We start from the raw sequence: 72,089 nt of genomic DNA, 5'->3' as shown, positions 1-72,089 counted from the left end.
GAGCAGCTTCCCTTGCAAGGTCAACTTGAGACAACATGAAAACTGCAAACTGTTGAACACTTTCATCCAATCTTAACCAATTGAGAGCAGGAATAAACCTTGAAGATTTTGCCATCAAATTGATAATTGCAAAATCTCTTCTAATAGATTCTCCCACACCAGGATGTCTAACCTTCACTGCAACCACCTGGCTCTTTGTTTTCTGACCAGGGTAAGTAGATCTTAAAAGAGCACGATGCACTTGAGCAATACTACCAGATGCTACAGGAACTTCTTCAAAGTTTTCAAAAATTTCAGATATCTTTCGCCCAAAAGCTCTCTCTATAGTTTTCTTTGTGTAGTAAAAACTATGTTCGGGAGCTTTAGTATGAAGTTCAGAAAGTTTCATACATAAATCCCGAGGAAAGAGATCAGGTCGTGTAGCAGCCCATTGACCCCATTTTATGAATGCCGGGCCTGCTTTTTCTAATGTACGATGAATTACCCGGAGCCACACTTTCCTAAACTCTGGTCCAAAATAATCTGCAACTGGTGCCATCAGTATACTTGGAGAGAATAACATTGCTAGATAGATAGCTCTCACTAACAAAATGAGGCCTTCTACTATAGCGGCTGCAAAAACTAACACGTAGTTGTACCCATCTTGTGCATGCATATACAAAGCATTCTGTGACGGGTAACGTTTTGCATGTGGCGAATTTCTTTGCCGAGCCAATGCTAGTTCTCCCCAAGTTAGTACAAAGATACTCGGGACCAACAAATAGTAACGAGCAAAAGTGAGGCTCACTGCCTGAGCAATCATATGTATTGAGGTTAATGTGTTGCGGCCATTGGAATAATACTTTTTATACAGAAATTTCCAAGCTATTTGAGAATTATATGCTGCTGCATTACTTGTTGAGGTTACAGCAAAGTTGCTGAAAGAACACCCTTTGTGAAAGTTCCCCCTAGTTCCATGCCATAAGCATGAAGTACATGCTTCACTGGGAAACTTATTTTGCATATACACCCTGCATCGATTGATATTAGGTCCAGCTGAGACAAAAGCCCCATTTCTACTCACTCCCTGATATCTGTTCCTATGAACACGAAGAATAGACTGGGCAACTCTCCTTATATTTGCAAGCATCAAAAACCTGCAAACCCGAAACTGACATTAAAAAACTAAAGTGACCATATTCCAAACTGTTGTGTTATGAATCCAGCCGATAAAACATTTCTCCGAACTTATTACCTACAATGGTTTCTTTCCAATTGTTGCAACTATAAAAGGTACACATGTAAACAATAATTTTTTTTTCTCACAAAAATACTAGATGTCAATTCCTTCAAAGGCGTCAAGTGGTTGAGTCACCTAATACAAAAGATTAAATTGATCTCTACTACTCAGTTTTGGAGCGGTTTAAGTTTCACTGCTAATTTTTCTGATATTTTCCAATAGTAAAAGATAACTAATTTCAAGCATAATATTTAGGACTGTAAATGAAGCAGCCCTACATAATGCAGCACCGAATAATTTCAAGAACTACTAAGCCTTGTCCAGTATGTGGGATTGGCTATAGCCTATATGGACCAAATGACGTTGGAGTGTCCACCTATCATAGATTGCATCAGTGTCTAAACCACCCGTGGAATTTATACAAGAATATGCTCTTCAAATTTCAAACAGTAGTAATTAAAGGTTCTCCATTGGACTAAACGGTATATGGTGAAGTAGTTACTGATACAGAGTTACTTTAGAAAGTAAAAGTTGTTATGTCTATTGCAATTCAATTTGTAGCAACACCACCATTAATGAGTTGCATGTAATTTCGCAATAAATTATGAGATCAGGTATTTCCCGACCATTTGAGCTAAGAAGCGGTTACTCCGGAGAAGTGTAAGTGAAAATTAATATGAGAATGAATAAGCTAGGAGGGAAGCTGAACCTGAGGAGGAGAGGCAGGACAACATGCTAGAAAAGAGGATCCGGAAACGAATGTGGGTGGCGGCGGCGGTGGAGACGAGGAAGCAGAAGGTGCGGGATTGAATGGGAACGTGATGAAGGAAGAAGATTCATTCATTCATTCATTCATTCAACAAGACTCAGACTGGGTCCTTCCCCTTGCCGCGATTCTTAGTCGGCAAATAACACCCACAACGCTCCTATCAATGCACCTCCCTTAGCAATTCTTTTTCATTTTTTTTAAGAGTGAATCCGGCCCTAATAATTATCTCGAAAAGACAACGAGATTCCTAACAAAAAAAACACTCAATTCAATTTTTGATTTTTTTTTAGGTGTGCCAAAGCACGGGACTAATCAATCCTATAAAAGTAAATCTCAGAACCGAGTTGATATTTTTTTTGTCTCAGGAGTTGGATTGGTATTTTTTTTATCAAGAATCTCGTTATCTTTTAAAGTAATTGTGAGAAGCTATTTTAGATTTTTTTTTTTAACTCGTATTTGATATTTCGTATTTTTCATCGCTTACTCTCTCTCTCTCAGTCTAGAATACTCGCGGGATTAAGAGACCTCTTTTTTAACAATTTTTAATTATATCTAAGTATTGTTTTAACGATGCAATTTGCTTGTTCTTACACTTCTTGATTGAGAGGATCTTTGATTTTGGTTCATGTACATTATTAAAATAGAACAGCAGTAATCCAATAGCGATATATTCGTAATTAAATTTTCAAATATTATTATTTTTATTTTATTTTATTAATTCTAAAATAAATGAAATATTTTACTGAGATATATTTGAATCATATAATAATAGAATGGATAAATAGATAATAAACAAAAATAAAAAGCGTGATTTGGGATTAATCAGAGAAGTTACTAAAGTTAGTACTTTTATAAGTTGTAAACCCTAATTTTTTGTTTTGCTCTGTATCCATACGGGCCGGGAAAAGCCCAACTGGACGGAACACAGGGAAACGGATCTACATTGGGAAGAAATATGGGTTGCTGAAAATCATTTTTAGACCTGAATCCTAATCAGAGTAGCCTTATTCATGACCAAAAAAAAAAAAGAGTAGCCTTATTGGGCTAACAAATTCATAGATATGACTTCTAAGGAGTGTATCAATTTAAAAAGATAAATAATAAAGAAAAATAAAAATACTAAAAATAAAAACAAAAAATAAATATAAATCCAAATGTATAAATTATTTGATTGAGACACATAAGTCCTCTATTAGTTATTAGTTAATATGTAATATGTGTATTTGGTTTCTCTAATGATGGAGACTTTATAAATATTTAATTTTAGTCTTAAACATATCTGTTTTTTTTTTAAATAAAAAATTCAACACAATAAAATAGAGCAACAATGTAAATAATACTGAACAATTAAAATAAAATTAATTTATAATCATCTCCAATATTACTATCAACAACTATAAGAATTAATTATCACTCTTATAACTTTTAATGGACTTGTTTATTACTTCTGCTACACTTGTTTTTTTATTTCTGAAAATTCTATCGTTTCTTTCTAACCAATTACTCCAACTGATAACAAAAAAAATCAATCAATTATCTATTACATTTTTTTTATAAGTGCATCTGTCCAATTCTTAAAATATTGTTTAATTTTTTTTGAAATAGACCATGATTTATCATAGGTAAACAACTAAACACACCACACATGCCAAAGTAAACTTACAACCAAAAAATAAATTATAATCATTCTCAATATTCTTTTTATATAAAATACAAATACTATCATTTTAATCAATAACGTCAAATCTGCTTAATTTCTCTTTAGTATTGACCGTATTCACTAATACAAACTAAGTGAATGATACTGGTGGTAGTACTAAATTCCTTTAAATGAAACCAATAAAACTATAATTTATAATATCTTTTAGTATTATTTTAACTTGTAAAATCTATACAAATGAATTAATAGAATAAACGTATCTGTTTTTACTACAAAAATTAAAATACTTTTTTTTTCCTTTTTATTTTAAAAATTTGATACGCAATAAGTATGAAGTACAAAAAGTTGACTTAAATTACTGTGTTGATGTGTCAAGATGTATATTAGATATAATAATATTTGAACACACACAAATATTATTACTTGTTGATATATTCAATTTTTTGTATATATTCATAAGGAGTTTAGATATATTATGCTACTCTGTGTGTGTGTGTGTGAGACAAGCTTAGCTTTAATTGAATTCTTTTTAAATTTAAAAAACGTATAAAGTAGTTGGATTATGCATGTGTTTCTATAGCAGCTAAATTGACGAAATCGATGTATCCTCCCTAACAGTGACCGAAGTCGTTTTCCAAATAATAATTTCAGAGTTCTGCATTTTGAATCTTATTTTGTTTCATTGCTTTGATATGATATGACAAGGACTGCTGCCAAAGAAAGTAGCTCAATAGCACTACTTTTGTTGAGATTATTAGTGTAATTGCACCCGCGTATTTTATCTAATCAAAACCCATATAATTAATTAACCACTCAATCACATCATCAAACTATCGAACTCTATGCTAATCTGGCGTTTTCTAATCACTGGATTACGACAAGAGTTTTTTCAAAATACATTATCAATTATTTCATATAGCAACGCCGAAAGTTTAAGTGTATTTTTCTGGCACAGTCTCTCATATTATTAACATGTTTGGTGGGTTGAAAATTCGACTTCAACTTTGAACTGTAAATTTTCTAGCATTTCATATTTTGGCACTTATTAATGTTATAGATATAATTATTTATTTATTTTTTTATTAACTTAAATTATTAAAAAAAAATAATTTTATGATATTATATCTAAACTCTTACTATGATCTAAAATTTTAGAATTTGATCTTTTTTATTCTTAAAAAGAATTATATAAAAAATTTAAACAAATTCAAAAAAATATGTTAAGAGATAATTTCATGACACTTAAAATAAACGTTATTAAGCTATATTAATACACATATGCACTATAAAAATTAGCTATATATACACACATTTGTCACGACTTAAAATAGACATGAAAAAGGTTTGGTAATTGTCAACTAAAATTAACATTTGAGTTAAAAGTGAAACGCTGAAGCACATTTATATTTTCATTCATAGTACTATACTATATATATAAGTATATTATATTATCTGACTTTTGTTTAAATTATGATCATCTTATCCAGAGAGGGCTGTTGTAGTGCGTGTTAGGTGCAAACTTATATTTATGGCAGCCGTTGACAATTCAAGTTAGGTGTTTGAACTAGCTAGTATATAGTATATAGTATATATTTAGAGTTGTTTTCAACCTAAAGTTGAGTAAATTTATTATACCAAGTGCAATGAGATCGATAATTATTGATTAATTAATTAGCCTTCATTTGTTAGTCAAAACCAGAAAAAATTGGCCTTATATCTAAGACTATATATTGAAACGCAGATTGTGACAGAAACTTAATTAACGTACGTATGTATTCGTTGAATATTTCTCTGTAATGCGTGGTGGGACATGTTTATATGCTTTACATCAAAACTTCAACTAATAAGAAAGGTTATAATAAAGCACACTTGTGAAATCATATATATAGAGAGAGAGTAAAAAGTTTGGTATTGTCTACCTAGTCGAATTGTGATGAGTTGCTAAAATTGTTCAAAAAACATAAAAAATTTTGAAAATTACAATTAAATGGAGAGTTTAATGACAATTTGTTCAAAAAAAAAAAAAATCATATATTAGACAAAGTTCGACACTTTCCTACAAAATTGCAAGGCACCAAAGAATTGTCACCAGGTTTTAGTATGTAAATTAAATTGCGTTTAATACTTTATTGTGAATAGTTTAAAGTGAATTGCCATTAAAAAAATATGCAAAATAATACTAATTGAAAAGCAATTAGGATCAAGCTTTCCCGCGGACAAATTTCCCGATTTCATGAGTTCCCACTAAGGGTGTGCATGGCCCGACCCTACTCGAAGATCTGACACGGTCCCGAATATCTTAAGGACTAATTTGGTATGATTTTATCAGGTCTAGGACCGGGTAAGGGTTTCAAAAATAGACCCGGTCATTATTTTGGGTCGGGTCCGAGTCATAGCTCGGGTCATTCGAACTCGATCCGGTGGCCCAATCATCATACACAATTAATATTTTGTGTTATTAGTGATGGATGATGGTTATTCTTACGTGGAATTTAAGTATTGTAAACATTAATATTTTGTGTTATTAGTTATTATAAGACTATAAGTTAATATTTTATGTTTAAAATACATAAGATTTTAGACTAATGCATAATATTGTGTTATTTGTATTTATTTAAATATTTGGTGTTATTAGACAATATTAGTATTGATTATGGTTATGCTTTAATTTCAAAGAAGAGTTGGTTCTTGCTATATTTTTCTAAGTGAATTTTACCATTTCAAATAATGGTTGGAGTCTTGGAAATTTAGATATTTTCACATGCTAACTTATAAGAAGGTATCAAGGTAATGTAATGTTAATGGCCCGATTTTCACCCAGTTTTTACCCGATATAATCGTGGCTCGAAAGTATATAGGTTTCATCAGGTTTAGGGCCGGATTCGGATCTAATAACTTGGCCCAATATATATTTCGGATCGAGTGTAGATCATATCAAACTCGATTTCACCGGGCCATGCACATCGCTAGTTCCCACCAAATAAAAGACAAATTCAAATCGTGAAAGAGAAAAGAAGGGTATATATATTAGACTTAAAGTAATTAAAAATTGGTGAGTGTTAGTTAAAAAAAAAGTTTAATTTTTCTTGTAAAACCGTTAACTTAAATTCCCTATCCAACAGCCTCAAAAGAAGAAGCAAAAACAATGCTTCTAAACTAGCGGCAAAAGGAAAAGGTTAGCAGTTTGCTTTAGCACACCAGCATCAGTTTGTCGTTTGAAAGTTGGGTTATAAACAAACAACCGGGTCAATATTTTTAGTTTTTTACACACTTTTACAAAAAAAATTTTTAAATACAACAATACATTATAGAAAAAGTCTAGTGAGCCAATTATAATATAAGTCAACTTCCTCTTATTTCTGATTTTAAAATCCAAAAAATTATAGTAGTCAGGTGTTGGATTTTTTCTTGTAATGAATCTATTTTTCAATTAATTGATTAGAGTTGGTTTCGGTCCTAGTTGGTTCTCTAGCAAATGCATAAATATTGACATAGATATGAGATACGCAGAAATACAAATTTAAAATTTTTATAAGACATGAGAACACGATATATATAAAATATAAATTATTTTTTGGATAAATTATAATAATATTTTATTAATATTAAAATATAAATTAATTTTTTAATTATTTATAATATCTTTTTTAATTATATAAAGTGTTTAAAATAATTTTTATTTTAATAATTAATAATATATATTTACTTTTAAATTCATTTTAAGAATATATATTAAGAATAATATATGTTGACATGTGATGAGATTTAGATGTGTTTAAATGTGTTCGAAAGATTTTTTTATTTTTTATTAAGACGTAGTTAGATATAGCTTAGCTTATATTATATATGACCGTACAGTATATAGCTTAGCTTATAGAAACTAAAGTCAATTATTAAGGCCATAATGTGGCAAGAGAAAAGTTGGGTACTACTTACCAGTAATCAAATTTCTTCTACTGCAGATTCTGTTTTGGGAGCATTTCACATTTTGCTTCAACGTATGACGGTGTCATCTAAAAGAAGATGTAAAAATAGACAAAGAAAACTGCGGGCAGAAATTAAAGAGTAGGAAAGAAACCGTGATAAACCTGCTTTTAAGACTTTACTTATTCAAAAGCTTTTGAGACTCTGCGTTTTCAATGGACGGCTGAGAATGAAAGCAATGTTATTTATTTCCAGTAACTTATTTTTATCACACCGTGCATTTTCATTTCACATACTATTTTAAATTAATTGGTAAAATTTTTGAAATAGCTAAGTCGATTATTTTTGTTTTAATCTTATTACTTCATGCTTAAAATTAATTTATAACTTGTTACATATGAAGTTTCAATTTTGTAAAAATTGTTACATATTTTTAGATCACATCTACCTTTAATAGAAACTCAAACTTGTTATTTTTGCAACTATATATATTGACAACTTGATGATGAATGCGGCTTATAAGATAAGATAAAGTTTTAGCTTGTTACTGCATGTGTTGACGTAAAAATGACGAACCCTTTACATGCACATATTCATCTATCACCTACTACAATTCGGAACCTTCTAATGCTATTATAATGGAGATAATTAACCAATGATGTGGTTGCAACTGTATGTGCCATATTATTCACCAACATTTATGCACCATAATTGCGGCTAATTTTTTTTATATTGTTTAAATATATGTGTAATACATTGTTATTGGAAGATTAGGTGTTTTTTTTTATATGGTGCTTTAGTCAAATCGGACGGTCCGATTTGTTTGAAGAAAAAAGTAAACTACAAATCGGAGAGTCCAATTTGTTTGAAAAAAAACTACAAATCGCATGGTTCGTTTTGTATTTTGTATTTTTTTTATTTTTTAAAATAAAAATCAGACGGTCTAATTTTAACATTAAATTTTTTTTATTTTCGAAATCACAATTCAGACTGTCTGATTTGTGATTGTTTTGGAAAAAAATAAAACAAATCGAAGACACCAATTTATAACTCCCACAGCAAAGTTAAACACTTCTACATCATTGGAAAATACACTCTTCTCTCTCTCACACGAAAAACAAAAAGTGTCAATTGCTTGGTGCATGGACTAATAAAGAACTCGTGCGTTTGTTATTGTACTACTATTGGTTAGTTTCTTTTGCTGACATAATCAACTATCAAATAATGTGTATATATAAAACCTAAATCTTCTCTTTGCTTAGCTTTAATCTGCACTATTAATTTCTAACAACTCAATTTTATTACAGTCTTTCACTTTTTAATGATATTGAAATTATAAAGTTTACGTAAAAAATTTAAACAAAATGTAAATATTTTTTAATTTTCATCCTCTTATTTGATATTTTTAGTATTAGAATTAAAATTGAGTGGGTGTTACTCACTTTTAAAAATTAATTAGCTTATGAGATAAAGAATGCTTCACATTTATAAATTATGAAGAGATTTTATTCTTGATAAATGTAAAACTTGTAATATAGTACCAGAATTTCTATGATCTATTATTATTGGGTCACTCACCTACAAATGTTTACACTCTAAATAATTATTTTTGGGTGTTAAGAGAATGCATTATAAACCGTACATCTTTCTAAGATAAAGTTTATAATGATTTATAAATATATGAGACATCCATCCTACGTCTCATAAACCAATTTTTGGATTGAGTAAAATTTATTTAATTTTAATTTTAATATTTAAAATATTATTTAATTAAATCATTTTATTATGCTAATTATTTTATTTGCATGATTATTTTAGTAATGCAAAAAAAAAAATATCAATGACGGATGTGTATATTATTGGATGATATTATATATAATTAAATCAGAAGGGGTTTTGTTAATTAAGGTTGTGCTCATTAATATTATAGCAAGTTTTAATTGAAAATTTATATTATATATATTGAACATACCAAAACTTGAATTTTATCTAGTAAACCACTATACAGTACAGTTAAAACTTTATTCTAACAAAACCCCTTAATGAATATCAAATATTATTTATTTATAACTTCACTACTGTTTTAGTAAATGCAAATTATTTGCTGGTAAATATGAATATGTTATTGCGCCCGCATTACATTTAGATATCCAACTTTTCAGGCCAGTGATGCATCCATTAATTAATTTAATTGGGAGAAATAGACCGTATATAGGAGCAACTAAATGTGGATGCAATTATCTAAATTCGGATTATCATTCTAGTCCTTTAAATTTAAAATTTACTATACTAATCTCTAAGATTTAACTTTAAGTACTATATTAGTTTTTAAACTATTTTCGACGCCGAGTCAACGAATAAAATATTAAGTTAATTTTGACTTGTCACGCGAGATATATAATTAAATGATGTCGTTTTACTTTGACTCTTAAACAAGATAAAAACAAAATTATTTTAGAGAATGAAAAAAAAAATAACTCAATTTATATATTATATAAACTCTTTGTCTTCTCGTTTTTGCTTTGTTTAAATGTCAAAACGAAATTATTAAGTCCAGTATGATAAAACAGAACCAACTCAACACTTTGTTTGCTAATTTAGTGTTAGAAAGGTCCGATCTATAGACCAATATAATGTACAGAGATCAATTTTAAAAATTAATTAATATAATAAATTTTAAATTTGAAAAGTTAAGATGATGAAAATCATAAATTTAAGGAACTTCTTTTAAAGATTTAGTCTATATTACAATAATACTACATGATCAAATTATTTTAATAATTAAGTTAATTCAATTAAATTAATTCAATAATTTAAGATTTCATAACTAAAAGTTATAGATAAAAAAAAAGAAGAAAAAAATCATTAAATTTAAATACAAAATTAATTTATTCACCTAATATTTTTATTTACCTTAATATGTTTTTCTTACCCTGCCTATATATGATATTTTATAAAATAATATATTTTATTATTTCGGTTTGAAGTTAATTTAAAGTACCAACTATGTAAATGAATTTTATGTATGTGTTTAATTATATATTATTGAAAAAATTTTAAGTGTACCGAGAACACCGATATTCCAATTATTTTAACCGTTGATTTCAATTAATATTATATATATATATATATATATATATATATATATTTTATAACTATTTCATGAATAATTATTTAAAATAATGCATAGAATTTAGATAATTGTATAAAATTATTTTGATATACGGTTAATATATCACACTTTAACTCTTTTCATTTATATTATCTAATCCGTTAGTTATAACTCGGCCTAAAACAAACCTATAAGTTTGGAATCGGAAAAAATCAAATAACCACGCACCAAACTCATGAATCTTTCCGCTAATATCTCTAAATAAACCTAAAACAAATCACTGAAGTCCAGTCCGGAAGATTAACTAAAACTCCGAGAAACAAGTGGCATATGCAAATAACCGTCCCAATCACAAACAACTTTATAAATATTGGCGACTCATTAGGTCACAGGTACGCAATTCATTTTATATTCTCTCTAAAAGCTAAGACTTAAACTCTTTCTGACTTGAATATTGGAGTATCTTTGCAGGTGTTTACCGCTGCCGTTCTTAGAGAAAACCGACATATCATCTTTTTTGTTAAACGCGCGAGTCCGAACATCAGAAAAATGAGCTATATCCTAAAATCGGTTACTCACATAGGAATAACACTATCAAAATTATTGATTAAATAAAATAATTCTAAAATATTAGTGGCTTTTAACCTGCTTGGCAATAATGTGCAAATATAAAACTTAATAATTGATTCATTTTGTCTAAGACCAATTGACTTTTTGTTTTTGGACGTTAAGGACCAATTGACTTTTAAAACATTAAGCATAATATTTTAATATACAGTCCGTACAAATCTTTTATGTCACCAAGTCATCCAATTTCCACATCCCAGCTCACTGCCATATAATTATTGAGCCCACGTGTTTTTCCGCTGCTGATGCAATTAATAGTTTATCTATCAATTAAAAAAATTATATATGTGAGGAATTTCAAATTTGAGTGATTTTCTAAAATGAGATTTTTTTTTTCATGTTTTCCTAAAACATGGGGCTGAATTTGAAATTAAGGAACTGGTGTGGTGAATCATAATTTTCTTTTAATTTTTGAAAAGCGAATTTGTAAGGAGTGATTGTATCTTTTATTTTTTATTTCAAAGCAACTCATTAAGGACAAATTATAATTTTTAAAAAGAAATTAAAAACGAAAAGTGCATTTCAGAAGCAAATATAATTGTATGTTAAAAAATAATTGAAAATGAAATACGTTAAGATGAGTTGCGAAAAAAGAATACTCCGATATCAATCCAGACATCATTATTTACGTAATTCACATATGTTATTAAAGATTAACTATTTATATTGTCATCGATATCAATTCAACTTTAATGTTTATTGTGCTAAAATTTTTGTGTTTTATATAATAAATTTTGGTGTTATTTTTATTTTTGTGTTTTATATAAAAAAAATTGGTATTATGTTTTTTTTTAATCATGATCATCATCTTTTTATTTTTTTTCTTTATTTTTATGCTTTATAAAATTTAAAAAATACACTAGCAAATAAATAAAACAAAAAAGATAATCAGAATAAAGAAGAGAAACGTATAAAAAGAAGAAAAAACCAATACTAATAATAATAACGATGATAATAAAAAAAAAGAAAAAAATAAATAAAAAAAATGAATAAGGAGAATGAAAAGAAAGAATATATATATATATACCATAATTTAATTAAATTTAATTATGTAAAAAATTTAATTGTTTATTAACATCGTTGAAAATTAAAACCCCAACACAAATAATACTAACAATATATAAAGTATGGGGTTCACTAAGACTCGAACTTTTGACCTTTCGGATCTAGCATTCTAATACCATGCATGATACTACTCATCCCAAAAATTTTAACTGATGTGAAAAGGTAACACTAATAATTATATCTCTAATACTCTCTAAACTTCCATTGTACATATTGTATAAATATTCCATTGACTCTTCGTACTTTCACTTATAAAAAATATAATAACACAATCAAAATAAAAAAGGAAAGAAAAGAAAAAAATATGCACAAGAAGCACGGCATGATTTAGAAGAAAAAAGCAAGGTGGGGCTGCATATTTTGGGAGTTGGGACCCCTTCATATTGGGGTGTCACCTCTCGTGCATGGACACGTACCCTCATGCAATACTTTACTCCTTATCAATACGTGATAAGACAGTTACGTGTTTGTTACAGTTGTCCCCACACGTGTTCACACCAGGTGCTCCGGCACCCATCTCCGCCCTCCTCGCCGGCATCTTAGACTCCCCGTCTCATTGTCGGAATCTCTGAGACCTCATATAATCTTATCCTTTTGCCCTTTAATATTCTCGATCTTTCTCCTTCCTCTACCCTTTGTCCCCCTTCTCTTTCTTTTCCTTTTCTTTTTTTGTCTAAAAATTTCTATTTGAAGACAGTCCAACTAAAATATGGTGAGAATATGAAACGAAGGTGAGGGCTGACTGGCTGAGGGCAATAATATTTTACTCTCATTTTTTCCCTTCATATTTATGATTGGCTATTATTCAAAATTGTGTAACTTAAGTGCAGTTAATTTAATGTGAAATTACTAATTAAAAATTGTTAAATAATTTAATAGATATTTTATCTATTAAATTATTTAACAATTTTTAATTAGTAATTTCACATTAAATTAACTGCACACTTGAATTTTCACCATTTAATAATGAATCATTTTTCGCATGCTATACTAATTGCTGAGTTCTGACCATAAATATTTTAGAAACCTAAATTATTCCACTGTTGTTGTTTCATTATTAAGTAGTAGTATTTTTATTCGTAATAACATTACAAGAATATAAATCTTTTAAAATTATATCAGTTTTATTATGATATTATAGATTATGACACAAAATATTTATAAAATTAAATTATTTTTACAAAAAGATCGTAGGAGATAAAATTCTCATCGGTTAAGAAGACTTGAGTCTCTGTAGATAAAAAATCAAATAATAATATTTTTAGTTATTATTTTTATGTGAAAGAGTTTAATTTTTTTTACTAATAATTAATTTTAATATTTATTATCTAAAATTTAAAAGAATTTAATGTACATACTTCTATATTTGATTAGGTGTTAAGTTTGTTGCACAAATAAAAATAATTAATATTTATGTTTGCTATTTAAAAATAATATTTTTTCTCTATGTATATAAAAATATAATTAGATATTAGCATAAAAAAATTTATATTGATAGTTATAAAATTAACTCTAAATTAATTTTTTTAAAACAATTAAATCTTGATTCTAACGTTCAATCACAACATCAGTATTTTCTCCAAATTATATATAATAAATATTTAAAAAAAGAGAAGTAAAAATATAAATTAGAAAGATAAGCAGCAAACATTTAAAATTAAATAAAAAATATGTATATAATAATATTTTTAATTTAAATTATATTATCTTATCAATTTTATTTTTTTTAGAGTAAAAAAGTAGAGAAAAATAGAGAACGAAAGAAAAGAGAAAGAAAGATAAATAAGAAAAATGAGAAAGGGAATAATTTATTAATTTTGGAAAGAAAAAATTTTGTTTTAATTATAATGAAAAAATATCTAATGACACATTTTAGTTTGTCAAATTATTATTGTAAATTATAAATTATATATGGAGTAAAAATGGTAGAAATAAATAGAATAATATATAAATAAAATAAAATAGGTGAAAGAACAAGATAAATAAAAAAAAAGGAAGAACATTCTACTGACATGTATCTTTATGTTAACTTCTATTCAAAATGCTATTTTTTATTTTTTTTTGAAAAAATTAACTATATGTATATAAAAAATAGTTATCAAAATAGTTATTATCTACAATAGATATTTTGAATAATTTTTTGATATACTGATAACATAAAATATTTTATATAATTATTCATTTATATCTATTTTTTAAATTATTAATTATGTAATAAATATAAAAAAATATTTTTATTAATATGATATTACAAAATTAAATATGTATATATATATAATTATTTTATGGTAATAATATATTAAAATTAAATTTTTTTAATATATGTTTTATATTCTAATATAGGTACTTAGGTAAGTTTTGATGTTTGTACTTTGTAGCATAGTATGAGTGTTTTGTTTATAACTCCCCACCATGCACCTCACGACATTACCACTCAAAATGTTATCATAATTTTTATTTTTATTTTTTTGAGAAAGTTTCAGAAAATGAAAATGATAGCGGAACTCCAAAATGTTTATTAAATTTGGTTTTATATTTGTTATTCAAATTATCTTATTTTGAATACATAATTTTTAAAAATTGACCAGTATTAAGTACTCACCAATCATATTCTTCATACTTTATTTTAAGTCTTCCCCTCTAGTGATTTGACTGGTTTTTGGTTTATTGATTTGTTTAAGTAATACAATGAATATGTATGTGTAGCGACTTTGCGTATCTAAGGAAGGAAACAGACATGCACAGTGCATCACAATAATAGAACTTGTAAATAATTGGAGTAAAACAAGGAAGCTTGCTCAATTTACAAGACTAAATAAACTATGATGAGTAGCATTAAATATCCATGAAGAAAATATTTTACAGGCTATCAACACCGTACCGTTGATCCACAGTTATGCAAAAAACAATTATAACAATCAAGCTATATTTTTTGGTGGATACTTGATTACACGAATGCATTGACATCCAACATATCTGGGATTTCAAATCTCAAGACGCTGTTATTGGTGCTGACATAGCTTTCTCTCTCATCCTCGGTGCTACTGTTGTTTCCATTGACATAAGTATTACTGCTGCTATTATTGGAATGGAAGGTTGACGTTTCAGACATAGGTGGGTCCACAAGACTTGCATGATGACAGTAGTAGTTGTTACTATTATTGTTATAATAATAACTTGTTGGTAATTGGTCAGTCACATAACAAGGGCTAGAAGTTGAAGCAATTCCAATATTATTATTATCGGCGTGCCAATAATCACTAGTATTCATTAGATTTGATGGGTATGCTGAGTCCACATTATTATTGGATTCTAGAAAGTTTGCTTGAGGGAAAGACAAGGAAACATCACTACTGATGATTTGGTTGTGGCTGTTGTCAAGAGAATTAGTATGAGAGAAGAGTGACGTGGCCAATTTGAGAAGCTCAGGGTTAAGATGGTGTTGCATGTTATTGTTGATGTGTGATATTGATGAACCAAAGAGAGATGAGAGATCAAGAAGGTCTAGGCGTGGACTGTGTGTCACAGGATCGATTCCCATCCTCAGTAGCCTCTTCCTAATGTGTGTATTCCAATAATTCTTTATTTCGTTGTCTGTCCTCCCTGGCAGCCGCGACGCTATTGCAGACCACCTGCATCACCACTAAATTTTAAATTCTAATTTTTAAATCGTGATTTAATTTATTTGACTAAATTTTCATGCACAATTTTTACTAGCCAGTTATTACTCACTTGTTTCCAAGAATGCTGTGAAGGTGTATTATGGTCTCCTCCTCTTCCAAGGAGAATCGACCGCGCTTTATATCTGGCCGGAGATAGTTTGTCCACCGCAGACGGCAACTCTTTCCGCATCTTTGCAACCCTATATATGTATAAGTCAACAAATTAAAAAACAGATTTAACAAAGTGTGCAAGTATATATACATACCGGCATTCTTAGGGAGCGTTCTCCAATTGCCGTAGCCATGTTTGTGAATGTAATCAACGAGCTTCTGATCCTCCTCTGGCGTCCATGGCCCCTTCTTCAGCCCATTCTTCTCACAGCAAGGTGTTCTTCCCATGGCTTAATTAGTTATGTTGTTGGATGAAAAAATTAAATAAAGAAGGAGCATAAGTTAATATAATGTTTGGAGACGTGAGGAAGATGAGATCCCGATCGATCGAAATGGAACGTAGTTGCTTGGTGTATAAATAGGAGAGGAACAAAAGGCAAAGTCAAACGGATTTGGTACCGTCCTCTGTTACCAATTTCCATACGTGTCCCCTCTTTTCTCATCATTATTTATTAGGTACGTATGAATACAGTATACGTGTATATACGTGACTAGCATATATTCACTCTCTTGTGTAATACTGAAGAAAAATAATAGCAGTAATAAATTTTGCATCAATCACTTTATTTATTTGGTGCTGCGTTCACTCATATCTATCATTATTTGAGATTTTTCTTTCATTCATTTAAATATAATACTTCATATTATTATGAGTCAAGCCATCATTTTCCGAAGGAGTGTGAGTGTGACCCTTACCCTGCTTTCTATCTGGATTCATATTAGCTGTTCAGCATCCCCATGCCACGTACCCCCTCCCCCAATTTTCCTTCTTTCTTCTTCTATCTTACACTTACACATACACCACGGCGTTATTAATTTCACGTGTCTTTCTTTTCTTTTCTTTGTGGAAGAGGGATATATACACATAGTATGATTTATGGTCACGTATTTTTAATTTGCGGTTATGAATATGCAAACTACAAGGTTTTTAATTTCTTCTATGAACATGCATGCATGTGATGTATATTTATTAACTTGATGATTATTTCTTTTACCATATAATAAGAAGGGTTCAAGTAACTCACGACATGATGAACTCACCTTGATTATTTACTATTTTACCTATATATACAATAATGTGCGTAATACTTCAAACTAGTATTTTTCTTTTCAATTTCTTAGGAGACTAAGAATAGTTGAGACTAAACATGGTTACATAAAATTCTTGAAGCGAATCTCAGTTATAAGTGCAATTGTCAATCAATCACCGCCCTTTAATTTTACCATGTTTATTATATATAATCCTTTTTAGAATATAGAACCACATACAAGAGATGCCGTTCTGAACCATACACATGCATATTTATTAATTTTATTTTAGCTGTAGTCCCTCGAATACCTACTTTTCCTAAAAGAGTTTTTATCATCTTTGACTACCTGAATACTTAAATTGTAACACATTTTTAAGCCACTATCAAATCTAACAGCCGAAATAGCGACATAGTCAAAAAAGAAAAATAACAAGCGTCCCCTTTTTGAAGCATATATGTTCATCAATCATGCATGTGGGTTTTACAGCATTTTATATATATATATATGCATCTCCGATACCAACGGTCAATACTATAGTACATAAAAATAAAAGAAGTAGACAAATTTAAGTATACTAAAATGCTTTTTATTTTAGTATTACAAAAATAAAATAAAATACTGTTAAGTAGAATTATAATAATCCACCTAGAGTTCCCTTCGTTTTTTTCGCAAAAATTAAAAAATTGAACTCCTAAATTCATTTTTGTAGGTATTCGTCCTATTTTTATTCATTCCTATAATTATTAAAATTTAATAATTAAAATTTAAGAATAATATATATATATATTAGAGCGGGTAAGAACAGAAATTACAGAAATTACTGACTTTAATTGAATAAGGACGACAGAATGAATACTCGCGAGGTTGGATAATGTTATTATTTCTGCTGCGGTAAAGCTTGCGTGCGTATGTATGACCCGAATTTACTTTGAAAAATCACTTACTTTATAGTGTTTGTTAAATGGTTGAATAAATATAGTAAAAGGTCAAGTTCTCTCTATTAAGATAATGATATACTTTTGTTTTTTGAATTTTTTAATATAAAATAAAAAAATAATTAATTTCCAAAACAATATATTTTAACTTTATTTTTTAAAATATGATTTTTTTTTTTTGTATTAAAGGCAAATTCGTCGTACCACCGACAAATTTTATATAATTTATGAAGTTCACTATATTCTTGGCGAATTCTATAATTTATATAGAGTTCGTCGTACTCCCAGCAAACTCTATGTTGAGTTTCCAAAATAAAAGCATGTTTTTTGGAGAGCGGAGCAGAGAACCACAATGTCATTGTCCACTTTCGTTCTCATTGTTAACATTTTTTTTATACAATGTCAAGAAATCCATTGTTATCTATTCATTACGATAGTGAAATAGTGTATGATGAAAAAGGTTCTATCATTTTTAGATCGGGACAACCGATAATTACCTATATGACATCTGAAGTCAACAGTCTAACAGCGTTGAAGAATCTGATATTGCATTCCGTTGGACAGCAAGAGGCAAAAATGGTGAATAAAACTTACTACAGATATTCGACCGAAGTAGATGGCAGTTTGTTTTATAAAAGGTACATTACAGTTGTCTTGTATCTTGCTAGTATATTTATTAGACCATGATTATGAGAAATATTTCTGTTGTTTGAATTAGGTATCGTTTACGTGACAACAAGTACGTACAGCTTATAAGATCGTGATACAATCGATGGACAAATGTTCATTTGTTGGAATTATTCGTGTTCCTCGTTCAATTGGGTGGCCGAGGATCATCTGCAGAAACTGTCGATGATAGTCCGTTGAGTGGAACTGTTAGACGAACTATCAGAAGGACGATAGTAGATCTAAATATGCCACCTAAAGATAGTCAAGAGGGGTCTAATATTGAAGTTCGTCACCGTCCTGCCTCCCTCGGCCTGCACCGCGTCTACCTCTCCCTCTAGCTCTCCCCCGCCCCCTACCTCTCCCTCCTACAACGACTGGTCGTAGCTCTGAAAGATGACCATCATCCGACTAATGTAGATCTGGAGCAACTGGATAGTGAATGGGCAGGTCCTATGGCACAACCCCAGCTGCCACTAGGTGCTGGTCATCCTGACCGAACAACTCCGTGTGCGCCTACTGCAGATACCATATATGGAAGGGAAGGACGCAGGTCTATATGATGGTGTATATGTAGACGATGGTCAGCCCGAGCATTCCACAACTCATGCCAGCCACCAAGCAGCTGCAGGAACCACTCGTCTCGCCCGAACCAACCATTCAACTTGTGCATCTTGTCAATGTTCAATGGTTTGGTTAGAATGTGCTGTAGGCTACCGAACTGATGTACCACCCTATCCACTTGATGCCACTCTACAATAGCAAAGCAAAGCAGCGGGCAGACAACCGCCGCCGAGGCTTCAGCCTCAGCTATCATCAGTGGAACTAGGCCAATCAGCTGTAGATCAGCATACGGTGTCTACTCAACCTGTTCACAAAACGCAAATTAATGATGGAATTCAAATTTCAAATGCAATAGGTATTTAATTAAAATAAATTTGTAATACTTAAATATTTATCACTTACATTCAGCATCCCAATCCCGTTCAGGGTACTTATATAATTCCTAAGCCTGCCTTCGCCTTTGGCATTGTCCGGGAGGTAATGAACCCACCTACAATGCCAACCACAATTCCACATTATCGCTCAATTTCATTAACTAATTAATAATTTAACGAAGGGTTTTTACAAAAACAAATAATACCTCTCGACTAGCAAAAACCGACAAGTATCAAAGCCATCGGGCCGTAGCAGCGGAATATGATGATAGGCCCAAGACAGCAGCAAGTTGATGCACCCACCCAAATTGCACTGACGATGCTCCGTGGCACAGCACATCTGGCAGTACAGCCATGCCAGCACAGTCAAGCCCCACGATAACCCGCCACACATCTCAAGGTCCTCTAATAGGGGGAGCCACCTGATGTGCACCCGAGAGTCAGATGCATCTGGGAATAGGATACCCCCTATCAACTTCATGATGTACCGTCTCGTATACCTCAACAGGCGCTCCACTGTGGCGTCCTGCTCCAGCTCTCCGCATACTGTGTTGTGGAACCAAGTGAGCTTCACAGTCCACCTGATCTGTGACTGTCTGTCATCTGGGCCGGAAATAGCACCCAGAAGCTGCTGATGTAACTCCTCAATGGTCCGTCCCTGATGTTGCTGCTCCCAACCACATATGCATCCACTCACAGGATCACTGTCGATCTTGAGTTCCAGCTGATAGGCCACGTCCTGCAGGGTGATTGTCATCTTCCTGCATGATAATTGAAATGTGTGGGGCTCAGGCCTCCACCTCTCTATCAACGTCGAGGCAAGTGGCAAGTCGTGCTCGAACTCAACTATACAGGCCATATACTCAAACCCACCTCGTCTGAGATATGGCCTAATCTGCTCCAGCGGCTGTGTCACAAATTCCGCCTGGTGCGCAAGATCCGAGGTGCCTACCAAACGAAAAAAAAGATAAAAAAAAGACGGTGAACACATAAAATAACAAGTTCACTGTTTATTAATTACAATAAAATAAACAATAATGAACAAATTGTACCACTCGATCAAATCTGCCAGCAATGTGCTCAGTCCGATCCAATATGTACAGCGTATCCTCGTAGCCCAATAACTGCTGCTCCATCTAACCACACTCTAGTAAAACTAAATTACATATACTGAACTCAGTTCCTTTTACATTAACTAAATTCTTAAAAAACATATTTAAATCTATAATTATTTACTTTAGTTCTTAATCAGTTTATAAACTTACTAATTTAAATTTAACCCAACTACATGCGGCCGTCAACTAACACCCTAAACAACCCTAATCAATAACTAACTAAACCCTAAATTTTACTAATCATGTTTCTTTCTAATCTAACTTAACCTAATTAATTATTCTACTAATTATCTTATAATTCACAACTTAAACTAATTATTCTGAATAAACTAACTAAGAATTGACTAATAACTTATACTAATTAACATGTTATAAACAATAAACAAACTATATTTGAAAATAATAACATAAAAAATCTAACTAACATGTAAACAGTTAACAATAAATAGTAACTCTAACTAACATGCAACCTCTAATTAGTAACTTTAACTAATATGTAAATAGTAACTCTAACTAACTTGAAAAAAATAACTCTAACTAACATATTATTTACTGACCTAAAACTGAGAATGTCGTGGATAATGAAGTTTACGGACGTTAAAAGATAGAAAAGAGGAACAAAATAAATTTAGAGTAGAAATTGAGAAAGAAAGAGACAAATAAAAATGGCCCCACGAAAAGTTTATATAGAATTCGCCGGAGGTACGACAAACTTGTCAAAATTACCAAAAAAAATCATATTCTAAAAAATAAAACTCAAAAATCTTATTTGGGGGAATTAATTAATGTTTTATTTTATTTAAGAAAAAAATCTTTTGTTTTTATCTTACTATTCTATTCATTTAAAGTTGAAACGATGGTAATTTAATATTTCTTTATCATAAAGTAAAAGTTTATCAATGTAAATTTCATCATCATCTTATGAATTTATTTTATTCTAATTCTAGTACAAGTACTTATGCAATTCCTTAGATTAAGTGGAAAAAACAGAAGAGCAGTCTCTTTCAACTATGCCAATTCCACGGTATAAGTCGGACACTTTTTATTTTTATTATTGAAATTGCGGCGGTGTTTTTAAATAATGTGGAGGATTTGTGTGTTTTTTTTGTATAGATGATCATAAAATTGTGGCACAGTTTTGTGAATTTTAAATTTTTTTTTATACTTTAGATTTATGGTTTATAATTTTTTTTTCACAAAATTAACCCACCAATTTACTTATTCCTTAAAAAAAATTTTCAGTCCACACAAATCTAAGGTTCAGATTTTTCTATTATCCTAAATCTAACCTTAAGTTTTGTTTCCAAAAACAAAACTGAACTTCCATTAAAAATACATCATTTTTTTTATAATTGAGTATAACACATTTTAAACTTCCATAACTAAAAAAATTAGCCATAAGTTAGACAATAATATTTAATTAACCTTGCATGTACGGATATTTCCAATTCTATATATATATATGTGAGATCATAACATAATGTATTTCAGGAGGAAAAAAATAAAAAATTAATAAAATTTATTATTTTTTATTAATATTTTTAATTATTAATTTAATTTTGTAGTCTAATAATTTAATAAATATATTTTTTATTTATCTTTTTAAATATTGTTGTTTAAATTTTTATTATAAATAATAAATTTTGTTAGTTTTTTAATATATATTCTTATTTTAAGAACTTTAAACCTACTATGAACTTATTTAAATGAATTTTTTAAATTTTTTTAAAGGTTTTTTGTAAATGAAAATATTAAAAAAATAAAAATAAAAATAATTTAATATTTAAATATTTCGTATGAATTTTATTTATTTATTATGTTAAATTATAATTTTAAAAAATAAATTTTTTGTTAATATCTTTACTTTTATTACTAAAAATTTATTAAACATACTAAAAATTCTTTTTAGAGAAAAACTCAACGCCCTGACAATTACCTCGAAATACAACGAGGTCCTTAACAAAAAAAAAAAAAATTCAACCCGATTCCTGAGCTTTATTTTTATGGGACTGATTAGTTCCTGTGTCAGTGTTTTTTTTATTTTTTATTTTTGCACAAGAGCTAATCAGTCCCATAAAAATAAAGTTCAAAGACTTAATTAGATATTTTTTTTATTAAAAACCTTGTAATCCTTTCGAAATAATAGTCAGAAATAAAGTTAAATGTTCACTCTTTTTTTAATAAGTTAATAACACTCGAATAAGTTTTCTCTATATATAACAGCTCTTTTTGGCTAGCTAGCTTGCTAATTTTCTTCCCTTAGGTTTACGTAGCCTCAACTATTTAATTTTGGGCCAATAATAATTGCAGAAGGTGTTCATATTTTGAAAATTGGAGCCCTAGCTAGTCAACAACTAATTGCGTAAGCTTAATATTAAACCAAATTTTACTTTATATTAAGAACAGAAATTATGATGCTTTGCTTGCTAATCTTCCCTTGTGTTTGATTTCCTTGAGACACTTTCATGTCATGCAACTAGTTTTATAGCTTATGTACGTGGATTGTTCGTTAGATGACTTAGATCGTGTCCCTAAGAAGCTATATTTTGTTTATATACTTCAAAACCTGGAGCAAATTATTATTTCTCCCCATATTTTAGGTTTCCTAGCTCATAGTCATCCACATATATGCAAGTCATGAGTCATCAGTATTATAAAACACATATAAGTCAGCTGTGCTTGCTTAGTTGCTTAGTTAATTTAAAAAACAATCCCGATACATATTTAAGTATCTTTGGTAATTAAATTTAATTAAATTAGCTCAAATCTAACCAAAAAAAAATCATTTTTATTGCACACAGTATGTATACATAAGTATTTTCCTAACGCAATCAAAATGCCCACTTCAATGACAATATGACATTTTGCATGCTGTACTCAAAGAATATGAAAAACGGTTTCTATCTTCATGCGTTTTTTTCTCTTTCTTCTAATGGTGTTGTTAAGTTGTTATATTTTGTTTTTGTTTCTTCTTCTCTTTCTCTTTTTTATGTTATTGCAGTCACGCATTTTATTTTTTTCTTCTATTTTTCTTGATTTTACTTCTCTTAAAAAAGTATTTAAATAAAAATAATTATGAGAAAATGAAATAAAAAAGAGAAGATAAAGAAAAAAAGATGAAAAAGAAGATGAAGTAGTTAGAAGATGAAAAAGAGGAGGAAGAAGAGTTTTAAATTGTGTGTGCCTTATTTAAATTCAGAATGCACCGAAAATTCTTAACGATGACACAAACAAACTTAGTTTAAAACAAGTTCAGACCAAAATGCACTGAAATTAAACTCAGAATGCACTGAAATTAGTTAATAATTACGACGCACAAGCAAAATCCTCCTCCTCTTCCTCCTTCTTCATCATTATCATTTTTTTCTTTTTTTTTTGTTCATCTTCTTCTTAGCTTGTTTTATCTTCTCATGATTCTTTTTATATTTATTCTCTTAATAAGAATAAAAATAAGAACAAATTAAATAAAGAAAAAGAAAAAATATATTCTGCTGCAAAATCACTAGAAATAAGAGGAGAAAAAGAAAAAAATACAGTAATAATAATAGCAATAAAAGAACAACAATGAAAACAAAATACGCGATAACAACGACGACGACGATGAGGAGGAGGAGGAAGAGGAGGAAAAGGAAGAAGAAGAACAAATTCAAATGAAAAAGGAGGAAGAGAAGGAGGTGATGATGACGATGATGATAACGAAAGAAAAATATGATGGAGAAGGAGAAGAACATACGCGACAAGAGTGAAGAAGAAGAAGCAACAACAGAGATGAAGAACGTGTACGTAAGAATTTGAATACTTAATCGAATTTGGTTAAGTATTTTGTTTGATTGTAGATCTTTATTGTTTAAAAAAATTAATCGAGTTATCTTCTCGTTTGTTACACAGATTCTGCAACTTTCTCTTATGAATTTAAGAATACTATTACCCATATTGATGATAATTAATTTGGATTAGTTTAATTTTATACTATACCAGCCAATAAAATAAGAAGAAAATGATAGCAAAATGACATTGACACCTTTTGAAAGATAATGGGCTTAATATTCAACCTTTCGCACAGAGAAGGAATCCTGTCTTGGGTTATCTTTGGGCTTAAGATTTTTGAAACAAAAATCTAGTGAATAAATTTTGATTGTAGTAGTATGCTCATGACCAAAAAAAAATAAAAAAAAAGAAGAAAAAGCGATATTTTTTAAAATTTATCGGTTTTGGACGAAGAGGGTCTTTCTAAATTACACAGTATGAAAAATCATATTTATATGGAGCAGGCTTGTGAAGATTGTAAGTGGAAAAGTCTGCCTATCCTTTTAAATGAGACGATCATAAAATTTTACCTCATTCTATTTAATAGTGGGTTAGTAGGTTAAACTTGCTAAATTTTTTTTTGTTATTAAGTATTAAATAATATATAATTTTATTATTATTTTAATAAAATTATAATTTTTAAAAATATAAAAGATTATATTTTTTAAATTTATAAATATTAAAGTATTTATAATTATAAATATATAATAAATATAATTATAAATCAAATTTAAAAAAAAATTAGATTTTGGACCAAAAAAATTACAAAAAATACTCTTGACAAAAAAAACACTAAACCCATCGAGAAAGTTCACCCCGCTCCGCCAAAACACATGATTTAAGCAGTGTGAGTTAGACGGATATTTGATGTGTGATGGTTTTAGTTTTTCAATCTAACCCACTTTTTTTGATGAATTACACGAATCAACTCGATGAATTTAGACCTATTTACTATCCCTTAGTCAATTATCACTACCCTAAAAAAAGGCAAAGTATATGAAGGGAAAAAAATATATAAATATAACATTGTGGCAATAAAATACTCCTTCGTTAATTAAGTACCACATACAGTTTGAGTAAACCTCCAAGATTTCTGTTTCTAGATCTTCCTCGCAGTGGATTAATTATAAAGTTAATGTCTGATGTTAATGAAAAAGAACTCCAAGAGATTTAGAAGTGATGTAGTTTTGTCTTATCTTTAGGCTCAGACTCCTCCAGTTCACCCCAAAAAAAAACTCTTCCGTTATTATTTTTATACCTTAAGCAAGATTATACGTTGGTTATAGACACAAATGAGTTGGAAATAGATCTTTTCTAATTTTTTTAACACTTAGACAGAATTTAGTGTGATTTCTCACTTTTAATTCTATAAGTGGAATCAGAAATAAATAAAAAAAAATAATAATAAATAATTAGATTAAATACTGCACACCATCCAATTTTTTTTTCTATTGGAGAAGATCCACTCCCCAAATGACATGATGATTCGAGCGACTTAAGGTTAGTATTAATTTATTTTGTTGAGATGATATGATGAATTTCCCCCAAAAGAAGCAAGCGCAAGAAGTGAAAAATGACATTTGCCGCAAAAGTCAAACCCCGGTATATACTAACTACGGCATTAGAAGGTGAACAAGTTATGTTAAATTGTTAAGAGAGGACCCTACCAATAAGAGGAAAACACGTTTTCGGCGCATACCAATCACCCTGCATAATCCAACAGCAGTACAGCACTTAACTAAAGAAGAAGAGAAGAAAAGGCCAAACGCGTGGACTTGAAACTTTCTTCTACATAGCAGTTCAGAGCCTCTCTCACATCCGCGCGTCAAATGCTGGAACCGCATAAACGACGCCGTTTATACCTTTAACGAAAAAGTCAAGGCTCGCTTTCCACTCGCTCGAGTCGTCGTTAAGTCGTTTTGCTCCCTTTCTCGTCAGAGACTCTCTCACTGTCTCTCACCATTTCTCGTTCCTGATCAGAAAAGAAGAAGAACGCATGGCCGTAGCTGAACCCAAGCCTCACTCGGAACCTAAGGTCTGGAACTTCTTCAAGCGTCCGTTTCGCCATTCCTCAGCTACCTCCGGCGCCATGCCTCCCAATACCTCCACCACGACGTCGTCTCATCACGGCTACCACCACCACACCAACCCTACCTCACACAATCCTCCGCTCGATGGCTCCTCCTCCAACCACGCCTCTAGTTCCGTCTCTTCTGTAGCAAGGTCGTTCCTCCCAACACGACGTCGTCTCAAGCTTGACCCTTCCAACAAGCTCTTTTTCCCTTGTATGTCTTCTTCTTTCGTTTTTCCTTTTTCATTTGTTTCACTTATTGTTGATACATGCTTAATTGCTCTGCTTCTGATCTTAATTTTGGGGTTTAGGGCTTCAACTGTAGTTTCTGTTTTGCTGATGTTAATTCAAATTAAACCTCACCAGGCCTAGGGGCTTTAATTAGACTATCCTAAAAATAGAAACTTTTAGATCATTGCGTGCTTTTTCGCTTCCTTTCAATAAATCAACAAGAAGGGAAAAATATAACGGCTTGTGAAAATGTTTAATCACAGCTGAAGTGTTTCAAACTTTCCATAAATGTTAAATTTAAAGCGAGCTGGCGCTGGGTGTGTTTTTACTTTTCTAGAATTAAGATACTATATCGTTACAATTCGATGACATTATCTGCTGTTGATGTATTTCCAATCACGGTTGTTACACTTTCAGCTGGAGTGGATTGCGGTATTCTAAAGGTTAAAACTGTTAATTCATGCATTTGTTATTGATGTAGTCGCGCATGTCCATATGATAATGGAAATTAAATGATGGCAGCAAACATTTTATGTTAACAAAGAAAGGAAACTTTTTTTGTTTTCAAAAAAAAAAAAAAGTTTTGCTTATGATTGTCATTAAATCACTTCTGGTCTCGATAGATATGGAGGTTGGAACTTGAGAAGCTGATTTAGATGAAAAGTTGGCAGATAAGCGTTCAACATGAATTCCTGCTAAAGTACATTTGCCTTTATAAATTATAACAAAACAGGTCCATGTATTTTGTGTGCCTTGAATGCTTTTCTGTATTCATGTTTTCTTTTAGGACATTAAATTTTCATGTTAACAATGTGACACCCTAATGTACATGCTAAGGAAGACTAAATACTTTGTACAGTTTAGCCTACTTATCATAAGGTAAATCCTATGGATGTTTCTGATCGACAAGTCCCAACTATAAAGTCTGAAGGCAATAGGTTTAATAAATGAGATAGTTAGCAAAAAGATAGCAAGTTCTTTGTGCTTCTCTTGCGTCTTCCTGTCTCAGCAATTCAGCATGTGTTGACGTCACACACGGCTCGTTTTCATATTTTTTTGCTCAATGCGTGATTTTGATCTTTATCCAATAGATAAGATTCTTTATGCTGATGCTGTGGATGATTGCTCAATCTAATCCTTGTGTTATGTGGATGTCTGATCGTTCCTTGCTATCTTCTGTAGATGAGCCAGGCAAACAGGTTAGGAGTGCTATCAGGATTAAAAACACCAGTAAATCCTATGTAGCTTTCAAGGTAGAGTGAATATCTAAAACTGCTGATTTATTCCCCCCTTTTAGCATTTCCTTTTCCCCAATTCTAATATTTGTTACTATTGAGTTACTTTGGCTGAATCTTGAACTCAATTGCGTATTCTTTTTGTTACTTACTTACTTTGTAATAGTTTGCAGGAGAACAATTCGATACCACTGTATTAATTAATTAATGATATATGTTATGATTTTAAATCAGTAGGACAACTTAGCTATACATGTTGACAAGATTCCTTTTTTTATTATTATTTCATATGTATATGCAGTTTCAAACGACTGCACCTAAAAGCTGTTTCATGCGTCCACCTGGGGCTATCCTCGCACCGGGTGAGAGTATCATAGCAACTGGTAATGATCAATATATTATTTCTCTGTATGTTCCTTTTTATGTGTAACAGAAGATTTTTGGAAATACAAGGCCAAGTTACCTTACCATTTGTTTTGCTTGATAGTGTTCAAGTTTGTAGAGCAACCAGAAAACAATGAAAAGCCAGAAAAAACTGGACTCAAATTTAAAATCATGAGCTTGAAGGTCAAAGGATCAATTGATTACGTCCCCGAGCTGGTTAGTTAACTTCATTTTGTTTAGTTATAAAATATGATGCTGATGATTTTATGAGTGGATACTGCAGTTGTCTTACCTTCCTTCCTGTTCCAAATCCCCATCTACTCTGACCACAGCATGAACATCTAACAATAACATATCTTGTTGGATCACCTATCGTATATTTCATACTATAATAAAAGAATTTGTTACTTGAGTTTCGTCATACTTTTATCCGAAAGGATGCAGTGAAAGATTCATTTGAATAGCACATCCTTATTTTTTTGTCTGATTTTTTCTATACTTATCAATATAATTTTTGTGTTATTAATAATCCTGCAAATCTTTACTGTTTTTTAGTTTATTAATGGGCACCATAGGAGAACTTGTGGAATTTTGTTTTGATGGTTGTCCACTTCATGGTATTGCATTTAAATTTGTTTCTAACTGCAAGTAAATCCCCCCCCCCCCCTCCCCTCCCTTTTCTTCTCTTTCCCTTCTTTTTTTCTGGGTACAGTTTGATGAGCAGAAAGAACAAGTAGCAGTGGAGCAGATTTTGCGGGTTGTTTTTCTAGATCCAGAGCGTCCCACCTCGGTGAGTATTGAAATTTTGCATGTTCATGTGTCTTGGTGCTTGTTACCTTTCCTTTATAATCTCACTTTTTGCACCTATTCATTTAAGTATCTGTTGCTTTAAATGTGTTTAAAGACTTTTGGTTTCTGCTGTTCCCTTTTTCACCTCATGTTTATGGTGGTTGTCTTCCAAGTAATGTACTTATGAGATTGTAAGTTTCTCTGATTTAGGCTTTGGAAAAACTGAACCGTCAGCTGTCTGAGGCTGATGCTGCACTTGAGGCACGCAAGAAACCTGCAGAAGATGCAGGTCCTAAGATCATTGGAGAAGGGCTAGTCATAGATGAATGGGTGAGTATTTTCTCTTAGACTTTTGATGGGAAGTCTTTTTTGCAATATGTTACATTTTAGAAATGCTCCATCTATACGATCTATTTTCTTTTCAGAAAGAAAGGAGGGAAAGATACCTTGCAAAGCAGCAGGGCGACGTGGTAGTAGACTCTGTATAGTGGTGTTGGTCTGGAAATACAATGATTGAATAGGAAAGTACGTTGTGGTTAAGTCTTCAGAGAACCAAATTATAAAATCTCAGCGTTGTCTTTTTTTAGTTTATATTTTTTGGTAAGAAAAATATATCAGGTGAATGGCAAGTGTACTTTGGAGAAAACTGTGCTTGGGTGGGCGATTATCCTGTATGTAGATAAATGTCATTTTGTAATAGGTCTTCTGTTTTTGATGGGTTGATGTGAAATAGTTTTTCCAGTTTGCAACTTTGCATAACGGATTGTTGCCATGATATAAATTCAATTCCTCTACTGCCATGATGGCTCAAATTCTCGTAGTGGGAAAGAATCATTGAGTGAAGAGATGTTTGTAAGTTTGATATTCCCATAAAATTTGGAATTCAAAAACTAGAATCAAGTTTGTCTATGTATATACACACACTCGATGACTTTGCTGGTGGGGTTCTTTCTCTGAAAAGTGATTCATCTTCTTAAGAAACTAGATGTCATTGTGTTAAGTTCTTGAACTCTAAAACCTTGTGTCTGTTATGCTTTGATTTTATAGTCAAATATAATGGTTTACGATGCTTTAGGACAGATTTTAGATTTGATCATTTGATGGGCTTACCTTTGTATTCAGAGTCCGAGAGATATACATCGTTGATGCAATTACTTCCTTGTTCAATTGTAATTTGTTTTGATTTTTATTTTTTATCAGGGCATCAATTGTAATTTTGACTATTTAACTAAGTGAACTATAAATGAAGTGCCGGGCAATAGCACAAATACTAAACCTCTAATAGAAGAAAACGACAAATGCAAATTAAAGAATGCTTGGACAATATTCTTCCATAAACACGTACGATAAGAATCTCCACGCTAATCCTATAAATAGCGTTGTAGGCAATAAAATACAAGCTATACATAAATTTAAGTGCCGGGCTGCCCAGTTCAATAGAAGGTAATCAAAGCACTACTACATATAAATGTATTATTTATAATTATTCTTGTCCGGTATAAGTCAACAAATGTTATTGCCAAGGGTGTGATATAACCTCAAATTATCAAACCCTATCTAATCCAAAAAATATATATGTCAGCTTAATGAATGAGACAAACTGATCACACAATATCTTTTCAGATTATAATATCATTTACATGTTACACCTATGTTAAATAATCTTCATCATGCGTACAAATGAAATTATTCTTCCTCTTGTTTAATTTTAGGATAACCATATAAAAGGCTCTAATGTTTAGCTTATTTCTGTTTCTATGTGTTTGTATTTTCATGAAAAGATGAAGAAGATAATGGACCAAGTAAGCTTGATTTAGAAGTAGATAATCAAATAAATTAAGAATGGAACAGGCTGTGGGAATATTGTGGGATGCTGGTAACCGTTTGTACAGTTGCATCAAAGTGCACGCTGATTACATTGTGAAGCAAGAGGAGAACCTAACCAAATTAAAGAAAAGATGGAACATCTTGAAAACATTTGTAGAAATGTGGTGATAAGAATTGAGAACGATGAGATCCACGGAGAGAGGCGCAGAAGACATGAAGTCAATGGTTGGCTCCAACAAGTTCGGAATCTCCAACAGGTATCTTTACTAACTGATGACAAATTTTTCACTTATTCATACACTTACATGAAGTCAATGCTTTCAATACTAGAAGAGAAAATTTTACTAGCAAATGAAATTGTATGCTATTACCTTTGAGAATATATGCCATACCATTAATAGAGTACAAAACATAAGATAGATGTTAGTAATCTATCTATTCTTAATATATAAAAGTAGATACATAAGCATGCACCACATTACTTTTGAGACATTTCTTTTCTCCTACTAATGTCATGTCAGCAATATTGCTTACTTGGCACAACTTTAGAATCAACCACTCAATTCTTGCCAAATCAACTATTATTTCCAAATCAGCAAAAAAATAAAATATACAAATAAAAAACTAAAAGATAGAATCCAATAACTTTGTAACATCCAAATACATTGAATTCATATTCCTATATTTATTATATCTTACCGTTATAAACAATACAATAAATTTATAACCGCAACAATTAATTTATAAATTAAAAGTTAAAAAAAAAATTATATTTTATTATTATAATTATGTTTATTATAATCATTTTAATTTTTGTCAATGAGTTATACCTCAAATGGCATAGTCTCCCATATTGGTCGCGAGTTCGAGTCTCTATATCTTTGGTTAAAAAAAATAATCATTTTAATTTTTAGAAGTAACACTAGGTACAAAGAACTACTATTGTAGTTTTTACTTATTATTAAAAACAAATTCTATTTTATTTTACCAATATAAATTTTGAAAAGAATATTTGAAAACTAAAAAAAAAAACAAATTTATTAAAAGAGTATCAAAACGAAACCAAAAAATATGATATTAGACATACATTTTCATATTAGATACAAATAAAAAACTAAAAAATAGAATCCAATAAATTTGTAACCTCCAAATACATTGAATTCATATTCCTATATTTATTATATCTTACCGTTATAAACAATACAATAAATTTATAACTCAAACAATTAATTTATTAATTTTTATAAACAACTCACTAAAGGTAATAAACATCTATATTACAAATGTCATAATAATATTATTAATCATAATAATTTTATGTTATAAGTATTTAAATTTCATACCATTTAAACTATATATAAGTCTCTTATCACTATTCCTTCACATAACATTAAATTTAGTACAAAAAATTTTATTTTCGAACTACAATGAGAATCTGATGATCAGATATGACAAAAAAAAATCACAACATGCATCATACATTCATACTTACTCAAATACCATATACCTAATGATAACATAAATTGAATATTGGAATCGAAAAAAATCTTCACAATTTTAGTAACTATAAACGAAATTGATGACAAATTAGGATGGAACTATGTTAAATATAAAAAGTATCAGATGAAAGCATATAAAAAAAAAAAAGAAACAACTACATTTGTGGCACATGTAATCAAACACCACAATATCCAACAATAAGGTAGCGTTTGGTGGAGAGACAGAGACGGAAAGACTGAGACTGAGAGACAGAGACTAAGAAACAGAGATTGAAATAAATCTCAGTATTCTGTTTGGTGCAAAATGGGAGACAGGAATTGAAACAAGAATAAAACTCTAATTTAATTTGCACAAAGGGTAAAATTGGAAATAATAAATTGAAATGAGAGTATTTTAGGTATAAAATATTATTAAAGTTTCAGTCTTCATCTCTAAAAATTTTAGTCCCCTGTGTCCTTACTTTTTGGAGGTACTGAAATACTGAAATTTTGGAGACAGAGACAGAAATTTTAGTACCAGTTTCTGAACCAACAAACACGATACTGAGTCACAGTCTCTCAGTCTTTGTCTCAATACCTCAAAACAAACGCTACCTAAGTTAACTCTATATACTTTTCATAATCTCATCTATCAAATTATTAGTTGCTAGCCCAATAATTATTTTAGGTTCAGAATTCCATTAAAGGTTTTAGATCAAAGTGTTACAACAACTTTTGTACTAAGGATTGTGATAATGCCAAAGTGATGAATGACATTCGAAACAGGTTAGGGGAGCATGAGAAGGTGGGGAAGATCTACCAAGTCCTAAGGCAGAGGAGAGGAGGTTTGTGTTGATGTTGGATGATCTATGGGGGAAGTTGGAGTACCGAATCCGAAGAAGGCCGGGTGTAGATCAAAAGTAGTGTTTACGACAAGGGAAGAGGATGTGTGTGATAAGATGCAAGCAGATAAGAAGTTCAAAGTGAAGAGGAGGCATTTGCCTTGTTCTGCAAGAAAGTAGGTGAAGGGACATTAAAGAGCAATGTGGAGATTCCAAGGCAGGCAAAGAGTGTTGTCACAGTGGGGAGTGCCATGTCTGGAGTCAGGAGTATTTCATCTTGGAGGCAAGCCAAACATGAGTTTCCGATTTGGAGAAGAATGTGTTCGGTGTTCTCAAGTTTAGCTACGACACAAGAACTGCTTCCTGTATTGCGCCGTGTATCCAGAAGACTACGAGATCAAAGTTGAAGATGTCTTGGGAGGAGGAGTAGTAAGAAGAGCATATATGATATGCGTGAGGAAGGCCATTCTATTATTGAAAAATTGAAGCTTTGTTGTTTGGTTGAGGATGTCATGATGTGATCAACTTGGAGTTTCTTAACCTGTCACTCTCAGAAGTATCCACACAGATTCAGTTGCCATGGTGATTCAATTGAAGGTCCTCCTCATGAAAGATACTTTCACTTCATCAAACATTCTTGAGGTTTTGGAAAGCCTTAAACAGTTGCAGATTCTAAGACTTGGATATGGAGGAGAAGCAATCTTGATAGACAAATTGGAGGAACTTTGCATCAACTTAAAAACCATGAGAGGCATCCGAAAATTTTGGCTTAGTTTCATTGATGAGCCAATTGAGATGGCAACATTGTTGGAGCTTATAACTCTGCAATATTTGTACAACATCAAGGAAGTTCCATCCATCACTTACACTTGTCACCTCGAGGCGCTTCGTGAGGTAGAGATCAACGGATGTGATTCAATAACTCACTTCACATGGCTGAAGCATGCTCAGTGCCTTGAGATTCTTCAAGTTAGAAATTGCAACTCAATTCAAGAGTTGGTGAAGGAAGACCAAGGCGAAACTGTGGACATGGATTTGTTTCCGCATCTTAGATTTCTTAAACTATCTTTTCTGGTGAGACTCAAGAGAATATACAATGAAGTATTGCCTTTTCATCATGGTTGTTGGATGCGATCATCTGCAGAAAACAGAATGGTGGGACAATCTAGTGTGGGATGATCCAGCCATTGGAGACGCACTTGATTCCAGATTTAGGCCATTTATTCGTATTTGATATGATTTCATTATGCTATTGTAAATAAATATATAAATAATAAATGTTGTTGATTGAATTTCTATAATATTATTACCTTTATGGTTTGGACAATCTCCAATCTTAGGTACACAACACACCCACACACTCCTCACATATTTTATCACATTTTTCCTCAATTGTATTCTCTAGAATTTGAACCCTAGACTTTGAAGTGGGAAAGAAAGAAAAATGCCATTAGAGTCAAGGTCCATTGGCGCTGTTGTTGTATAATCTCGTATTCATGCTCCATTTCTCTCAGAACAAAAATATTTCTTTTTTTGGACGGTAATTCCTCGCTCTACTTTCGCATGTACCCTTTTGGGCCAAATTTTGGCTATTCCACTCCCAAAAATTGGACCAAGGCTATTCCGTAATTACGCGTCAGAGTTTGGGCTTTTATTATCCAACAATTATTACCTGGAAAAACGATAATTAAGCTACACTTCTGGCCCAATTATTCATGAGCAATGTGGACTTAAGTGGCCCATTTACTTTTGTGAACCACGCTCGAAGTAGAAAAATTCTTGTTTATTTTATGGTGCAAATTAATTTCTTATTCTAATACATTTATCTATAAGTTTTCATTTTCTCTTTTTTAATTTATTGAAATGAATGGATGATTTTTTCATGGAGTACAAAAATTTATTTCATAGAAGATAAAATAATGCCCGCTTCATATCTAAAGTTAATGTTCTCAAAAAAAAAGTAGGCAGACAAATTGTGAATTAATTCCAACAATTAAAAAGAACATAAAATAAAGTTCATAATCATCCGGAAATAATTTGGAATCGTTTTTTTAAATTTATTTAATGTATCCTATAATTTAGAAAGTAATAATAGAAACAAAGTGATATTGAGTTATTTTATATCTTAATACAGTGAACTAGAACTTTATTATCTCCTAAAAATAGTTAGATTCTTGCACATTGTTACCACTAATGATTTTCTTATTCATTGTGAACAAATTTGGTATGCAATATTCGATTTATTTCACTTGCATAAGAAATTTATATCCGATTCATATGCATTATCTTCATATAAAGAAATTAGTTGATATGATGAGATGATTTAACATGTTTGATTAAATTGTTATCTAATAATTATCAACTAACAACTTCATATGAATATAATTGTATGTGAATTTCTACCCAATTTAATGATTACTATATATTGAAACAAATCAACAAACCTCGCTGTAGAATATTTAGTTAATACTTGTTCATCTCATAGAAAACAAAGAAGATATAATAATTAACACTACTTCCATGTGAGTTTTCAATTGGTGTTTGTCATGGTGACGTGAAAAGCATTTCGCCATCCAAATAAATATGAAGGTGGAAGACATGTTAGTCTCCATTGAGTAAAGTTGTAGGAGGGCCCCAAAACAATGGCATATGATATAAGATGCCTATATAAGAAGGCCAGAAAGAGGGATAACGAGTGTTCAATTAATTCCATTTCTTATCCAAAAACATATCCTTAGAGACACAAGAAAAAGAAAGCCAAATACATCGAAAAGCGTTCATTATTCTCGTGCTAGTCTCATTTGCTTTGGTGCAAAGACCGTGATTTAATTGAGGGACACCTCTCCTTTTTGGCCCCAAAGATTTTGTTCCTCTTAGTAAGTTGTGAGTCATGATAAGATATAAGTTACATCTTTGGTTTATTTTGATGGTCACGCTTGTCCACCGAAAGGTACTACACTCTCTTCATTACATCAATGAAAAAAGGGAAAAGAAGTGCTACTCAAAAGCATGAGAAACTTTAATTGTTGGCAGTTGGAACCTCCAACGAACTTTCCAAGGACAGAGAGCTTAATTTTTATATAGTTAGTTTTTACTTTTAGAGTAAATAGTGGCTTCAAAATTTCCAACAAAGCAATCATTTTGATCCCAGAAAACTAGCTAGGACTATATTCTTGTCTTGTGTTAAATGATTAAAGAAGAAATCATTTGAGAAATGAGAGATTTTTCGTGTCCATTATATCTGGCTGGTTTATACCTTTTTTAATTAAGTGCAATTCCTATATGTCTTCCAAATATACGATTGAATCAGCATGCAATAATAAGTTGGTTGGAGATTATTGATCTACTAAATAAAATTTAGCATTATTAATTCATCAACATATTGAGTTATAGACTATGAAGGGCATTTCTAGTAATTGGGATTTTATTTCTCTAAGCAACCTACACACGAGAGACGAGACGTTAAATTGAGAAAACTATATTAAATTGATGCAAATAAACCATAAATGTTTTATGTTTCGCTGGTTGTGCTGTGTTGTGTTGGATGTGTTAGTGTAACAAATATCTTGAGACAGAAAATTTATGCTGTATCGTGTCAGAGTCGCTTACTTTTATATTATACTGTGGCAGATGATTCTTCGTTGTGAATGGTCCCTTTAACCATAAGCGGTTGTAAGTCCACGCTATTGACTTTATTTAAATTTGATAAATTATGATGTCATTATCATTACTTTAACCTATCAGCCATTTGGCGCCCTTCAACTCGCAATAATCAGAGCAACCGTATTATACTGAAAATATTGGACTGCTTGTATGAAAATGAAATTCAGAAAATTCGTAACAATTGTGTCATTGGATTGGATAATATTGAAAGAAAAAAGCATATCCTGTGTAAACTTGGACTTTGTTCATTTGAGAGGGAAATACATATATTGACATTGAAATTGAAATGGATTATCATTTAATTTTTAACCAAGAAAAAAAATAAAAATAAAGACTAGCCACTAGGAACAGAAAAGATGAAATACTTAGTGTAATTACACATTCTTGACAGCTCCCTTATTCAACTCAACTTCATGGCCATAATCATCATTTTCAACGAATTTAGACCAATATGGGTGTGCCTTCCAAACCTTGCCCATCTCTTCAATTGGGATACCCTTAGTTTCAGGGAGGAAGAAGTAGATGAAGATGGTCATTATGACAACAAAAAATCCAAAGAAGATGAACAAGCCAAACTTCATGTGGCAAAGCATGGTCAAGAATATTTGCGCCACGAAAAAGGTGAAGAGCATGTTGACAGACACGTTGATACTTTGAGCGGCTGAACGAATTTCCAATGGGAAGATCTCACTGGGCACCAACCACCCAAGAGGACCCCATGACCATGCAAACCCGGCCACATAGATGCAAATAAACATCACCACCACAATAGCATACCACTTTGGCAAATCACCGGGGTTTCCATCAATTCCGAACTTGGCTCCAATAGCGGCAGCTACTACGGCCTGACATATGATCATTTGGGCTCCGCCTTCTAGAAAAAGGGCTCTCCTACCCCACTTGTCAACCCCATAGATAGAGACAACTGTGGCAGCCACATTCACGACGCCGGTGATGACGGCTGACATGAGAGCAGAGTCGTCCTTGAAGCCAATAGAGCCAAACAACACAGGCGCATAAAACATGATGACATTAATGCCCGTGAATTGCTGGAAGAATGGAATCATGATTGCCATGGTGAGATGAGGCCTGTACTTGTGTTGCAGCAGGTTCCTCCAAGGGTGTTCCACCTTCTTCGATTCCTCACTTGCGGCAATAAGATCGTTGAACTCTTCATCAATGTCTTCCACGCCGCGAACCTTCCTCAGTTGTTGCCTGGCCTTTTCGTGGTCTCCACGCTCGATCATGGAGTTGGGTGTGTCTGGAAGGACCAGTGATCCGATTGTGATGATGAGTGCAGGGACCATTGCACCACCCAAACTAAGCCTCCATCCCCATCCACCTTTGATTTTTGCGAAGAAGTAGTTGAGCACATTCGCCACTAGGATCCCAACTGTGATGGACAATTGGAACCCAATGTTCAAAGCTCCTCTGTATTTATATGGAGCCATCTCCGACAAGTACAGTGGCACAGACTGTTAAATAATTCAATGTAATAGTTAGTTGTGAAATCAAATATTAAATAGTAAACACTCATGTTCATATACACAATATGCCACAAGTTGTTATCAACTTGTCACGTTTCTTGGAAAAAGCAAAACCCTACAACTAATAGCTTTATTTATTGGTGGGTCTCTATTTTTTTTTTTAATTATATAGATTAATCAAAACGGTCAAATCAATTACATGGAAAAAGGATTAAGCAGAGTGGAAATTAAAATCGAGAATGTCACATCACATGGGATGAAAAACGTGCTATTGTTCCACAATAATATTGCCAATAGTAATTTAAAAGCTGTCAAGTTGGACTAATTTAAGTCCCAATTAAGCCAACACACTCAACCTTCAAATTGGAGAGGAAAGGAGCAGAGAGTCAAATCAAGCCGAAAACTACATGCGTGACTTTTGGGACTAACTAAAATTTTTAAATATGTTCAATGAAATGAATGATTAAAAGATTTATAAGTGCATTTTACTATAGTAACTTTTTACCAAGACTTGGTCTCTGTGTTTCTCTTCAGCTTAAATAAATAAATATATTTCTCTGTTGTTGTCTTTTCAGTACCGGCTACCTTTTGTTTTTTTAGAGGGTAAGGATTAATTTATGACAGCAGGAAAATAAGTTTACAGATCTGGAAAAATATATAAAAAAAAGGGAAAGGAAAAGTAAAAAAATGAAAACTTGATATAACCAATAATGATGATCAAATAGTGGAAAACGGACGCATTGAACGACTATAATTGCCCGTTCTTAGATTATTATAAAATAAAATAAAAGAAGAAAACGGAAGGATGAAATCAAAGCTCAACAGAGATCTGTTTCGTTTCATGTCTTAATTTGAAACAGGGGAGATTTGTAGTTCATTTCAGCACAGAGGCAGAGAATATCGGAGACATAGCCATGTTCGGTGCTGCCCAATAAGACAACACACTGATATTTTTTCAAATTAAAATTAGATAATTTTTCTCTAAAAATTTAGCTAACGTGTGCTTTGAAATCAACCGAGTGAAATTTTTAATTGTCAATATGGAAAAAAAAAAAAACAGATTCACGGTCAAGAATCTTAAGGAATAATGAATACTTTAAAGAGACACCAAAGCAAAATAATTATTTATAACTCACAGAAATGAGAAAAAAAAATAATACCTGATTGGCGAAACCGATACCGAAACCGAGCAAGATCCGACCAACGATCAACATCCAAATGGCTTGGGCGAAGCCATTGATGAGAGCACCGATAAGAAAGAGGAGGCCTCCGAATAGCATGGAGAGTTTCCGGCCGAACTTCCTGGTGATGGTGGAAGCGACCAGGGAGGAAAGCAGCGCCGCCAGATAGAGGGAGGAGGTGAACATGGTGAGCGTCTGGCTGTCGTATTGGCAGTACTGGTTGGTGGTCTTATCGTTGTGCTTCTTGCGGTACACCGACATGAAAAACTTCTTCAAGAACGGATCCATTGAAGTCACTCCACCTATTCACCATATGCAAACAAATTCAAATTAGTTCTTAGATCTGTTTCATTCAACTTATTCGTAATAAGCTTCAAATCTTGTTTTTCTATTATATATATACCGGAGATTCCTATATCGTAACCGAAGATCAAGCCTCCCATGGCTGCAACTATGCATGTTACTGTCACGAAAGGAGTTAGGTTTCCGGGATACTCCTTGCCCCCTCCGGGGCCAATTCCTCCCACGGCCGGCATTCTGACGAGAAATATTAACCAATGAAGAGAGAGAGAGAGAGAGAGAGAGTGTGTGAAAGAAGATCAGAGAGCGAAAGGGAAACAATGTGGAGCTTTACGATGGGGAGTGGCAAGTGTTTAAATAGAGCGCTGACTCCATTTTTTATTTTATTTTATTATTTTTTCTCTTTTCTTGATTATCTTTAAATTCTCTCTTCATCTTTTCTTTTTGTTGAGCTGTCAGTCATAATACCAAAAAATACCAACAATACACTACTCCTCATACATATCTGCGTATTACGTGTGTATTAATATTTATTATTTAGTTGTGTTTATGTTGATTTATTTTTTACTTTCAATTATTCTAAACAATATTGTAAACACTCAATACTCATGTTTAAAGAAATAAACTATGAAATTCTAAAAATGTATTTAAAATGCTGAATTTACAGAAGAAAAAAAAAACACTACATTTCTAAAGGTTTTGCGATCTACCATATATATTAAGGATATAATTTAAAAATTTATGTATTAGTAGAAACTTAAAAAAAATTAGACTTCTGCTAAAACTATTTTATTTATGGATTCATAGGAAGTGTGTTTACATATTTGTTACAAAAATTCATGTTTTAATATTCTAATAAATAATAAAATATTTATTATTAATGTTGAATTGTTTATTATTGAAAAGGAACAATTTATATACGGTGTATAGGATTAACGAAGGCAGCAACTTAATTGTCAAACTTGCCTAAATTGTTGAAGTATCAAGGTCCCTTTTAGATAAGAGATTGTTTTTTTAATTGATCTCATTCGTTAAAAGCGTATATTTTTTATATATCCTATAGTCAATAAATTAATTTATCAACATAATAAAAAGCAATGTAAAATCATTCTATTAGGCCGCATTTGATTCAAATTCAAAATATAGAATGAAATAAGACGTTGAAAATAAGATATAAAAAATTAATATTTTTATATTTTATTTAATAATAAATTAAAATAAATTATAAAAATTTAATTTAATTCATTTTTATTTAAATATTTAAAAAATATCTAACAATAAAAAATATAATTATAAAAATTAATAAAAAATAAAAAATAAATTTTGTCTTTTTATATTTTTATTAAAATAAACATAAAACATATTAATTTAATATTTTTAAATATAATATTTTTATTTATATTTTATTTATTAAATATAATTTTGTATCTTTATATCATTATTACACTAATTAATTTCTATATGGATGGAAGGTTGGGGTTGGACCACGTTATGGGAAGGAGGGGTGCTGCACAAAGGGGTGGTGTCAGGTTACAAAAAAATCGGACCGTGGGTGTTGGTGAGAGCAACTCGCACCGTGCGACATGCAAGTCCTCAACAACACGGACCCTACGATTTCATTTAACAAAAAAAAAAATCCCCCACTAGCAACTCGGACGGTCCGAGTTCACTTTAAGCTAATTCAAATTTTCATTTTCTTCAAATCAGACCCAACGAGTTGTTGATCCAAAGCTGAAAAAAAAAAATATCCCCAACTAGCAACTCGGACGGTCCGAGTTCACCTTTACCCAATTCAAATTTTCATCTTCTTCAAATCGGATCCAACGAATTGTTGGTCCAAAGCTGAAAATAAACATGTCGCAGGGTCCGATTTCTGGTACCTGACACCAGAAAAAAGGCTGCCCCACAGATTGGTATGAAACCCCAACAATCCATATCCGAGAATGACACCAAACCTTCTTCCATATCAATAACATTGAGCCTCATTATTACAGTGACCTTAAAAAATTATCCATATACACGATGACTCAGCTTCATACAATAAGAGTGAAAATGTGAAATTTAGTCTCTTGTTTTAATTTAGTATTTAATTATTGAAGAATGCTACATACCTTAAATATTAGGATATCTATAATTTTTCCATTAAACTTGATATATTATAAGTGGTAGGAAAATATATATATATATATATATATATATATATATATATATATATATATTTGTTAAAAATGTGAAAGAATATGTTAATCATATTCTACCATTTAGAGCCTACTTATCCAATTGTAAACACTATGATGACTATATATATCTACATGAATTCATTGCTATTTTTCTTAGTGTCTACGTACAGGTACACTGACGAGTCTCTGTCAGACTGTTTCGCCGTTGGACGAGCCTATATGAAAAAAAAAAAAAAAAACAAATAGGTTCCTAACCTTTTGTCCGCGGACATTTTTATCCATGACCATTGAAAAATACTTTTAAGTCCCTGATATTCATAAAACTTGGACGAATCAGTCCCTCCGTCCAAATACCTCCGTCAGGGATTGATCCGTCCAAATACCTCTGTCAGGAATTAATCCATTCAATTTTTGTAAAGGTCAAAAATTTAAAAATATTTTTTAATGGTCAGTGACAAAAATATCTGCGGGACAAAAGATCAGAAATATATTTATCCTTTTTTCAAATAATAAAATCAAGTTCACATTCTTTTCTTTTTTTTTTTTTTTTTATATAGAAAAGTTGGATTTATTCCGACGGAGGCGCGGTTGACAATATATAGAAGTAGGGTATATTATTCCTCTCCATTACAAAGTTCTTTAATATTTAAAGTTGTATCCAAGATTTGCCTTTACCCCAATCCAATCACAAATGGTCTTCAATTTTGGAAGATATACAGCGTGAGGTGTTTCACACGTCAGATAATACTCGGAATTTCACAGGGTATATGAGCCGGGTGTGTGTAAGCTTTGAATATTGATTCTTTTATTTCTTGTGATTCTCATATTAATTAAATGGATATGGCTGGTGAGTCAGCAAAATTTGGTTGGAAAAAAATTAAAGTGGTAATAATTAGATACTTAGATTTATCTATTGACCATTGATCTATAGAAAAAAAATATATTATTAAGAATTAGGAAAGTGCATAAAAATAATAAGATAAATTATCTAAATAAAATAAATAAAGTTTAAAATTATAATTTTTTGTATATTATTATACGTATGTGTTTTTTGATATTTTTATATAAATTATTATAGGTTATAGTGATTTAGCATTTAAACGTAATCTAGACGTGATTTATATTATAAAAAGTAGACATCGTTAAAAGGTGTAGTAGTTTTTATATATATATACACACTGCTCTACAATATGAAAATAAAAAATCGAGATACGATGAGTGGCACGGGATAATAATAATAGTGGGTGCTATTTGTGCATAGTAATTGGGAAATGGATAATGTCGGTGTTTGTAGTAATAGTACTAATAGTATGTAGCCATGGAGAGGATTAGAATTCGTGACTTCTAAGGCCTTTACAGCAAAACCTGAAATCGTGAAAGCATGAAATCGAATCTTAGATACTTATTAAAAATAGGTACAAAACAACTCACGAGTTTAAAAATTTGGATTAGGAAATGCCACAGATATGTCAAAATATATATAATTATATATACATATGATGATCAACACATTTTCATTACCAGTAGTGTACTTAAATTTCATATTGTCTTTTCTTCATAATATGAATAGGATAAAACTAAAACTGAGACATTTAAATAACACTAAAAAAGTAAAAATTAAAGAACAGTTCATCCAACATTATGGATGAGTTTTGTAAACACTTATTCTAGCGTTAAAGAGTTTATCACTATCATGACAAACGTGATAGCCCTTTTTTGTTGGGTGAATCTAAACGTAATAATATATAGCTATATATATATATATATATATATATATATATATATATATATATATATATATTAATATTAGTACTAGCTAGTATAATGGGAGCGATAGTGGTAATAATGTTAAAATGATTTTGCTATTTAATTAGTATTATCTTTTTTATATCTAATATTTATTTTCTAGAAAAAAATGTAATAATAATTTTGATAACATGTAGGAATAAAAATGTAGAATCTTTTGAAAAAAAGTAATAATTATATACAAAATAAGAAAATATAGTAAAAAAAAGTTTATGACTACATATAATTTTACATAAAAATAATTACATATTTTTCGTATTAAAATACGAAGAGGGAGTTGTATGTATGTATAGGGTAGTGTATGTTGGAGACAACGTAGGAAACGGATTAAAGCTGACGCGGTCGGTGATAGGCTGTGGCCTGTTTCCTAAACATCCGGAAAAAGACAGCCCATAATGCTAAAAAAGATTTCTGATCCTCTGACACATACAGTAACCTCTTCAATGCATTTTAATGCGATTTAATCCACACCCTACGTCTCCATCTATAATTTCACATGTCATCATGCATGGACTATCAAATAGTCATGCTTAAATAAACAAATGATGTTTTGCTAGACGATTAAAAATCAAAGGATGAGAAATAACTCAAATAATAAGCGATACTGCGATAGGATAATAAATATTCACTACAATATAATAATTCGTGTTTTTTTTTAAAGATAAATTAAGCATATTGTGATTAAATCACACAAGACTATTTTTGTACAAGCATATGTTTATTATGGTTATCGAAACTTTTTCTATTAAAATAGAAACCATGCTATTTTTTATTAAGCATATATTGATTAAATCAAAGCTTACTATTTAAATTTGTGAGAATCTTAGCAAGAGGTTAAAAACAGAGAAAAGTCAGAAAAAAAAGAGAGAATAGGTGAATGTTCATTATGGGTGATTATTAATTGATACAAGTGTGAATTATTATTATTATTAATTCAAAATGTAACTAAGCCTTTAAGTATAATTTCAACGTTCATAAGATCTATCTTCATAAAATAGTTTTTAAATAATATTTTTATATTTTACATATTTTTAATATACATGTTGTATTAATTATAACATATTTTATATAGACTGATTTGATAATTGATATTGTTTTTAAAAGATAGATTGAATAAATCACATTATTAACCAGGTATTTAAAGAGACAAAGAGGCTAAACCTTCTTGCTGTATGAGGACCAAATCAATTTAACCTGCTACCAACCACGAAATCTCCGCAAGGGCATCAATTCAGCATTTTTCACTACTTTAACAAAAGTGATAAAAAGAGATGAAGAGCATCTCATAAAATCAAATATCAACAAAATGAAAGTTTACTAAAAGGAAAAGAAATTGATCCCATTTGTGCGTGGGAAAAGAGAGAACCAATTCTTTATCACATTATTCTTCTTCTCATACAATATTCCCTTAATTTATTAGCGTCCTGCTCTTTCACATTGAGAACTTGTTTGACCGTCATTCTCAAAAAAAAAATTTTTTTAATGATATTTTATAAAAAAAACTTTTATAACAATAAAAGTGATTTTATATTTAAATATCTAATGTAAAAATATATTTTTATCTATCAATTATATTTGAATAAAATAAAATAAAAGTACATGTGAAAAAAACTTTTTTTTAAAAAAATATTTTTTAAAAAAAATGTAAAATTATAATTTTTTAAAAAAGATTTTTTTTATTTTTTTAGTATTTTTAATTTTATTATTAAAAATTTGTCAGACACACTAAAAAATAAAAATAAATTTTAATTGACAAAATTTTTTTTGATCGATCTAATAGTACCTAAACAAACACCAAGTATTTGCCCGTTTAAGGCAAACACTCTTTTTAATTTTAGCGGTTTTAATTAATTGTTTTATTTGCAACTTCTCTTTTATATGTATATATATGTACGACAAAATATTTTTGTTTTCCGTTTGTCTATACATTAATTAGACACTTGGATGTAGACTAATTTAAAAGTTTAGCACTACGAGTCATTAGTAATAATAATTACTCTTAGCTTGTTAACTATAAGAGGTGCATTAGAACATATATAGTTGAGATGTTGAGGAATAAAAGAGAGGTGAAGAGTTACGTATCTAAGCATTTGAAGGACATTACCATATTCAAACGTGGTTGGCTCAAAGTAGGTAAGCACGTATAGGAGCAAATTGTAATGCTATTTGGATAATGTCCTACGTAACCATGTTCTTTTCCATATGGCGCCAACCACACCCAATTCATATACATTTTACTATTACGCCTGTTTCCATGAAAGTGCATGGGTCCCCACTTCACCCTACCAAAGTCATCCGTTTCCCACGTGTTTTTCCAAATTTCCTATGAACTATGAACAATCCCACACAAAACCTAGGAAAGGAATATAGTCATATATCTGCTCCAGCATAATGAAAACAACAATTGAACACCCATTTCAATTGCACAATACTTATTATTTTTGAGCAATTTTCTTATTTTAATATGTTTTTCTATTTGTTTATCAAAAGCACGTTATATATCTATAACAATATATAATACCAATACATAGGATTTGGTGTCCAATTTTCTATTTCTTATTTTAACCCTATTAACATTATTCAAAAATATTGTCTAGTAATTTATTTCACTAACATATTTCACTAACGGTTACAAAAACTCACGCATAACTTCTATTCAATTATTTATTCCCACAATCTCTCTTTTTATTTTTTTTATATTTTTCTGATTCTCCTTTGTCTTATGAACAATTATTCAAAAAGTTGTTATTATATTCTGAGGTATTCATTTAAATAATATTTTATTTAATTTTATGTTAGTCTTTGTTTGTATAGTGTTGTTTTGAGTATGTCTGTGAGTACTGTACTCTTATGGTCTATCTAGTAATTTAGCCTCACTCTAGTTATTCTATTAGAATTTTTTTTGTAATCATAAAAAATATATATCTTTTTTATTTTTTTTAATAATTTCATCAATTCTACTACTTTTTTTTTTTTACCTCTTAGTACGCTATGTTATATTTCTCTTCCTGCCATTATTTTTTTACTTTTAACACCATCGATTTCATCACATCCATCGTTACAAATTTTATTTAATTTTATTGCAGTTACTACATTCACGTATAACTTTCACCTATATTTTTTTTCTCTTTAATTTACTTACCCAATTTGATATTTTTATCGTTCTTCTACCTTTTTAATTTGTCCCCAATATTTCACGTACAAAGATAGTATTCTATCTTTTTTTTCTTACCAAGAAAGAACTAATTTTTTTCATCTTTTATGTATTCTTTATTTTTTTAAATATGTTTGTACCTATTAATGATGAATTGAAAAAGTCTAATATTTTGTTAAATTCATTTTTTTCTCTTTTAAATTACTTCATATGGGGTAATATTATTTTTTATATTTTAAAATTATTAATTATACAAAGTATTATATTTAAAATTTGAGTAATATGAACATTTATTTTTAAATTAAACTAAAATAAATGAATTATATTACAAAAATATAATTTATTTTGATTTCTATAATATCATTTGTTTAGCATATGGCACTGGTTATATGATTAACATATAAAAGATGTAACATATAAATACTTAGTAATAATTAATTACGGTAGGTGAAAAGAAGGTGGAAGGAGAAGAAAAAAAAAACGAGAAAGAATAAAATAATATAATAATGGCGATTAGACAATGACAGGTATGTGTATAGAGAATAATAAGAGAAAGAATAGTGTTTGATATAGTAAGGGGATATAATAAAAATTATAAATTAATAATTTGAAAAAATAATAAAATTAAAGATAATTTAAAAAACTAAATATAAAATTAAAAAAATAAAATATTTTTTAACATTTGAAATTATGTATGAAGATAGAGTGCTTTGAATACAAATTTTTATCTCGGCTTCAAATTAAATACTAATTAAAAATAAATAATTAAACTTAATAACGTTTATAAATAGTTAATTTATAAATAATATTTCTAAGTTTTTATTTTGATTTTGTTACACATAATTTTTAATTGAATAATTTTGAAGGGTTTATATATTTATTTTTATGGTCAGTAAATCTGACCGTTTTTTAAGACTAAAGAAGTTATTGATAAGATGTATGATGAATTACGAAGGATTTTGTTCAGATACACAATTTTTATACTCTCCTATTTTGTTTATTAATTATTTTTATATTTTGATATTTAAAAAAAAAAGAATTTTCATTTATTCTATTTTTTCACTATTTTTAAAAAAATGAAGACCTCTTCATATTTAGATTCATATTTTGTCCTACCATTTAAAAAAGAAGAAGACAAATATAAATATCCATGACATTTAAGTAAAAATTATCTTTTGTAAATAACTAACATGTATTTTGATTTATATATACTCTTTTTGAATCAGAATAATATTATTATCATTATTTTTTGAATTATATTTTGGTTTATAGTAATTTTAATTTTAATAAAATATGATATAAATAAAGTCACATCAATATTAAAATAAAAAAATGCTAATTTAATAAATTTAAAGAGTGAATGATATATTGACAAAAAAATAAAATTAATTTCTTAAAAACAATTGAAAAGCGGCTGAACAGGCATGAAACGTGCCTGTTGAGCCGCTAGTTTCCTTATAAAAAGAGATACAGAAATAAGTATATATCTATATATCTATCATGTCTTATATAATAGTTTATTTTTTTAATTATTGATTTGTTTTTACATGTCCCGAATTAATTAAAGATAAATTTTTTTATGGTATTCATAAATAGGAGATATTGAATTAGTTCATTAGTAAAAATATGGTATTAGAATTTATTCGATTTAATGTTGGACATGATACAAAAAAGATGATTAATCATAAAATATTTTTATAGGTGAAAATTAAAATTTTTTATTACATAGTTAAGAAACCAGGTTAATTAGTTAAGTTAGGCTGTCGCGATCCATTCATTGCTGAATATTTTAAACATCTCTCTAGTCTCCAGAATGGAATTATCAAGCAATAATAATTAGTACTATTGATTAATTGAGTTGTAAAAACTATGAATAATACTAAAACAAGAATAATTTGTGTCGAATTAATTTGATTAAATTTTATTATTACTATTGACACTAAAGTGAAAGCTAATTGATGGCATATCCAAACTCCACGCACTCTGTTTTGAATTCCTGCCACAACATGATGTTGATGATAGAGTTATGATTTAGATTAGAAACTTAATCATCTTTAAAGGAGAGAATGAAGAAGGATATTAAAGGAGCCGCGTCAATTGATAAAGCTCTGGGAAATTAAATGACAACCTTGTGCATGCAAAAGGCCCCAAAAAATCTATGATTAAAGCAACAAAAAAAATGCAAGAACAAATTAAAATAAATACAATACTATTTTTATAAAATGAATATCATAGCAACAAAGTCAAATGTGAATATGCAGTATTCTTATAATTTGGATAACCACTTGTATTGAAAATAATAATAAATCATGATAATTGAAATAATAAATTATGGGCGAGGATAGGTCACGTAACATGGACTAGTAGCTGGAAATTCTGACTCTAATATACATTCACGACCATGTCCCTATTTATAATTAGTTTTTAATTTATTTTTTTCCGTTGACCATTGACTTATGGGGGAAAATAATTAAGGTTCCTTTATCTTAACATGAAAATATTGAGACATAAATATTTGTGATGAGAAAAAGAATATGTCACTACTCACCAGAGATTATTGAAGACAATTCAATAATTTTGAGTTTTGACTCTTTCAAATCCTCCAAAGTACAACTAGCTTAGTTACAATGTCCAAGCGGACACAAGTGATATTGTTTGAGTTATTTAAGCATCATATCTCGGATTCAATTTTTAACATTGTCTCTGCACAATATATTTTAATGTTTTATAACCAGTTCACTTTTGATTAGAGTTTTTATTTTTTAAATTTTTCGTATTTTTTATCACTCTTAAAATTTTGTAAGAAAATAAAAATGATCTCTCCATATATTAATTTATTAAGTTTTCTTTCAATACAGTTAGAATCCCTTTTAACCTTATCCGTTAGGATAAGATTTTAATTATAAATGCCGTTTTATTTTGAATTTGACATCCTCACTCTATGGCTACAAAACGCTGCTTTAAGGGACAAATAGATGCAATTTTCCAAAGGACAATCTCACAATTTGATGATGTATTCCAATGTCGTATGCATGCAAAATTAAATACTATCTTCCAATAGTTCAATCAAAATAATATTCAAACGTTATCACTCTGCCTTACGGTGCTTACTTCTATGTTGTCTTTTCATATTAGAGGGCCGCTGAAGTTACGCATATGTTTCTGGTGTAAATTAATGATCAAATTCATCTCCAAAACATTATTCATTTTTTAAATTAGTCCCTAAAATCTTTTTTAATTCATCCTTCATACCACTTTTTAAACACTCTGTTTTGTTTATTCTCCTCCCCATAATTAATTCACATAACTGAATATCTAATAGTACCACTAGGTGTGAAGATAACTTTATTTTAATACTAGTTATCCACCATAATCATAATATATGCAAAGTTGAGAAATAAATCTTTGGATGTTAACCTCCTTCCACATGGTCTCATCAGCTGGCATATTAATAATTAAACATTTGTTGCGCGGTTTTCAAGGTTTAGTTTGCTGTTGTTTCATAGTATAAAATAAAACCTAAAGTCCGCATGCAAATAATACTAGCTATGGTTGTAGATTTATAGTATTAGAAAGTTTTTAAGTATATCGATATACTGGTATTTCAGTAATTTTTAATCGTTGATTTTAATTATATATATTATATATTTTTTTTATAATTAAGATCAACAATTAAAAATTATTGAAATACTAGTATATTGATATATTTAAAAATTTTTCTATAATATTAGTATTTTCAAATTAAAGTTATTAGTTTAATTTTTTTTAAAAAATGTTACCATATGACATAAAACAGGGGATATAGTATGTATAGCAGAGTACACCATGAGATTTGCTTTAACTATGATTAGTTATTGATTTTATTAGTTTTTTTTTTTCCTTTTACCTTGTTGTCCACTAATTTTCTGTGAAACATGTTCAGGGGATTTTATATGTTGAAATATTCAACCAACTTTGATAAAATATTCAAACATGTTCAGCGGCAAATGATGTATTTTTAGAATATTTGCTGCATAAGACCAGATAATAATAATATATTAAAATTTTAGTTTTAGTTGGCTGATTTCTGCTAGTCCTAATCATGAAATAATTGTATATTATACAATTTAATCTCCTTAACAATTAATTAGATATAAACTGTAACATAAATATTTCTCGTGAATCTGCATGTTTCCCAATCATTATAGGTCATACAAAAAGGAAAAACAAAGAACAATTTTGAATGAGACAACCGTTTGTATGATGGATGACAAGCAGAAATTATATCATTGTAATTATTGAATGATAATGCTAGAAGGACAAAAAAAAAAATCTAAGTTTATTTAGAATTAATAAATATTAAATAAAATAAATTTAAATTACTTTTAGCTAATTTTTTTGTTATCAAATATTTTTGTTATTAAAATGCAGAGAACTAAATGCTGCCTAATTATTCAATTCGTTATTGATTAACAATCTTAGACAGTTAGACAAAAGCACGAATGCACGATGCTGTAAACATTCTCTTTATTTGGTGATAATAAAAATCTTTCATCTGCAAACATTTATTAATATATAATAAGCAACTAGTGTATGTTTCTTTGTTTGATAAGTGTATAACTTCTGTACATGACAAGTGTATAACTACTTAGTTACTAAATAACAGCAAGAGAAAATAAGTAATAGAGTCATGTGTTTGGACAGTAAATATTTTACAAACAAAATGAGTATAACCTATTTAAATTATTCAAAGTAAATATTTTATAAAAGAAAAAAATGGCACATCTACTTTTTTAGGAGACTATTTAAATAGCCAGTCCTACGCCTTGGGTAATAAACATTTTATAAAAGTTATCTCTCTTTATCACTTTCTCTCCATCAACTTCACGCAGAACCTGAAAAAAATGGAAGAGAAATTTGATTTAGTAACTGATGTGAATCCAAAAAAGCTTCAATGGCATTTCAAAGTGTATGTTGTTAGGATATGGGAAGTTCCAAGCAAATACAATGAGAAAGAGATTGGGTCGATTGAAATGATTCTCCAAGATGCAAAGGTATCATTCTCACACTGAAATATGTATTCTTTCTATTTACTATTGATATTTTTATAGTAGTGTGATACATGAACTAGACAAGAGACATTACTTATTTCCACATCTGTTTGTAATGCTAAAACAGGGTGGTAGAATCCATTGCACTATTCTCCGGGGGTTGGTAAAAAAATGGCGTGGTGTCATTCTTGAGTTTCAGATGTACACAATGACTAATTTTATTGTGTTCGACCACAAGTATAAGGAGAAGAATGGTGTGAGTAGGATGGTATTGACATTCTCCCAGAGGACTTTGGTCAATCATGTTAAGAAGCAAAGCTTTCCCCTTGAGGCTTTCTACCTTAAGTCTTATGTAGATCTTCTAACTGCTGACAAATTACCAGATTCTGAAATGTTTGGTGAGTGCCATATATACTTATAGGGTAGATTATGCATTTAAAAAAGTTTGGGTTTATGTTCCACAGAAGCTAATACCATTATTAACAAGTGTAGATTTGATCGGAGAGGTTGTTGGTAAGGAAGATCCTAGGGACTTGATCACTAGCAAAGGGAAGGAGACTAAGCGATTGGTTATCATCCTTCAAGACCTCAAGTATGTATTATATACACATTTAAAGGTTTAAGTTAAAATTGTTTTCTTGACAAGTTATGGTGACAGAACCTTATCCTTGGTTGTGTTATACTCAGAAACAACAGGATCAATTGCATTTTGTTTGGTGAGTTGGTTGACCATCTCCTACCGCACCTTGAAGAGGAGAGAGCTGAACCACTTATTATTGTGCTGTAATATTTTAAGGCAACAAGGTGGAATGGAAAAACATCGATGCAAAGCAACTTTGAAATCTCGAAGGTCCATATTAATCCCGAATTAACAGAAGTCATCCAATTCAAGAGCAAGTTAGTGTTGTAGATCTTCTATATGTTTTGATTTAGGAAAAAGATAAACACTTTAGTGTTATCTAACATTTTTGTGACCATTAATGATTGTAGGTTAAGTAGTCCTGCCGCTTCAAATCCGACCAGGATCAACCAGATGTCATCTCCTAATGCTTGGTCTGCCCTAGATGAGTTAAAACACGGAAGTGTAGCTATCAAGACAATAGAGGAAGCTCTCAATTCCATGGAGGTCTAATGTGGCTAAATTTTACACAATAAATTTTGATACTGATGCATAACACCGTTGTAAATTGATAAAAAAAAAACCAATCCTATTCAAAATCACTGATGACTCATATCCTTTATTGTTTTCACCTCATTGTAGGAAGGTCCCATATGGATATTAGGGACGATTGTATCCATCAATGCGGGAAAGGATGATTGGTTTTACAAATCTTACAGAAGGTGCCCTAAAAAAGTTGAAACCTCCATTGGAAACAGATATGAATGTGGCAAGTGCGGACACACACGGAACAACGGCTCTTAGGTACAAATTAGAGGTAACAGTGCACGATGGAACAGGGAGCATGTCACTACTCCTGTGGGATAGAGAGACCACATAGTTGTGTGGAAAGACAGTGGACAAGATTATTTGTGACAATGTAAGTAAAATCTGAGTTCATAAACTCACATTCCTTTAAAATTACACTTAATTATGTTGTGTATTTAGGAACCAGAACACTGAAATAGTTGTTTTAATCTATGTACTTGGTTAGGGAGTTGGAGAAGATGATTACCCAAAATTGCTAGACAATATGATGGATAAACGAGTGCTATTTAAACTAAATGTGAAGTCTGACAATATAAAGCAGTATGATCCAGTGTACACAGTGATGAAAATTTGTGACGATGAGGATATTATCATGAAAAACATGCCAGAGAGCCTTCCCAATAAATTGGCACCTAATGAAGATGTAATTATCTCAAATTACATGTTCTCACACACATTGTTGTTCTTACTTTGGTGAATCTTTATGTGTTATCTACTTTTTAATAGGGTTTGTCTATTCTTAGGACCATGACTACAACAACTTGGTTGACATTTCGGGCATTGTGGTCAATCTTACGAGTGATACTGATACTCATCTTACTATGGTTAGTTATCTAAACACTTGATAATGTGATTATACCTGCATATGATGAAGAAAATGTGCATTATATTCTGTACGCATATTTTTTAGTGTGGTGGGTCTTTATATAATTTTTTCTATGTGAAGGATTCTGCTGAGGAAAGTGTTTCCAGCCTCAAGTTCAAAACACCAGCTAAGAGAACTACCAGCGGTGTAAAAATTGGCAACATCAATATTAACCTGATTGAGGAGGAAGGACAAAACTCTACTAATAGGCTCAGGAGCAAGGGGACGAAGAAGCTGAAATCTCAGCTTAGTGATTCTGATGTTTAATAAAATTAGACAACTTTGTTAGTAATAGCTAATCTGCCTTTTTGTTATCACATATATCTTAAACACTCTCTATAGAACTGGAATTTCTGTCTAGAATAGAAGTTTGGCGATGAGCAGAGTATGATACTATATATTAGAATTTGTGTTTTGTGAACTATATGCTGTTATCATGCAATTAAATTTGAATTAGTTGATCGACATGATATTTCTTATAATTTAACATTGATATGACATATGAACTAATTGAATATAAAAGAATAGAATCAAATCTAAGTTAGGGTTGGAATAACATCCTACAGTGAATTTAACTAAGTTGAAAAAAAAGTTCAATACAATATCCCAAATGTTAGAAGTTGTGGCATATAGAGCACATCCCATGAAAAAAATATACCCCATAACCAATTGTATTATGACAAGTCTTTAACTTATAAAAATCATGAAATCTGACCTATTATGTGATAGTGTATAATAAAACATCCTCCAATATATATAATTAAACAATTTAAAAAAGGTGTGAACTAAAAATCAAATGCCACAATTGAATAATGCACATTGAGCTAAATTTAATGAATATGTATTTAAGTTATTGATTTGATCTACTATTTGACGGTTAAATGATATGCACTTTAGTTATGAGTTCGCTATAAGTTGATATTTAGTCCCAAAACTTAAAATTTATATTTTTATGTTTGATAAAGATGTAATTGGAGAAGAATAAATAGGATAAAATGGTGAATAAATTAGATGGTGACATTTAAGAGAATTCTTCATAAATTGAATATATCAGAAAAAAAACATAATAGCACTCCCAAATTCCAACCATGAGCTAATTGTTTTAAGTTTTTTTATCTAATTAAAACTAGATAGTCAAAACTCATGGAGTTGGATCTGATTATTAACTGTTGACAACAAGGAAGAAAGTCATGGCAAAACTCACAAATGCTTCTTATTATTAATTGTTTAAGTCTCATGTGGTATTCCAAAACTTAATGACAGTGAATGAATACACTAAGTTGAAAAAAATTGAAATACTATGCATGAAGAGTGTCAAGTCCAATTATTGTTGAGAGAGAAAATAAAGTACGCATGATCACATTGTCAATATTGGATGTAGTGCAAAATCTGAACAATTTAGCAAAAAACGTGTCAAATCTAATTGTTTGGGACAGAAGAAATAAAGTAATCTGCTCAGATTATCAATGTTGGAGATAAGTATGCCTAAATAGTGAAGAAAGTTATTAACATGATACTATAATACTATAATGGAGGCTACATTGTCAAAGCCTTGATGAAATAAAAAGTAATTTAGCCATGTCATACTAATGATACTATGAGTAATAATTCAAAATTTAGAACAGGATGCTAATGTTCTATGCTGCATAAGGTGATCTTAAAGCAGTTTTGAAGAAATTAGGATACAAATAAGCTCATGTGTACCAAATCTAATTTTCCATCCAGTTTGGGCTACACCTCACTAATACATCTATCAAGAAACGAGCTTAACAGGGGGTTTTATCAAAAGTAGGCATTTAAGGTCCTACCATTATATAAATTTGTAGTTTTATTGGTCATGAAGTCTTATGCTACACACTCACCATGCTAAAGGTTCTAACTCATCACAAGTAATGAATTAAGAAAATCATTGGTGTCTGAACTAAACAAATCATGAATTCTTATTTTATACCCTACATTCAGAGTCTAGGTACAACACCAAACCAGGCTCTATTTGTATGCTGTTCAGACTCACAGAAGAAATTTCTCCAAACTAGCAATCAGTCAATGCTTTCACAAGGTTTAAGGTTTTTAAGAAATGTCATATATATCATATTACTAGTAATAAGTCAGAATTTATATAAGACTACATCATGAGTGGTCAGAATTGTGTGGCTTAGTGATGCAGAAGGTGATATTAAACCAGTTTTCAAGAAACTAGGATAAAAATAACATTGTGGATACTAAAACCATTTTTTTATGAAGTCTTGGTTAGACTTGACTAATATAGGAAGCAAGAAATAGTGTTAACAATGGGCATTTGTGATTTTTAATGTCTGGTGGAGGATTTTATCAAAACTAGGTGATTATAACCAATATAATTTTGGTGGATGTAGTTATATTGGTCAGCAAGTATTATGCTAAACACTCAACGTGAAAATTATTGTGCTCCTCTTACCCAAATTTACTTGGTTTTTTTGAATGATGAGTGTCCCCAAATAAATAGTTTCAAACTAAAATACAAACATATAAAAAAGATATAATGAAAAAAATCAAGAACAATAATTCAACAAAATTTCACATAGTTTTGGTAAAGCACTTTATAAAAAATAGATTTTTAAAGAGTAAAGATTATAAATTGAAGAAGATTTTCATGTCCCAACAAAGATATCAAAATATTTTGACAAATGAAACAAGTTGCATGATGAGTGTTCAGTCAGGTTCTTATTCATGGTAAAAGATTTCATGAAAAAGCATTATTTGATATTACTTCTTTAAAAGAATGGAGAAAGATTTCTATGTTTCCAACAAAGATATCAAATTAACTTCACAAATAAGTACTCTGATCAAATGGTCAATATTCATAGAACATATGTATGATAATAAGAAGGGATTCAGAGTCTACATATAATGCCAATTTAAGCTCTATCTGTATGGTGTTCAGACTGACAAAAGAAATTTCTCCAAACTAGCTATCAGTCAATACTTTAACAAGGTTTGAGGTTTTTAAGGGATGCCAGACATATCATATTACCAGTAATAATTCAAATTTTAGACCAGGTTGCATAAGTAGTGGTCAGAATTGTGTGGCTCAATGTTGCAGAAGGTGATATTAAACCAATTTTCAAGAAACTAGGATAAAGATAACATTATGGATGCTAAAACTATTTTTTAAGAAGTTTGGGTTAGATCTTACTAATATGGGAATAAAGTGCTCTGATCACATTGTCAATATTGGAGGGACACATATGATAATAATTAAGAAATTCATACTATAGGCGAAACACTAACCGAGGCTCTATCTATATGGTGTTCTGCCTGATAGAAGAAATTTCTTCAAAACAGCCATCACTCAATGCTTCCATGAATTTAGAATCAACTAAGGGATAGTATACAAAGATAGAGAGATTAATAAGTCAGAAAGTAGAGCAGGATGCATAAGGACTGATCAGTATAGGTGATGCCTGATGCTGCAGAACTTGATCTGCAAGCAATTTTCAAGAAACTATGATAAAGTCAAGCTGGTGAATACTGAACCTGATTTTCATATAGTTTGGGTATGTCCTCACTAATAAATATAAATTAATAGAGTAACCTGCTGAATTCATGATTCCTAAATATAAACTAAGAAAAATTACTAACAAAATTGTTTCAAAATTTTGTCAAAAATATCATCTCAATTCCTGAATATAATTTTTTTAGTAGGCCTAAACTAAGCAGAAGCAGTGGCACAAACCAAGCAAAGTACTAAATAATTCATTATGTTGATGTGTATAGTTGAATATAGTTATTAAATCCAAAATATTGATAGGATGTTTTATGATTCATGGTGACATATTTTTTCTAGCATTGGTAAAGCATTAGAGAGAATAACTTTAGTTGAATAAAAAATTAGAATAGGAAAAAATTTTCAACAAGTCAAAGAAAGTTAGAAAGACAAGAACCTTTTATTAATAGTTTATAAAATATATACGACATATTTATATTAGAAAAATACAATGAGCCTCCCTAAAAGATTATCATTAGGGTGGGAGTCTCGAGTATTTCTTAAGTGAAGTTGGAATGATAACCTTTGTTTCCCTACAAACAAAATATATACTCAAAGAGTCTACAAAAGGAGATGCAGTTATCAAGGTTATCATATTGGTGTTAAACAATAAAATTATTTATTATTTTTCTCGATCCCAGACGATGCAATTTAAAAGCAAAGAATTAATGCCTTTGGAATTACTATAGTTGTGAAAGTGGATATTTTGACTAATAAATGCTAATAAAGTATAAGTGAATACACATTTTTGTATTACAACAATAGTTTTTGCCAGCACATGGGGGATTATACTAAATAAGTTAAAAAGAAGTGTCATCGATTTTCGAACCAAATAAAAAGGAACACACATTCATTACTTTTAGTAAGATTCAATAAATAAGTTATTTGAATATATATATATATAGAAAATAATAGATGTATTGTTTATGAAGCTTATTTTAACAAAGTGCAAAAACTGACCAAGAAGTTATACAATTCAGGAAACTTTGGAAACTGTGATGAAAGGCAGGTAGGTGAGAGAAAAAAATATTATGCAGAAAAATCAAATAAACTATGTATTATAAAAAAAAATCTTTGTCAAAACTATATCATGTGTGACTTAGGGAATGCGTTAACAAGAATATTTTATTATATTGTGGTGATATAAAAAAATGAGTACTTCACAAACTATTGCTCATTAACTCACCCCTTTCAAATGTGAACACACACATCGGCTATTCCCTGATTAATCACCACCAAAAACACATCGCAAACATGGATAGTATCAAAGCACCAACAACCCAACCATTACCTAATAACATGTCAACCAGAATTTTAAGCTGTTTGTCTACAATGGAAGGCACAACAACGAAGAAAGCACAACTACCTTATCTCGGTCAGGACATACTTTTGAAGATATTTACTAAGAGTGATCCAAAGACGGTGGGAAAATGTAGATGCTTAAACAAGACGTGGAATGGTAGGCTATCTACTCCAATGTTTGCCAAGCAGAATTGGTTCGAGAACAAAGACAAGAATAGGAATGTAATTATTGGAGTTGGTCTTCCATCTATGGAAGAAAATTCCATATGGTTTACAAGAACCAATGTCGATTGTCCTCAGCAGATCCCTCTAAACATTCCGGTTGTAATAAATCAATTCGGTTGGTACTCGATTATTGGTTCTTGCCACGGTGTGCTCTGTATACGGTTCTCTCAAAAAGGATTGGATTCCAATCTCCTAATTTGGAATCCATTAATTCAACAATTCCATACTGTTTCTGATGAGGCAAGGCAGCACTGTTGCCATGTAGTTTCTCTTTATGCATTTGGGTTCCTAAACCATTCAATGGAATATTGAATTGTTCATGTATATAAGAAACACTACTCAGATACTAACATGTCATGGAGTCTCTATACTTCAAATGACAACGATTGGACTCATTCTGGGATTGCTCAGACCCAGGTTCAGAAACTGGGTCCCAAGTCAATTGTGGTTGATGGATTTGTATATTGGATTGGATGGAATGGTCTTAACTGCACTGATCCTTCAGTGATAGCAGTGTTCTCACTGCAGCAACGGGTGTTCTATCAAACCGAAATCCCAGTTGAGGCAAAGTCGATGGACCATGCACTCACACTCTTTTACGACGGTGTTGGATTTATATCAACTGAGAAAGTTGGATATAACAAAACCGTGTTAGTATGGTCTATTAAGAGAGATTCCCAAAATCAGCTTTGGTGGGAAAAGAAGCTTAGGGTTTCAGGTCTTGGCATTCCTTACAATCCCACCATGTTCCTTGAGAAGGACATCATTTCGATTATGGAATTTAGGACAAGGTTTGCAAATGATGCTAAAAAGATAGAACTCTTGCTTTCAAAACTGAGGAGCCACTTTGTAAGGAGGGAGCATTTATTACACCGGAGCTGGGAGGATCATGTGTTTGTAAACTCAGTCACGCTTCACGCGGACAGTCTTTATATGGTGTGATGATTTATCAAGGTGGAGTAGTTAAATAGTATGTTGATTGTGTTGTAGTCTCTAGATCTTAAGTTGTTAGTTTATGGTTCAGTGCATAGATTCATGGTTTACATTAATGTCTTTAGAGTCATTAGGCATTAGTTGTTAGTAAAGCCAGATGGGTATCCCCATTGTATGGAGTGTGTCTTTAGTTGTCTTATGTTGTGTAAGTGTTAGAGTTGTATGTTCCTTTCTAATTTGTTGTAAAGTTCATTCAAATGTCTGTAAGTTTATTAGTACTAAGCTACTTTGTTTTATGTTATTGTTATTTCTCATTTTTAAATCAAGTATCTCATGTGTGGATCGATCTATCTATTACAAAGTTTAACAAGTAATATGGAATTAGAGATTATCCACTCATATTTAAACTATTATTCCACAACTAATTTTAACATATTATGCAGAAATTGGTAGTAGAAATAATAGAGGTTCAAAGTTACACATGATAGTTTCATCTTAAAATAAACATCAACCTCATGTATCCGACTTTCAATAGGTGGTCCTTAAAAAAAAAGAATGTGACATATAAAAATAAGTGCATTATATAATAAATATGTATATGATGTATCCTACTTGCATTAGGGTGTATTTATGTATCATTCTTTCAATCCCTGTATATGCAAATTGTTTCGATAAGAAAAAAAGTAGAAACCAATTTAAAAATGCCAATAACCCATAACAATATTATATATATTTTCAAATTAACAGTATAAAATATACACTTCACAAGACAAGAGAATCCACTAAATGAATATTTTCAACCATTCATAGAATAGGGTGAAAAAATTGCATAGATATTTGCATTGAAAAACTTTAATTAACTATGTTTAATTCAAAACTTTTGTACTTAAATGGCAGAATGACTTGATTTAGAAATTAATCAAACAAAGTGTTAATCTACATAATTGGTTCCTATGAAATAATTGTTGGCATTCACTCAGCACTTAGACTTAGTTTGGTAAAGCTTTTACTTTTCAAAAGTAACTTATAAAAGCTAATTTTTAAAAGATGGCTTTTTAAAAGTTGTAGCATTTATGTTTGGTAAATCAAATTAAAAATGGCTTTCAATAACCACAATCAACAACAATTGTGTTTGGTAAAATAGCTTTTAAAATTTAAAAATACTATAATAGACATATATACAAGTATTAAATTTGATTTATAACATATGAGGTTATATTAGACTTTTAAAATTTGAAAAGTACAAGCCAATTTTAAAAAGCTCTATCTTAGGTGCTTTCAAAAGTATCCGGATCTTTTAAAAGCTCCAAGCACAAGCACATGGTCTTTTTATATAATAAGCAAACACAAAAAGAAAAGCTTGAGCTTTTAAAAAACATAAACACCTCTTCGAAAAGCTTTACCAAACTAAGCTTTAATCATGTCAATCAAAACAAGTGTTCCACTTTAAATGGAGTAAGAATCAATTACGGATGGATAAGAATAGGATCAAATTTATCATTTTATACTATATATTATATAATAAAGATGTTTTTAGTTGACAAAGTCCTGTAAAATATTTTTTATTATAAGCAGTCTTTATCACAAGATAAATCAAATACCAAGGTCACATAAATCAAAATTCCACCGAAGCATAGTTAGGTCAGGCTTACTTACCAAAACATCCCACAAGAGGGTTAATATGGTTAAAGCATAGATAAGTGTAAGGCATTTTATCTAGGTTGGTTTTCATTCTATTCTCAGCATTCACAATGAGCTCATAAAGAAAGATCTTGAAAGTCATAAATGATATTAGAATCTTACTCCAACATCAACACATAAGCAAGGATGCAAATGCAAGAAGTATTATGCAATGCTAAATAAGTTACGTGGTTAACGCTTTCAGGTATTTATTTTACTTATTCTTCATAGCTTATTAGCAATGCTAAATATAATAATTTGAAAAAATTATATAATTTCTCTAATTTAAAGATCAACAAATTCTTATAGTTTTGTAGTATAGAAGGTGTTGCACAAGAAAGCAAACAAAACTCACTCACTTTTGTTTTCTTTGGTGTGTTTGAATATTTTCATATGGTAGAATCCTAATGCTAGAATGATATTGAAACAGTGGGAATGACAAGCATTTCAAATGGATAACAACACTCCATTGATAGCTAGAAATAGAAGAAAGGGTATTATAGATGAAAAGAAGAAGAAATTTCAAACTTCTAGGAGGGATGGGGAGAATGAAACAATGCAAACCAGTCCGCTAAATCATATCAGTCTAAACACATGGTCACCTAGACGAGGTAAATTAATGACTATTAATAAAGTTTTCATTTAGTAGCTTGGAATATATCAATCTATTTTTGTGAGGCAGTATATGGAAAAGTAATTTATTTAAACTACTTAATTAGTATTTTTTGGTGCTATTATTCAAATGAAGGAAGTTCCAGCGTATTAAAAAACAAACGAAAAGCTGATACATGTATCAAAGATTTCAAGATGCAAGGTTAGTATCATGCGCAAGTTATTAAGAATACTACTACAGATTATATGTTAACAATAAGGGCAGTCTTAATACTGAAATCTGATTGTAATTATTTTTTTAGGCACAAAGAAAAACTTAAAATCGACTCAATCAATAATATTGGGTGAAAATAAGGAAAATCAGCAAGTTTCTGGGAGTATGCTTTTTAAACCATCAATCACAACTTCTTCACCACCATTGTTAACAACAGTTGGATCATTACAACTTTTGGCCCTGAATAGACCACCTGTAATGAGTAATTCTAAAGGTATGCACACACTAAGCTTTAATGTTTGGTTCATTTTTTAGGATTGGTAATCTTGCTGAAGTTTTTAAGTTTCTTATATAAACAACTTCGCATCTGACAATGTCCTAACAAAGATCACGGACATAGAGTACAGTGAACTGTATTTAAAGAATAAACCAACCATCCAATTGTCTTATAGAAGCAATTAGTCATTGGATTATGTATAGTTAATTCAAAAGCATAGGAAGATCCAACAATGGGTTCGCCAAAATACACCATGGCTAGAGTAAAAGCAATAGTCTTAGATGACAGTTATTTATAAACTCTATTCACATCTATCAGTTTGAAAGAGTATGATTTTTTGAGTATTTGAAAATTTCTTTGATTCAGCCACAAGAATGAATAGAAGAGAAAGAGCTATTAAGCTTGCTGGCATAAGGTAACCATCTAATAAACTCACTCAATCAGGTTCGGGATAAAAAGTAGTGCTACTAAATCATATGGATCACAAATTTATTTAGACAAATTCCAAGTTTGTGCCTTAATATGGTTTTACAACACGCTGATTTTTGTTTTTTAAATTTAGAGACAACATCTACTCTTATGTCAAATAGGCCACTTCAACTGCAAGATAAACTACTAGGTATATCAAAATTTCACTCTGTTAACTATTTTTTAGTTAATTTGATCAAGACAATATGAATAGTGATCTTACAAAGAAAATGAAAGGTTGGTAATATGTATTTTCTTGCAGCCTCTCGCGATAGAGTATTCAATGCAATTACACACGTAAGAAACACTATCTCTGAAACAACCACCATAGCAAACGGGAGCCTCCAGAATGACATGCCAAACACTCATGATTGTGACAATATAAAGGTTAACTCATCAAACAAGAAAGTTGATAGAAGAGGTAAGTACATGTTATTCTAAATCAGTTTCTATACTTATAAATTCAAAAATATTAGGCTTTAGTGTAATTAAACTAATTTCCAAATTATATATATAGTTGGTAAATTGACCAATTATTTCCTTGGAAATTATAAAGGTGATGTAGACCAAATGGAAAAAAATAGAAGAGACAGGATTGTGCTTTTAGGCAGTACAAGAAAAAGTCACAACACAACAAACAAACAAGGTACAAATCTTTAGTCGTTAGGCTTCATATGTTGACTTTGGATCTGATTTCTTTATTATTGCAGTCGGTAGACCTCGGACCAAGAACTTAACCGATGCAAGTTGTCCCGCATTTCAAAATGAAGGTATTATTTGAAAATTACTTTAGATAAATATATTATAAGTTAGCCGATTATCTCAGTCACCAGTGACGGATCCAAAACTATTTAGTAGTGAAAACAAAATATCTATAACATGATAATAATTTTATAACTATATTTTATTATTATAAAATTTAATTAATCTTCTAGCTATTTAACTAATAAATTAAAGGTTTAATTACTCTGTTGGTCCCTATAATTTTGCAAAATTTTTAATTAGGTCCCTATACTTTTTTTCCTTTTAATTGGGTCCCTGCACTAATTTTTTTTTCAATTAGATCCCTCTTGGTAGTAATTGGCTTAATTGTATAAGGACCTAACTAAAAAAAAAATTAGTGTAGGGACTCAAATAAAAGGAAAAAAAAAGTGTAGGGACTCAATTGAAATAAAAATTTGGCGCAGAGACCCAATTAAAAGAAAAAAAGTATAGGGATTTAATTAAAAATTTCACAAAACTATAAGGACCAACAGAGTAATTAAACATAAATTAAAACACTTATATAGTAATTTAAATAATAACATATAACTTAGAATTTTATTCTTTCAAATTTGATATTTTACAAAGATTGAATAATTCTTTCATTGTTAACACAAATAAATGTTTCATTTTTATATACATCACTAAATAATCATTTAAAATTCATGTCTTATAAGATTACAAAATTAACTCTTTATAATATTCATAATTAATTTTTTTTAATTGATGTCGTTATTACTAACAAAACTAGAACTAACTTCAAAAGAAGAAACATTTATAGATATCCGTATATTTGGATCTTACTTTTTATTTTAACTATTCTTTGTTGTTAGTTAATATTACTATATTTCAAAATTCAAATAACTAATGGATCTTATTATTCAATAATATTTAACCATGTAATAAAAAAATATAACAATATAATTATAAAATAAAATGAAAATAATTGAATGAATTAAAAATATAAAAAATAAAAATAAATCTTTATTGAATCAAAAAAATTAAAAAATGAAGTTAAGGAATTTTATTAGGAGACAGAGAGTCAAGAACGAACAGCAAAAAAAGAAAATTAGAAATTTAGAAAGCATAAAAGAATTATGCTTTTAGTACTTAAATTTAAAATACTGCCTTAATTTTTAATTATCTTTTTATTATTATTATTTAATTATTTTTATAATCAATATGATATTTTTATAAATAGTGAGATCTTTTTTCTGTACATTATAGAAACGAGATAAATTTAAAAGAATATAATGGGGTTAAATTTATTTATTGAGTGGGGCAAATAAATTTTTGTCCCATATACTACATGTAACTCTATAAAATTTTAATGGGAGCACTTGCCCCCACACTCCCCAACGTAGATCCATCTCTGTCAGTCACATTCATTATTATACATTGGATTTTTGGTGATGTATTTAATTGCAGAGTATTGGCACATGGAAAATACAAGCCATGAATGCGAGTATTGCCATGCATTGTTTTGGTATGACGAAAGGATACAAAAGCACTACAACACAAATGATCCAAAATATACATTGTGCTGTAGGGGAGGTCAAGTTGAGATTCCTCACCTACAAGAAGCCCCAAAAATGTTGTATGATTTGTTGTTTGGTAATGACACTAGAAGCAAACACTTTCAGAACAACATTAGGACCTACAATAGCATGTTTCAATTCACCTCACTAGGTGCTAAGATTGACCGAATGGTTGCAAAGGGTAAAGGTCCACGCACGTTCATTCTATATGGGGAAAACTATCATTTAATGGGAAGCCTCATACCACAAGAAGGGGATCACGCCAAATTTGCACAGCTATATGTCTTTGACACGCACAATGAGATTGAAAATCACATTTCAGCAATAAGGTATGAATCTTTGGAATAAAATGATTTTGTTGGAGATGCTTTTAGTTTATACTTTACATTTTTAGGGGAAAAATCAAAATTACATGTCAAATTATATGGGTGTCTTGCAGCAGAGAAAACACTGAGAAAGTTCACAAAGACATTGTTAGAGATTTGAAGATCATGTTGGATCAACACAATGTGTTGGTAAAAGCATTTCGTATGGCTGGCCAAAAGATTAACGGTGATGCCACATCATCAGTGAAGCTTAGATTGTTGGGAAAGCGGGGAAACGATGGTAGAAGGTATAACCTACCATCAACAAACGAGGTGGCAGCATTGATTGTGGGTGACTTTGATCTTGAAAAAACAGATAGGGATATTGTTGTTGAGACTCGAAGTGGAAGACTTCAGAGAATAAATCAGCTTAATCCTTCCTACTTAGGATTGCAGTATCCTTTGTTGTTTCCTTATGGGGAGGACGGTTTCAAGGAGCATATACCTCTTAACAAAAGACGTACTAACTCGACCAAGGGCCACGAAGATGTAACGATGAAGGACTTTTTTGCATTTAGGATACAGGAAAGGTTAGCTGATGGTTCTCCATTGCTATATTCAAGAAGATTATTCCAACAATTTCTGGTGGATGGATATTCTATGGTTAAGTCTGCTAGACTAACATACATTTGATTAGACCAGGACAAATTTAGGTGTGAGATGTACAAGGGAATAAGTGAAGCTGTATTGATGGGTGAAACAACACCTTCATCAAGGGAAACATATCATACTTCCGTCATCTTTCACTGGAGGGCCAAGATATATGATACAGAACTATCAAGATGCCATGGCAATTTGTAGGGTTGTTGGATACCCAGACCTCTTCTTAACATTTACTTGCAATCCTGAGTGGCCTGAGCTTGAGGATTTTCTAAAGAATAGGGATCTAAATGCTGAAGACCGTCCTGATATGGTATGTCGAGCCTTTAAGGTCAAATTGGATCATCTAATCCAAGACATCAGAAAGAACGATATATTTGGAAGGGTCGTTGCAGGTAAAATTATTTGTAATCTAAAATATATTTTGATGTTTACTTAAGGGTTGTAGTGTCTTATTTCCCTCGATACAATGTGACATGGTTTTTAATTTTAATTATTTATGGTCAACTCAACTACTCACCTTGAGAAAATTGCATAAGAATTATATTACGCACAAAATTTGGACCGGGGGCCGATGGATAATCTAAAAACCACATGCTCTTTCACTCTATCAAATTACTTCATACTTTCATGGTTATTCTGTGAACTAAATTTGTTTAATTGTTTCAGTTGTCTATACTATCGAATTCCAGAAGCGTGGTCTACCCCATGCACACATCTTGGTCTTTTTACATCAAGATGACAAGTATCCAACTGCAGATGATATTGATCAAATCATAAGTGCTAAAATACTAGATAAGGACAGAGATCCACTATACTATGAAGCTGTAGAAAAATATATGATGCACGGTCCATGTGGGAGCATCAAGAAAGACTCACCGTGCATGGAGAATGGGAAGTGCATTAGACACTTTCCTAAGAAATTCGTCAATAACACTACTATTGACGAGGATGGATATCCTGTTTACAGGAGAAGAGATGATGGAAAGACAATTAGCAAATGTGAGGTTGAACTTGACAATCGTTATGTTGTCCCACACAATAGGAAGCTTCTTTTGAGATATGGGGCACACATTAACGTTGAATGGTGTAACCAATCAAGATCAATCAAGTATTTATTCAAGTATGTTAATAAATAAAACGATCGAGTAACTGCTTTGTTTTACAGCAGTGGCACAGCCGATGCAGAGAATGATGAGTGTGATGAAGTTAGCATGTATTATGACTGTAGATATATATCTCCATGTGAAGCAGCTTGGAGAATATTTGGGTACGGAATCCACTTTAGAGACCTTTCTGTGGTACGTTTGGGGTTCCACTTGCCAGGTGAGCAACCTGTTGTTTTTCAAGATCATGAAAATCTAGAAGATGTTGTTAAGAAGTATTCTGTGAAGGAATCTATGTTTCTTGGATGGTTCGAGGCAAACAAGAAGTACGGTGAGGCTCGAAGTTTGACATATTCAGAATTCCCATCCAAGTTTGTGTGGAAGCCACTACCAAGGAAATGGTTCCCACGTAAGTCTCATTTAGTTATTGGACGGATATTCTTTGTGCCGCCAGGATCAGGAGAAATATACTATCTTCGATTACTCCTAAATTTTGTGAGAGGCCCAACCAGCTATGAGGATATTAGAACTATTAATGGTATTCTATACCCTACATTTGGAGATGCATGTTATGCACAAGGTATTCTAGATGATGACAAGGAATATATCGATGCTATTGAGGAAGCAAGTATCTGGGGGTCGGGTCAATATCTCAGGAAACTATTTGCAACACTGTTATTTTCAAACACCATAACTAGACCGGAACATGTATGGAAAAACACATGGAAATTACTTTCGGATGATATCCTACATAAACAAAGGAGGATACTTGACAATCAAGGTAATTACTGACTACCACAAACTTTATTAGTTTATTGGTTTGTTTTCTTTGATATTATGAAAAAATTTAGTGTTTTTGGTACAATGGTTTAATATTAGTTTTCGCATCTAATGAAATTTATAATTAACACCATATAAAGGATTAGTATAATGACTCAATCTAGGTGATGTTCTAAACTAAATTTGGTAACATTCAAATATAGGTTTTATTATTTAAGGTAAAATTTTGTTTATGACCATATCTGTACTAAAATGAATAGAAAGTGACATTATTCCCATTAACAGGTGTCTCCCTTAAAAGCATGTCAAATTCATTATAGCATTCAAAAAATGTCGTGTAGTTTTATAAAGAAGCATGTGTTTTTTTCATACCTTTTGTTAGTGTAACTGCAGAATTATACGATGTTACTTCCTTCTCAATACCCATCATTGATTGCATCACTTTAGTAAGAAAATTGTATCATTTCCATTGTTGCGATCAGATTTGCTGTATAAGAATAGATTTAGCAAAATATCAGCTATAGAACACGGATTATAGGCACATGACACACTGAATTGAGGTAATAGCATGTTGGTCAAATACAAGCTAATTAGCATGGAGTAAACCAATTTTTATTCTACGACTCTGTATTATGTGTCCAAGTTTGCAATCGATATATATTTTCAAAAACTTATATTGATATATAAGTGTGGATGAGAACACTACTATCTAATTTGAATCACATGGAAAAAAATTATTATTATATACATCTATATAAAATAGTCGTTGATTGGTTACACTGATGCATGAAGTATCGCTTTGGAACTAGGGTGGGATGGTACACTAATATAATAGTATGAATATAGTTAGCCTCATAATTTCAAATGATTCATAACTAATACATATATTCATAGCAATTCCACATATATGAATTAGACTTATATATAAGGTATGTTTTTCAGTATAAGATTGCTATATGTTTGATTTTTTATATCTCAGTATATGTAGATTTTAAACCCACATTAAACCAATTAGAATTACCATGGGAGCACAGGTATTCAAATCTTTAGTTTTTACATGGCCATATATGTAATAAGTAATTTTACATTCTTATCAATTGCCTTTTTATATTTGTTATTTATTAAAAATTAAAATTTGAATATTAAATTTGATATTTAACATTTATATGTGTGACTAATGAAATTTTATTTTAATACCTCAGATTTACATATGACAGAGACAGAAATAAGAGACTTGACTCTTATTGAAATTGAGAACTTATTAAAGGGATGCAATAAGAGCCAAAGAGACATCCTTTCTATGCCATTCCCTAACATGGACATGTGTTATCAACAATTGATGTCCAATGGTGTCAATAGGCTTATTTGTGACGAGCTTCGTTATGATAGGCGAAAATTGGTAGTGGAACATGCATATTTATTACAAAAGCTAATAGATGAGCAGAAGAGAGTGTACAAACAAATATTAGCAGCTGTCAATAGTGGTGATGGTGGTGTGTTTTTTCTATATGGATATGGCGGTACAGGGAAGATATTTGTTTGGAAAACATTAGCTGCTGCAATTAGATCTAAAGGTCAAATTGTCTTGATGGTTGCTTCGAGTGGGATAGCATCTCTCTTGCTCCCTGGTGGAAGGATAGCACACTCGCGTTTTGCAATCCCTATTAACCTTGACGAGTTTTCAACATGTAACATTAATCAGAACAGCCCTTTGGCAGAGTTGATAATTCGATGTAAGCTTATTATATGGGACGAAGTTCCAATGGTCAACAGACTTTGTATTGAAGCACTTGATAGAACAATGAGAGACATCTTAAGGTTCAAGAATGCTAATAGTCTTCAACAACCTTTTGAAGGCAAGACTGTTGTATTTGGCGGGGATTTTCGACAAATACTACATGTCATACCCAAGGGCAGCAGGCAAGATATTGTCAATGCAATAATCAATTCTTCATATATTTGGGATAGTTGCAAGTTGTTGTCACTAACACAGAACATGCGGTTGCGGGCGGACACTCTTGATGAAAGAAAATGAGTTAAAATAGTTTGCTGATTGGATTTTGTCAATTGGAGATGGTCGGTGTGGTGATCCTATTGATGGGATAGACAAGATAGGAATTCCTGATGATATTCTCATTGATCAATGGGATGACCCTATAGTATCCATCTACAAGGCAACATACCCGGAATTGTTTATAGGGGTAAATTGTGTATCACATTTGAAAGGAAAGAGTTATACTTGCACCAACTCTACATATGGTTGATGAAATCAATAGCTTCATGATGAGTTTGAACAGTGAAGAATCTAAAACTTATTATAGTTCAGACACCGCATGTCAATCAGAAGCGCATAATGACTTATTGGCATCAGTTCATACACCCGAGTTTCTAAATAGCATTAGATGTTCAGGTGTCCCAACCATGAATTAACATTAAAAGTAGGGACCCCGATAATGTTACTAAGGAACATAGACCACTCAGCTGGACTATGTAATGGGACACGATTGGTAGTTTCTAAACTCGGAAGACACATCATTGAAGCAAGAAGCTTTTTAGGCAGTGGGAGCGGTGATAAGGTATTCATACCACGGATGACCCTCACTCCATCCGATCATAGAATACCATTCAGATTTCAACGCAGACAGTTTCCAATAATGGTATCCTATGCAATGTCAATCAACAAGAGCCAAGGTCAATCATTGTCAAACGTAGGGTTGATTCTAAAAAAACCTATTTTTACGCATGGCCAACTTTATGTTGCACTTTCAAGGGTCACTCATAGGAAAGGTCTCAAGATTCTGATTTGTCATGATAAACATGAGAAGAGGAAAACAGACAATGTGGTATACAAGGAGGTGTTTAGGAATTTAAGCTAGAGTTATTTCACATAAGATACAGAGGTAAAACTAACCCAGTATACAAGTATATTTACAACTTTTGCATGTTTTAATGCCATTTTTTAAGTTTCATGATTAATCAAACTATATTGAAATTTTTTGTTTATTCTGTAAATTACTTTTACGTAACAACTTATTGTTTAGAAGATTGAAAATTTTAGCCCTAACTCTCATGAATTAACTCTAGCTTCTTAGGATTGTAAATGCTTCATTTAAACACTCATTGAAGTCCATTCATTTTTTCAGGCAGACAGTTGTATAACTTTATCTCAAAATAGGAATTCAGTCTGAATCATCAAAGTACTCCAGCAATGATTACACGTACAAGGTAATTTATAAGATGATGCACAATATGTTAGGTACATGTTCTTA

General features: G+C 30.7%; 8 protein-coding genes across 9 annotated transcripts in view; 5 read left to right on the top strand and 3 right to left on the bottom strand.

Annotated features, from left to right (window-relative positions):
• LOC107627990 (uncharacterized) overlaps positions 1–2,178 on the bottom strand; it is a 4,561-nt gene extending 2,383 nt beyond the window's left edge. Inside the window, exons 1-2 of the mRNA XM_088504163.1 lie at positions 1,929–2,178; positions 1–1,136 (exon numbers count right to left, since the gene is read on the bottom strand). The exon at positions 1–1,136 is cut by the window's left edge and continues 209 nt beyond it. Coding sequence (XP_088360289.1) covers positions 1–1,129 — 1,129 coding nt within the window. The 5' untranslated portion in view covers positions 1,130–1,136; positions 1,929–2,178. The remainder of the gene's footprint in view (positions 1,137–1,928) is intronic.
• A 13,000-nt stretch (positions 2,179–15,178) lies between these two features.
• Positions 15,179–16,786, bottom strand: LOC107626236 (transcription factor MYB102). Of its 2 annotated transcripts, XM_016329072.3 has the most exons (3): positions 16,305–16,786; positions 16,109–16,238; positions 15,179–16,008 (listed from the first exon to the last, which is right to left on the bottom strand). In XM_016329072.3, the coding sequence occupies exons 1-3, from the start codon at positions 16,435–16,437 to the stop codon at positions 15,324–15,326; spliced, it is 948 nt and encodes a 315-aa protein (XP_016184558.1). In that variant the 5' UTR covers positions 16,438–16,786; the 3' UTR covers positions 15,179–15,323. The 2 variants fall into 2 exon arrangements, with proteins under 2 accessions (XP_016184558.1, XP_020972210.1); XM_021116551.2 differs by having other exon boundaries at positions 16,109–16,778.
• A 9,587-nt stretch (positions 16,787–26,373) lies between these two features.
• Positions 26,374–30,429, top strand: LOC107626235 (vesicle-associated protein 4-2). Its single transcript, XM_016329071.3, has 7 exons — positions 26,374–26,987; positions 28,187–28,257; positions 28,541–28,622; positions 28,727–28,839; positions 29,336–29,413; positions 29,623–29,742; positions 29,838–30,429. Exons 1-7 carry the CDS (start codon positions 26,699–26,701, stop codon positions 29,898–29,900), a joined length of 816 nt encoding a protein of 271 aa, XP_016184557.1. The 5' UTR covers positions 26,374–26,698; the 3' UTR covers positions 29,901–30,429.
• Positions 30,430–37,444: 7,015 nt separating this feature from the next.
• On the bottom strand, positions 37,445–40,657 carry LOC107626234 (sugar carrier protein C). The gene is made up of 3 exons (XM_016329070.3): positions 40,294–40,657; positions 39,870–40,192; positions 37,445–38,697 (listed from the first exon to the last, which is right to left on the bottom strand). Exons 1-3 carry the CDS (start codon positions 40,424–40,426, stop codon positions 37,597–37,599), a joined length of 1,557 nt encoding a protein of 518 aa, XP_016184556.1. The 5' UTR covers positions 40,427–40,657; the 3' UTR covers positions 37,445–37,596.
• An 11,556-nt stretch (positions 40,658–52,213) lies between these two features.
• Positions 52,214–53,492, top strand: LOC148575454 (uncharacterized). The gene is made up of 4 exons (XM_088506242.1): positions 52,214–52,363; positions 52,488–52,758; positions 52,853–52,952; positions 53,351–53,492. The coding sequence occupies exons 1-4, from the start codon at positions 52,214–52,216 to the stop codon at positions 53,490–53,492; spliced, it is 663 nt and encodes a 220-aa protein (XP_088362368.1).
• Positions 53,493–59,212: 5,720 nt separating this feature from the next.
• LOC107627987 (uncharacterized) lies at positions 59,213–59,797 on the top strand. Its single transcript, XM_016330792.1, has one exon. The coding sequence runs from the start codon at positions 59,213–59,215 to the stop codon at positions 59,795–59,797; it is 585 nt and encodes a 194-aa protein (XP_016186278.1).
• Positions 59,798–62,549: 2,752 nt separating this feature from the next.
• Positions 62,550–66,967, top strand: LOC110269329 (uncharacterized). The gene is made up of 8 exons (XM_021117104.1): positions 62,550–62,709; positions 62,847–62,912; positions 63,013–63,198; positions 63,764–63,820; positions 63,932–64,090; positions 64,380–64,439; positions 65,860–66,298; positions 66,409–66,967. Exons 1-8 carry the CDS (start codon positions 62,550–62,552, stop codon positions 66,965–66,967), a joined length of 1,686 nt encoding a protein of 561 aa, XP_020972763.1.
• Positions 66,968–67,121: 154 nt separating this feature from the next.
• LOC110269328 (uncharacterized) lies at positions 67,122–70,855 on the top strand. The gene is made up of 4 exons (XM_021117103.1): positions 67,122–67,329; positions 67,604–68,057; positions 68,103–68,821; positions 70,023–70,855. The coding sequence occupies exons 1-4, from the start codon at positions 67,122–67,124 to the stop codon at positions 70,853–70,855; spliced, it is 2,214 nt and encodes a 737-aa protein (XP_020972762.1).
• Positions 70,856–72,089: the final 1,234 nt, after the last annotated feature.

The sequence above is a fragment of the Arachis ipaensis genome, chromosome B2, assembly GCF_059453495.1.
Source record: "Arachis ipaensis isolate K30076 ecotype BB chromosome B2, ASM5945349v1, whole genome shotgun sequence".
In the NCBI taxonomy this organism is placed as follows: domain Eukaryota; kingdom Viridiplantae; phylum Streptophyta; class Magnoliopsida; order Fabales; family Fabaceae; genus Arachis; species Arachis ipaensis.
This window is presented reverse-complemented; position numbering and strand designations above follow the sequence as displayed.

What these genes read in the sequence shown, in the direction of transcription:
- LOC148575454 (XM_088506242.1), top strand. Translation starts at nt 52,214, where the DNA reads ATGGAAGAGAAATTTGATTTAGTAACTGATGTGAATCCAAAAAAGCTT. An exon ending in TGATTCTCCAAGATGCAAAG is followed by an intron (nt 52,364 to 52,487) that starts GTATCATTCTCA and finishes ATGCTAAAACAG; the next exon opens with GGTGGTAGAATCCATTGCAC. An exon ending in ACCAGATTCTGAAATGTTTG is followed by an intron (nt 52,759 to 52,852) that starts GTGAGTGCCATA and finishes TAACAAGTGTAG; the next exon opens with ATTTGATCGGAGAGGTTGTT.
- LOC107626235 (XM_016329071.3), top strand. Translation starts at nt 26,699, where the DNA reads ATGGCCGTAGCTGAACCCAAGCCTCACTCGGAACCTAAGGTCTGGAAC. An exon ending in CAACAAGCTCTTTTTCCCTT is followed by an intron (nt 26,988 to 28,186) that starts GTATGTCTTCTT and finishes TATCTTCTGTAG; the next exon opens with ATGAGCCAGGCAAACAGGTT. An exon ending in TGAGAGTATCATAGCAACTG is followed by an intron (nt 28,623 to 28,726) that starts GTAATGATCAAT and finishes TTTGCTTGATAG; the next exon opens with TGTTCAAGTTTGTAGAGCAA.
- LOC107627987 (XM_016330792.1), top strand. Translation starts at nt 59,213, where the DNA reads ATGGATAGTATCAAAGCACCAACAACCCAACCATTACCTAATAACATG.
- LOC110269328 (XM_021117103.1), top strand. Translation starts at nt 67,122, where the DNA reads ATGGCAATTTGTAGGGTTGTTGGATACCCAGACCTCTTCTTAACATTT. An exon ending in TCAATCAAGTATTTATTCAA is followed by an intron (nt 68,058 to 68,102) that starts GTATGTTAATAA and finishes TTTGTTTTACAG; the next exon opens with CAGTGGCACAGCCGATGCAG. An exon ending in GAGGATACTTGACAATCAAG is followed by an intron (nt 68,822 to 70,022) that starts GTAATTACTGAC and finishes TTAATACCTCAG; the next exon opens with ATTTACATATGACAGAGACA.
- LOC107626236 (XM_021116551.2), bottom strand. Translation starts at nt 16,437, where the DNA reads ATGGGAAGAACACCTTGCTGTGAGAAGAATGGGCTGAAGAAGGGGCCA. An exon ending in CACAGCATTCTTGGAAACAA is followed by an intron (nt 16,009 to 16,108) that starts GTGAGTAATAAC and finishes GTGGTGATGCAG; the next exon opens with GTGGTCTGCAATAGCGTCGC.
- LOC110269329 (XM_021117104.1), top strand. Translation starts at nt 62,550, where the DNA reads ATGGATAACAACACTCCATTGATAGCTAGAAATAGAAGAAAGGGTATT. An exon ending in CAAGAAAGTTGATAGAAGAG is followed by an intron (nt 64,091 to 64,379) that starts GTAAGTACATGT and finishes TTATTATTGCAG; the next exon opens with TCGGTAGACCTCGGACCAAG. An exon ending in AATCACATTTCAGCAATAAG is followed by an intron (nt 66,299 to 66,408) that starts GTATGAATCTTT and finishes GGTGTCTTGCAG; the next exon opens with CAGAGAAAACACTGAGAAAG.
- LOC107626234 (XM_016329070.3), bottom strand. Translation starts at nt 40,426, where the DNA reads ATGCCGGCCGTGGGAGGAATTGGCCCCGGAGGGGGCAAGGAGTATCCC. An exon ending in TTACGATATAGGAATCTCCG is followed by an intron (nt 40,193 to 40,293) that starts GTATATATATAA and finishes TATGGTGAATAG; the next exon opens with GTGGAGTGACTTCAATGGAT. An exon ending in GTATCGGTTTCGCCAATCAG is followed by an intron (nt 38,698 to 39,869) that starts GTATTATTTTTT and finishes ATTATTTAACAG; the next exon opens with TCTGTGCCACTGTACTTGTC.